Source organism: Mya arenaria, chromosome 16, assembly GCF_026914265.1.
Source record: "Mya arenaria isolate MELC-2E11 chromosome 16, ASM2691426v1".
Classification (NCBI taxonomy): domain Eukaryota; kingdom Metazoa; phylum Mollusca; class Bivalvia; order Myida; family Myidae; genus Mya; species Mya arenaria.
In genome coordinates, this window is record NC_069137.1 from 35,204,733 (window position 1) to 35,275,765 (window position 71,033).

Consider the following 71,033-nt stretch of genomic DNA (forward strand, 5'->3'; position numbering starts at 1 on the left):
ACACCGACTAGCCAATCACGCATAAGGAACGAATTCTACCTGGTAGACATACCCAGTTATCTTTTTAATGGAAAAATACGTAATAACTGCTAAACTTAAATAAATTGTAAACTGTGTGGTACTTCAGTTAGTAAGCTTCAATGCATTGTACACATTGTTTTATCAATTATATATCTGATCTAGACTGCCTTTTGTTTCATTTTAAATGGTGTAGTAAAAAAAGTTATCATGGCTTTGTTTTAAGTCTTCATTTTAAGCAAAATAGTGCCTTCCCACGTAGCATATATGACGTAATTTATCACGTGGTATACACACACTGAATATACAACCATGATATATACGTAAGGTGAAAGAAATCATCCTCGGCACCCCTATATAGGTTATGATACACTGTACGTACGTGGTGCCGAGGATTGTAAGAAATATGCGCCAACTGATTTATTACAAGTGAAGGAAGTAAAATGAATATATATCGAAGTTATTTTGGTAATTTTATTTAATTTAAATATGCGCCATATTTCCAGAAAACCTTTGTCTGGTTTGTCCATACAATAATATTATTATTAAATGGATATTATGACTACAATATTGTAAATGAAACTAAGGAAAATCGTCCGCTCACATCAGTACAGAATTTAGATAATTTACCCTACCATTCGTCAGTACTTGTGACGTCACACGCGAAAGTGCATATAAGCCGTTCCCGTACTGCGTCATACTAAACTGTGTCGATTTTTCAGCACGCCTCCGTGGCGTTATGTTGAAAGCATCTCAGGCGATCGTGATAGACGAAAATTTCGGGCCGAAAGCTAGAGAAGAAACACCTAGTATGCCTGCTTTAGAAGCAACCAATATGTAAGAAAAATAGTTGTTTATTTCGAAATGTTAAAACTATTTGCATTTTGTCATTCCCCACCCACTTTTTCATAGTGCCACGAAATAACTGATCCAAGTTTGTTTACGCTTTCTTTGTCAAGATATTTATATTTAAAAGTGTGAAGCAGACATTGGCATTATTTTGTAAGTCATGCCGTGAATAACTGCAGTTTGACGTTTTTGGGAAGCCCTATACCATCTTCTATTAACAGATTACTCCTAACTTCCTGGAGACTGGAAAGCTCTTAACCCATAAGCAGGGGCAGTTCTAGGGTTCGATGTTAGAGAGGGCGTAACTAAAGTTAAACTTGCTCCCCTCCCTCAGGAACAAACTATATTTGGTTTAAAGGGTTGGCAGGAGGGTTTGGCGTTCCTCCTCCATGACAACTTTTACAGTTTCTAGTGCATTTTGGGCGTATTTTATCACTTTTCTTCTACTACATTGAAATAATAAGTTAACTTGGATGATTTTAAGGGAGGGGGTAACATGTTACATTTGGCTGACTCTTATCGACTGATTGTAAACAAGCTTGGCGGACATTGTCTTTTACCACATGAAAATGCATTTGGCTGACTCTTATTGACTGATTGTAAACAAGCTTGGCGGACATTGTCTTTTACCACATGAAAATGCATTTGGCTGACTCTTATTGACTGATTGTAAACAAGCTTGGCGGACATTGTCTTTTACCACATGAAAATGCATTTGGCTGACTCTTATTGACTGATTGTAAACATGCTTGGCGGACATTGTCTTTTACCACATGAAAATGCATTTGGCTGACTCTTATTGACTGATTGTAAACAAGCTTGGCGGACATTGTCTTTTACCACATGAAAATGCATTTGGCTGACTCTTATTGACTGATTGTAAACAAGCTTGGCGGACATTGTCTTTTACCACATGAAAATGCATTTGGCTGACTCTTATTGACTGATTGTAAACAAGCTTGGCGGACATTGTCTTTTACCACATGAAAATGCATTTGGCTGACTCTTATTGACTGGTTGTAAATGAGCCTGAAAGCATTTCAAGTTCGTTTTCATCCAGACTCCTAAGCTCTTTGTGCACATGTATATTAAGAAAAACAGTGCACTAGTACGCACATTTTAAGAAATAAAGGTATAGTATGGGGCTTTGATGCATGTAGCAATAGAAATAACTGCATTGTATATAAAATGATTGGAAAAATAATATGGTAAAGCAAAGAAGCCTATCTTTTTCCAAAACAAATTGACATGTTTTAATGATGTTCAGAGTGCCACTGTTACATTTTGACCGAGTTAATTCGAGCCCTTGGGCCATGATTAAATACAGTCTCAAGTCTGAGTACAGTATCAAGTGGTGGAATTGCAAGTCTTCTCTTCATTTTAAATTTCCTTATTGATGATGAAATTTGCTGTATTTCATTGCTATCTGAAATTGAACAGTAATATGCATTTTATTTTTTTTAAAGGAATAGAATGAAGATGATTTTTGTTATTTGAAAAATGTTTTTTTTTAAAGTCTAGACCCGACTTGAGACTGTTTGTAAACATGACTCCTGGTAACATTGCAGGATTGGAACCTAACATTTCTAGTCAACACATTTCCTTATTTTCCAGAGGGTCTACAGAGCGCCACTGCATACGTCTGGGTGCCGTGCCTCTGCAGTGCTCCTGATGTGCCCCATGCCGCCAACGTGTCATTCGTGACAGGTCAGTATGGGTTTTTAGCTCGACTATTCGAAGAATAAGTGGGCTATACTACTCGCCCCAGCGTTGGCGTCAGCGTCCGGTTAAAGTTTTAGGGCAAGTTGGGATCTTCACTTATAAGTCCTATACCCTACATTCAATTGACTTATTACTTCAGGCAGTTGTTCAGGGCCATCACATGATGAGGTTAGATAACTCCATATTATTCTTTACACAGATTATCAGGGTTCCCCCTGGGTTCTAAAAAGTTGTCGCCACTTTTTCGCGGGGGGTTAAGGGGGCCGCGATAGGCCCCCTTACGGGTCCAGGGCAGCGCCCTTGTGGGGGCCAAGAGGGCGAAGCCACCTGAAGCTCATGGGGTTTAAGCATTTTAAGAGCCTTAAATTGCATTTAATTAGCACATTGTCGTGCAAATCATAACATTTTGTTGTACATGAAGCACAAGATATTAATAGCAAATTGTTATTCTGTTGACAAAATTCATTGTATATGGACTAGTATATTAATAAAAAAATATTGCAAAAAATGTGACATAAACATCAATATGTTGATTTCAGTCTAATGCCTGCATACAATAAAAGAATACATTTGTGAAATTATGAGATAAATTTAGAATAAATGGAAACTCAAAGAAATATACATTGTCAAACTAGGGCCATAACTTTCCTAATAGAAATTTGTCTACCTACTCTTTACTCCAGCCAACATATTAGAAGCCTTATCAAATGGGGTTTAATCCTATTTATTTGATTTCTGTTAATCTTTTTGACACTTTTTGAACTCTTAGAATGCTGCATTTATAGCAATTACAAATTGCGACAAAACCGAAAGCAAGTCTATTTTTAGCGCGTAAACGTCATTACGAAATTTGCATATCAAGTGACTTTCCGACAACATAAAATTCTACGATTTGCATATTTAAAACTAACACGATAATTACGCAACAACAAGGCTGTTGAGCTAAATATTAAAATTGTTTGCTAATAAGAGACATAACAGTTAAAGGATGTCATTGTTTATCCGTGAAAGCAATAAAATTCTGCAATAATTAGCGAGGTGTTGACTGGGCCGTGACTGCTTGCTTTAATTATCGGATTAATTTTTGTTGTCGCACCAACAGATGCGCTTGATTTATGACAGTGACAGAATCGATTATCATGCAGGCCGCATGGTCACCACTTACGTCATTTTAAGAAAATATTTTAGAAAAAAATCGTTGTCGCCATAAATTCGCCAAATTTGAAAAGTTGTCGCCACTTTTGCGATTTTGTCGCAAATGGCGACAATGGCGATCGCCAGCGGGAACCCTGATTATGGCCCCTGATTGACTATGGAACTTCGGTTAAAGTTTTAGGGCAAGTTGGAATATTTATTAATAACTTCTATATCCTTTGTTCAATTGACTTAATACTTCACACAGTTGTTCAAGACCATCACACAATGAGGTTACATAACTCCATATTATCCTAAATACAAGTTATGGCCCCTGATTCATCATTGACTTAGGTTTTAAAAAGTTTAAGGGCAGGCTGAAGTTTTAGGGCAAGTTGGAAATTTCACTTATAACTCAAATACCATTCATTCAATTGACTTAATACTTCACAGAGATGTTCAGAGCCATCACATAATGAGCAGGGATCGAATTTAACGGTCGCTTACTCGCAAAATGCGAGTAAGAATCGAAAAATGCGAGTAGAAAATCCTGGCACTCGAATATTTTTGCAACCGCAAATAAAATCGTCGAATTCGCTCAAACTCTACTTTGCCCATTACTACTGGCTAGATCCTCCATGCTTTGGTCAGTTGTGCAACATACATACCATCGAAAAATGTCAGTGTACATATATATTTTCAAGAGAAAAACATCTACTCTGAGTAGGATTCGAGCCTATGAACCCCTGCTTGCAAGTCTGGTCCTCTACCCAACTTGACTTACCAGGCACTTGGCTTTTCAAACGCATTGGAATGGCTAAAAATAATGACTGTTGCACTCCTCCCCACTTTACATTTTGAAAGTATAAACTTAGGTGGGGAGGAGTGTAGTCACTTACTACTAATGATTCAATGCTTTTGAGTAACCAGGAGCTTAGTTATCCCATTAAAAACAAAATGTAAAGGTTTATAGTTTATTCTTATCTCAGTGCACTTGATAAACAATGAACATAATGCTACAACAAAACCACTTGATTATTTGGAAACTTACATGAAGTAAAACAGCCTTTAAATAACTGCTAGTGGAACCGACCATTTTGCTAGTTGAAAAAAATGGCACTAGCAAAAACTTGCTAGTGGCAAAAAAAGTTAAATTCGATCCCTGATGAGGTTAGATAACTCCATATTATCTTTTATACAAATTATGGCCCCTGATTGACTATGGAACTTGGGTTAAAGTTTTAGGGCAGGTTGGGATATTGTTTAATAACTTCTATACCCTTCATTCAATTGACTTAATACTTCACACAATTGTTCAGGACCATCACCCAATGAGGTTACATAACTCCATATCCTTAATACAAGTTATGGCCCCTGATTGACTTAGGTTAAAGTTTTAGGCAAGTAAAAGTTAAGGGCAAGTTTAATAAAAAAAACTTCTATACCGTTCATTAAATGCACTTAATAAAATTCAAAATTATTTACGACCATCTTACAACAAGATACATTTATAACTCCGTTTCTGTTTTAAGCCAAAATACAAATTATGGCCCTTGATTTTTTTAATTGTTTATTTTAATTTCCTTTGAAAAGCATATTTGTATATTCCTAACCACGTTTTCATAATGGGAAATCAAGTCATTTGAATGACTTGCGTCATTGTTTGGGCGGCTTGTCGGAGGGTAGCATCAAAGTCACCTTATGTATCGAATAATTTTAGTTAGGTTTGACATAAAGAGACCAAACTTGGTAATATTACATCGTTATTGTATTCTAAGTCAAAGCGGCATTAAGTCCAGCGTGCTGTCTTACGACGGCTCTTGTTTGTTCACTCGTATCTACGGTAGGGCTGAATTAGGGCCCAATGGCATATCTTGGTCTCCATGTGGATGAAGAATGTAATGTATATAAAGACCAGTCATCCCCTTCAGGGTCAAGCATGCTTTTCTTTGAAGGGGTCTTTTGGGTCTTTGGCATGTTACACTGTATTGCCAATGGAATGTTATAGGTTCCTCCATTGATGTGGTATATATATTTATAAATATTTTTTTATTTTTTTTGGAAGTCTGGGTTTATGAAAAAATAGTCTGAAGTGCATAAAGTCACTTTTTTCACAATTCAAAGAGCTGACCTCATTAACTTAAAAGAATAGACGCTCGAGTGGTGGAAATTAGCACTCTGTGTCATATAGGCACTCAACATATGCACTTTTATGTACATGTAGCTGCAATTTCTTGATGCAGGAAGTAGTTGCAATTTCTTGATGCAGGAAGTAGTTGCAATTTCTTAATCAAGGAAGTAATGATTTGAATTTGAGCTTGTTGATTCAAAAGAATTTTTAATGAATCAGCTGGTCTATTTTCTTATTGAAAATTATTCAATGTATTGTGATAGTCTTGATGTCTAGCCAGCAGTATCGATGACAACTTAAACAACTAAAACTTAAACATGAAAACCTGTTTAATATCCATTGTACCTGGGCCTAATTACTCAAAACAGTTAAAACATAACAAGCTTAAGTCTCTTAATCAATTTAGACAAAACACATTCTTAATATTTATTTTACCAAATTTATTTAAATTATTGTTTATGATAATGATTAAAAATAGTTCTTTTAAAAGTCGAAACAAGAATACTACGCGTTAGACCGATACAAAAATAGTGAGCATAATCATGTCACAAGTAACAAAAGGTAATTAAAGTTTTGGCTTTTGAGATGAAACTTTGTATACACTCATGTTGTGACAGATGATGTGAACGCCTAAAAAATGTGAATATAAGTGACTTGATGTGAAATAGAATGACTCAGTGTGAATGTTAACTGTTCAATGTGAATGTAAACGACTCAGTGTGAATGTTAACAACTCAATGTGAATGACTCAATGTGAATGTAAATGACTCAATGTATATGTTAACAACTCAATGTGAATGTTAATGACTAAATGTGAATGTAAACAACTCAGTGTTAATGTTATCAACTCAATGTGAATGTAAATGACTCAATGTGAATGTAAATGACTCAATGTAAATGTTTATGACTAGATGTGAATGTGAATGACTTGATGTGAATGTTAACGACTCAATGTGAATGTAAACGACTCAATGTGAATGTACTGGACTCAATGTGAAGATCAATGACTCAATGTGAATGTTAACGACTCAATGTGAATGTACTGAACTCAATGTGAAGATCAATGACTCAATGTGAATGTTAACGACTCAATGTGAATGTACTGGACTCCATGTGAATGTATAGGACTCAATGTGAAGATCAATGACTCAATGTGAATGTAAACAACTCAATGGGAATGTTTAGGACCCAATGTGAATGTATAGGACTCAATGTGAATGTAAATGACTCAATGTGAATGTAAACAACTCAATGTGAATGTTAACGACTCAATGGGAATGTAAACCACTCAATGTGAATGTAATGGACTCAATGTGAAGATCAATGACTCAATGTGAAGATCAACGACTCAACGTGAATGTTAACGACTCAATGTGAATGTATAGGACTCAATGTGAAGATCAACGACTCAATGTGAATGTTAACGACTCAATGTGAATGTACTGGACTCAGTGTGAATGTATATAGGACTCAATGTGAAGATCAACGACTCAATGTAAATGTAAACGACTCAATGGTAATGTAATGGACCCAATGTGAATGTATAGGACTCAATGTGAATGTAAATGACTCAATGTGAATGTAAACAACTCAATGGGAATGTAAACAACTCAATGTGAATGTAATGGACTCAATGTGAAGATCAACGACTCAATGTGAAGATCAACGACTCAACGTGAATGTTAATGACTCAGTGTGAATGTATAGGACTCAATGTGAAGATCAACGACTCAATGTGAATGTAAACGACTCAATGGGAATGTTTAGGACCCAATGTGAATGTAAAGGCTTTAATTTGAATGTATTTAAGCTTTAATGGGGATATATGTTACTTGATGTGTATGTACATGTTTACAACTCTATGTGAATGTATGTGGCTTGATGTGAATGTAAACAATCTGACTGTATACCACTCAATGGGAATGACTGAATGTGAATGTATACAACTTGATGTGTATGTATACCACTCAATGTGGATGTATATGACTTCATATGAATGTTAAAGGCTCAATATGAACATATATGACTGGATGTGATTTTCAGGAGGCAGCGGTGTGGGGACTTCGAAAGAGCCCCCTGTCAATGTCAAGTTTACCAATGTCGATTTCTGCACTGCTAACCTGACATCTCTAACACAGGTAAATATTTTTCTTTTTAAATGAGAGAGCTTTCTCATGGCCTCTCAAAATGGCCACTTGTACTCTTTTTTTTCTCTAGGACACAGACTCTAAGAGTGTAGACCCTGACCCAATCAACTTAAAAACATGCAGTTTTCTGGATAGAGGCCCTAATTCCCAACTTGAGTCTTAACTGTTTTCAGGAGTGATAATGTTCAGGGGTAATCCTGAAATCAGGATGAGTTCTATCAATTTAAGACAGAAGGTCAACTGAAGTTTTAAGGTACCTTGAAATGCATATAAATGGCCTTGGAAACATTTTCAAGGAGAGTTTATTCCCGTTAAGACTGCTTGGGGTCTCCTACTTACACTAGATTTTTCAGGATTGGGATTTGTGTGATATTATCCTGGTCTTATATTTGAATCCCATAAAATTACCAGAGACCCCACTAAGTCAGCAATGAGGATCAAAGAACCCCAGCCTTGAATTCCTAAGAGTGATTCATATGACTGGCTTTCAGTGGAGCTTAAATAATTTAGTATATATAAATATTGTCCTTGTGAAGGTCAGAGATAATGCATATTTGTGGAGGACAACTCACCTCAACTTATCTTTTCTTGGTAAAGTCAATCAGTCACAACATGTAAGGATATTTCCTTCCCTTCGTTCCCAGAACACCTTGAATACTTAATAACAATTATTAACCTGCTTGTTTCCAGAGTGCCTCGAACCTGTGTTTTCTTATCCATGTTGCGGAGAACGTCGTCGTGAAGTGGGAGACGATCTTCGTGGACGGACGACTCTATGTCGAGATCCCTAACAGCATTCTGCCGGATGGATCCAAAGAGAGGTTGGTTTTGAGCTCAGTACAGATTTTGTGAGCAACCTGGCAGAGAACTTGGTTTTTTGTCTCTTTTTTTATGGTCTGAAGGACCGTCTGTCTCCATTGTTTCTGATTAATAACTGAAGATAGCTTCGGTTATGACCAGCAGATAAACCCTAATGATTTTGGGGTCAAAGTTGTGGTGACCTCGAGCTGAAAATCTGTCTCCAATCAATTAATGAAGAATGCTTAGACCCAGAGACTGGGTAGGAAGGTTGGTTAATGACAAGCAAATAAACGCTATTGATGGAAAGGTCAGTTGGACAAAAGTCCAGATTATGGTAATCTGAAGTTGAAAATTTGTTAATGATCATAAACTGCAAAAGGTAAGGGCCATGAGCCTTAAACTAGGTTGACAGGATGGTAATGACCAGCAGATGAACCATATTGATCATGAGTTATGGGACCTCGAGCTAAAAATCTGTTTACTAACAGTAACTTAAGAACGCTTGGGCAGAGTCCCTAAACTTAGCAGGTTTTTAATGACCAGCAGATGAATCATTTTGATTGTCAGGAAAGTTGGTTAAAGGTCAAGGTTAGGAAGACCTTTTGCTGGAAATCTGTTTCCTGTCAATTACTGATGAATGCTTAGGCCCAGAGATGAATTGACATCCACTTCATCTTGCAGTGACTTATCATTTCCGTGTAAAGTCTTTAACAAGTTTCAGATAAAATTTTCAAAACCCCATGGGAAAGTAGGGTATGTCACAAAAATATGTCTTAGTCTAAAGGCTATCTCATAATCTATCCGTACGGGTCCAAATACTTTTGGCTATCTGTCCAATGAGACCTTTTTCTAAAAAAAATGCAAATTTGTTTAGAACCCAACTCAAATTTTACCTGACTTATTGGTATGTCAAATGAGGCTCAAACACTGCCATTGATTTTAAGATTGTTTGTTTTTCCGCAGATGAAAATCTGTGTATTGTTATAGCCTTGGTGTTGCCAGCATACAAAAAAACACTTGGCACAATTATTGGTTTCTTAGACAAAACATTCATGTTTGGCAATGCCCATAGTCCTAGCTCAGTTACATTATTTGATGCTCTTGTTTTCATTTCTAGTACCTCAACAATTGTTTGAACCTACCAGGGTTAGGGATTCTATGATGTTTCTATTGATAGAATCGTCTAAATATAGCTGTTCTTATTTCTGTTTATCGCCTTGTTTCCCTGCTTTAGTACAGTGAAGAGGTCATTGAATCTGGGTTTCAAGAAACTCCCTTTTTCTGTTTATAGAACTGTCTAAATATAGCTCTTCTTGTTTCTATTTATAGCCTTGTTACTCTTCTGGAGTACGCTGAAGAGGTCCTAGACTGCAACCATGTGATTCTGGTTTTCAAGAAGAACCGGAATGACAGGGGTTAGTATTTTAATTGAAGATTTATGTTGAATTCATTCATTATGTGATATAACATACATTTTGTCAAGAATTATAGAGATTATTCAGCAAAGTTATACCATATTTTGGCTCCAATATTCTTTTGAATACAAAATAGGATAATCAGAATAATCAAATAATGAATAGTGGTGTTTAGATTTCATAGGTGATAATTTCAGTACAGTGTTGAAAATGTGTCTTTTAAAGATGTTTTTCATGATATTTTGACCATTTTATTCCCATAATCATTTCCACTTCCGCAAGAATCAATGAAGTTTTTCCATTTCAGCAAGTCTTATTCGGACCTTCATGTTTCTTGGGTTCCAAGTGGTCTGTCCGGGCAATCCTATAGTTCCCATGGTGGAGGATTTGATGTTTCTGGCGTACACCATCGAGCCAGATTCTGATGACGATGACTGATGTTCTTGTAACTTTACACCCCGTTTTGTATCATCTTTGAACGGGGTGTAATTATATTCAATTTTTGATGTGAAAATGTTACGATCATTACATTGAATTCTGACTAAAAGAAAACTTACTTATAAGTATAGATCATTAATAAAAAACTTTGTTTCTTAAATGGTTGTCCTCATATGATTTTTGGATTTAATTAAGTTTTAATGAGAATTAGAAGCCAGGGCTTGGATTACGACAAAGAAATGTTTCATGGACATGAAAACACATGTTTGTTGTATCTTTTTGTGTGTACTTTAATACCGAGTTGCTTCACTAAACGTTATATTTTGGGGAGATACGGAAAATTGAAATTTTACAAAGATCATAATAATAAACACTAACAGAAAGTTTAAATATATTTTGGGTAGGGAGGGTATATTCTGGGATTAAGAGATTCTTTGGTTCGGGTAGTTTTTTGAGGCTAAACTCAGTTTCGATGTCAGTGTGGTATATAATATAGTTTGCATTGGTAAATTTAACATATATGATAACTCTTGACAGACCCTTCACAATTGTATATATGACCAATCACAGTCAAGTAACGCATTAATTCAGGTTTGTACATGTCTCTGTTATAGTTGCACTAATAAAAATACCGAATTTATCGGTCGATTACACACTAGGACAAGTAAAACGCGGGGAACATTTTATTCCCTCAACATAAGGCCACTCTCATAACATTATGCAATAAGAATGATTGGTAAAATAATTTTTCACAATCTCTTTTAAAAAAGTCAAGTTTGCGTAATAATACTCATCTGTTAGTATAAAATTACTTTAAATTATTATGAAATATTGCGATCTCTTCAAATTAGGGGCCATTTTCATTTTTTAATATTAATTATTTTCCATATTGTATTTAATTGTATTTAATGCTGGTCATAATAAGAAAAATTTATGTGATAATGTGTATATTTGTGGACAATGTACCCAGATGATTTACTAACATCTTAACATGTCATGCTCACATGTAACTTGGAGACTTGTACAAAATTTGAGAACTGAATCTTGTAGACTGGTAAGACTTTTTTTAAATAATGAAAAAGATTCCATAAAATCCAATTTAAATAATATATCTTTGGACCGAAGTTGAACGTGAAATTTGAGATCTATTTAAAATTGATAAAGCTCTAATTCAGTTTGTATACATTTGAAAAACTGTAAGTGTACTTAAACCACCGTATCAAGGCTAACTTGAATGTCCCAGATTTACAAGATTTGATCATGTTGTTATCTAAAGTTTGTTGATCATAATGAGATAAGTGCTTCACATTACACAGTAAGAAGGTTAAAACATGTCTGATCAAGGTGTTTTAATCATTTTGTCTGCACATTTCAGAATAGATAATAACTTTAAATAAATTTACAAAAATCATTATTTACATCACCCGTTGAACTTCAAACCGGAATTTTGTGCCAAACAGCTCAAATGCACATATGTAATCTGCTCTTGAATTTTTTTCTTTTCTTAAATCATTACAACAATGCTTGTATCAATATGTGTCTTGAGAGATTTTTGTGCTTACTTTTGTAAATCAGTTCATTAATATGGATTATATCAAGCATATAAATTCACATATATATTGAAAATAAATTGTGAAGCACTTGTTACATATTAAATACTAGAATCAACATTCTTATAAACACAACCACTGTGATAAAAAACTTCAAAGAAAATAAGTTAAAAAATAGAAAAAAATAAAAAGTAAAAAAAAAAATTGTTTTTAAAGAAGGCATAGTATGTGTTTATTTTGTTTTTATTTGTTTTAACTTTCCTTCCCATCCTTTCCTTTATATTGTAGAAAAAATCACTTATGTCATGTTTTTTCTCATCAATAACCGTTTTAATACACTTCATGCGCATTGACATCTGCATATGTAAAATTAATAAACATTGCCTATCGTTTGTATAGCACTTAAATCTGTATAGCACTTTAATTCGTCTTTAAAAATGCTATTAAAATGTTCAGACTTATAATTAACTTGTAGGAAGGAAGCGCAATAGATTTTTAATGTATGGATGGAATAACAAAATTGGGCAATACTTACATTTGTTTCTTTATTTTGGTGAATAAAACTATGCCATATTCAGTGTTATTGTCATCCATACCAACTGTTGTTTTTGGAACAAAATCGTCGGAGGTATTTTTTATAGCCCTGCGTCGTGGTTGGCGTCGTTTTTTTCCAAAACCTTGAACTTTGACCACAACTCGGACATCTTTCAAGATACTGGCATGGAACTTGGTTCACATGTGTTTCATGGTCAAAAATCTGGCTTTAGTAGTTTTTAATGTTGCCTGCAACTCATTGCCTTCTTTTTAACTAATCATGTTTAAGAGTTTATTTAATTATAAATGTACTAAACATTACACTTTTGGTTTACTTAAAAAAAAAAACATATCCAAATATTCTGTGTACATATGAACTGTTGTGTGTGATTTTTCTTCTGTAAAATAAGAGTAATAACTATTTATTGCTGATTATGAAAATGACAATGGATTACCATATAATTTGGAAAACATGTCCTCATTGAGACCTTGATCCGGGCCCATACCTCAAAGGTCAAGGTCACACACGACATTGAAAGGTCAGAGTACACATGCTCGTGTCCGCGCTATAACTTACTTGTGCATTGATGGATAACCATATTACTTGGTACAAATGTCCTCATTGAGGCGATCTTCAGTGACCTGAGTCGGGTCAATACCTCAAAGGTCAAGGTCACACACGACATTGAAAGGCCAGAGTACACATGCTCGTGCTATAACTTAATGCATTAATGGATTAGCATAGAACTTTGTACACATGTTGTCATTTAGATACGATGTTCAGTGACCTTGACCCGGGTCCATACCTCAAAGATCAAGGTCAAACGAGACATTTAAAGGCCAGAGTACACATGCTCATGCTCGCGCTATAACTTACTTAATTTATTAATGGGTTAACATATAACTTTGTACAAATGATGTCCTTTTGGGACGATGTTCAGTGACCTTGAACCGGGTCCATACCTCAAAGATCAAGGTTACACGAGACATTTAAAGGCCAGTGTACACATGCACGTGTCCGCGCTATAACTTACTTGTGCATTGATTGATTACCTTAAAGCTTTGTACAAATGTTGTTCTCATTGAGACGATGTTCAGTGACCTTAACCTGGGTCCATACCTCAAAGGTCAAGGCCACACGTGACAATTAAAGGTCAGAGTACACATGCTCGTGTCCACGCTTAAACTTACTTATGCATTGATGGATTACCATATCACTTGGTACAAATGTTGTCTACATTGAGACGATGTGCAGTGACATTGACCCGGGTCCATATCTCAAAGTTCAAGGTCACACGATACATTTAAAGGTCAATAGTACACCTGCTCTTGTCCGGGCTATAACTTGATTATGCATTGATAGATTACCATATCACTTAGTACAAATGTTTTCTACATTGAGACGATGTGCAGTGACCTTGACCCGGGTCCATATCTCAAAGGTCAAGGTCACACGATACATTTAAACGTCAAGAGTACTCATAACTTAGTTATGCATTTATAGATTACCATATAACTTTGTACAAATGTTGTCCTCAATGAGACGATTTGCAGTGACCCGGGTTTTATACCTCAAAGGTCAAGGTCATATAAGACATTTAAAGATCAGAATACATAATAAACAAGTGTTTGTTAATTGAAAGTGTTAAACAAGTTGCACAAATTGAAACTATGCGCACTCTATAAACATTGGACACAAATGTGATAATATATTTATAGCATGTGTTTTCTCTTCAAAAGCATGTTATGACATCACCACAATATATATGTATCACTTTATCGAAAACACTTAGGCTTGCTATTTCATCAATTTTATAAATCAAAGACTCATTTTCCTCCTTATTGTTTAGCCAAAGTAGCATTGACATTGATCTTATCTACACTACACACGATCTGAATAACTTTAACAATGACCCTTTTATAATATGTTCATATATCCAAGGATATTTGGGTCATCGATCAAACAACTTGTATTTCCCATTTTCCGACTCTTGACCTGTTGTAATGTACAATATTAGTCAAATTCAACGTACTAGTCAAGCTCAGAGAAAAAATGATCTAAAAACAATGGCGGGGGATCTGGCTATATTTACCTTGCGCCAGTGTATTGTAGTGAGAGACGGGGTTCCTGTTCAACGTGCGCCAGTGTATTGTAGTAAGACACGGGGTCCTTATTCGACGTGCACCAGGGTATAGGGACACGGGACTGTTAAGTGTGCGCCATTCTAATACTTTAAAAGATGTCAACAAAACAGATTTATTGTACTCATTTTATTGAATATAATTATAAGATGTTATTGCAAATACATAAAAAGGGTTAGCAGAAGTATGGTAGTACACATGTTCACAATAACGTAAGGACATCGCTGTCCTTCCGGTTACCAGTAGGTTCGATGAAATATTGGCTAGTTAGGACACACCCGATTACAGATATCAGATTTGCAACATGCCGTATGGCATGGAGAGCCTGAAATATAACAGTGTGACGTCATCTTTAATGTGTATTATGTATACGTTTAAGGATTTACTGCAAAACTTATTGAAAAGCAATATGTATGGCAAGGCATGTTTGAATAAAACATAGTTTATAACGAAAAAAAGTGTTTTGATGATATGTAAACTTTGATAATATTAAGAGCGTTATAGTTGAACTGAGTGGGGGACTGGTAAACTGTGCGGTCTACGACTAGCCTGAAATAAACCATTTTGACACCCCGCTACTGGCCTGAAGTAAACCATTTTGACGCCAATTTCGAATCATGCCGCTACTGGCCTGAAGTAAACCGTTTTGACGCCAATTTCGAATCATGCCGCTACTGGCCTGGAGTAAACCGTTTTGACGCCACTGGCCTGGAGTAAACCGTGTTGACGCCAATTTCGAATCATGCCGCTACTGGCCTGAAGTAAACTGTTTTGACGCCAATTTCGAATCATGCCGCTACTGGCCTAGAGTAAACCGTTTTGACGCCACTGGCCTGGAGTAAACCGTTTTGACGCCAATTTCGAATCATGCCGCTACTGGCCTGAAGTTAACCGTTTTGACGCCAATTTCGAATCATGCCGCTACTGGCCTGAAGTAAACCGCTCTGACGCCAATTTCGAATCATGCCGCTACTGGCCTGAAGTAAACCGTTCTGACGCCAATTTAGAATCATGCCGCTACTGGCCTGAAGTAAACCGTTCTGACGCCAATTTCGAATCATGCCGCTACTGGCCTGAAGTAAACTGTTTTGACGCCAATTTCGAATCATGCCGCTACTGGCCTGAAGTAAACTGTTTTGACGCCAATTTCGAATCATGCCGCTACTGGCCTGAAGTAAACCGTTTTGACGCCAATTTCGAATCATGCCGCTACTGGCCTGAAGTAAACCGTTTTGACGCCAATTTCGAATCATGCCGCTACTGGCCTGAAGTAAACCGTTTTGACGCCAATTTCGAATCATGCCGCTACTGGCCTGAAGTAAACCGTTTTGACGCCAATTTCGAATCATGCCGCTACTGGCCTGAAATAAACCGTTTTGACGCCAATTTCGAATCATGCTGCTACTGGCCTGAAGTAAACCGTTTTGACGCCAATTTCGAATCATGCCACTTCTAGCCTGAAGTAAACCGTTTTGACACCAATTTCGAATTATGCCACTTCTAGCCTGAATTTAACCATTTTGACGCCGATTTTGATTTTTGCCTTGATTAGCCGGAAATAAGTCATTATGACGTCATTGACTTTGTTGTTGTGATATCATTTCTAAGAATGAATGAAATGTTGAGTGGATGAAATATATTATTGTTCCATTTTAACCTGTGTTATCAAATGAGGTGTAATTGTTTACATAGAGATCTATCATTATTAATACTGGTCGAGTATCTTAATCCGGCTACTTTATTGTCTTATGTTTTTGTTTATTTTCCCTTTTAATTTTATGAAATTCTTGCATGAACAAACCGTGTTGACGCCAATTTCGAATCATGCCGCTACTGGCCTGAAGTAAACTGTTTTGACGCCAATTTCGAATCATGCCGCTACTGGCCTAGAGTAAACCGTTTTGACGCCACTGGCCTGGAGTAAACCGTTTTGACGCCAATTTCGAATCATGCCGCTACTGGCCTGAAGTTAACCGTTTTGACGCCAATTTCGAATCATGCCGCTACTGGCCTGAAGTAAACCGCTCTTACGCCAATTTCGAATCATGCCGCTACTGGCCTGAAGTAAACCGTTCTGACGCCAATTTCGAATCATGCCGCTACTGGCCTGAAGTAAACCGTTCTGACGCCAATTTCGAATCATGCCGCTACTGGCCTGAAGTAAACTGTTTTGACGCCAATTTCGAATCATGCCGCTACTGGCCTGAAGTAAACTGTTTTGACGCCAATTTCGAATCATGCCGCTAATGGCCTGAAGTAAACCGTTTTGACGCCAATTTCGAATCATGCCGCTACTGGCCTGAAGTAAACCGTTTTGACGCCAATTTCGAATCATGCCGCTACTGGCCTGAAGTAAACCGTTTTGACGCCAATTTCGAATCATGCCGCTACTGGCCTGAAGTAAACCGTTTTGACGCCAATTTCGAATCATGCCGCTACTGGCCTGAAATAAACCGTTTTGACGCCAATTTCGAATCATGCCGCTACTGGCCTGAAGTAAACCGTTTTGACGCCAATTTCGAATCATGCCACTTCTAGCCTGAAGTAAACCGTTTTGACACCAATTTCGAATTATGCCACTTCTAGCCTGAATTTAACCATTTTGACGCCGATTTTGATTTTTGCCTTGATTAGCCGGAAATAAGTCATTATGACGTCATTGACTTTGTTGTTGTGATATCATTTCTAAGAATGAATGAAATGTTGAGTGGATGAAATATATTATTGTTCCATTTTAACCTGTGTTATCAAATGAGGTGTAATTGTTTACATAGAGATCTATCATTATTAATACTGGTCGAGTATCTTAATCCGGCTACTTTATTGTCTTATGTTTTTGTTTATTTTCCCTTTTAATTTTATGAAATTCTTGCATGAACAATCTTCCGAACCTCACTCATGTCTGTGTACCAAAAATGTAACTAAAAATTTAAGAATAAAATTATATGAACATAAAATTTAAATAAATGGCTCTTGTTTTTGAGCGCCTAAATATCATTTATGGACTCGGCGCCTTCTAGAAGATGGCCGGGATTTAGGTACCATTCGGTTTGCGGTCCCAACCAGTTCTATCTATTACCTTGTGTCGACACAATAACATCCCTCTTGCCCATTAAAGAAGGTGAGCTTCTGTGAAGTCCAGGACAATCCTGCAAAGAAATGATACAGTTTGTTCACGTGGTTTTTGACGTCATTTTCGCCGAGAAGCAAAACACTACTCGCTTTTCGGAAAAACACAAATGACGCCATAAACAACATTGTATGAACACTATGGAGTATGACACTGGTTTACATGTAAATTGCTCTGTTATAAATAAAAGCCGTCGATTTCAATTGAACCATGAAGAAATCTAACCATATTTTTATAGCATGATAATTCCTTTTTTTACATATAGGTGTCTGATTTTTTACCACAAAAAATCAGTGACGAAAGATGTCTGCAAATATCGGATTTCACTCAATTTACTTTACACTAGCAACAAAATTGCGAGTTGAAAGCAACGTTCATAAATCCTAGTACATATAGGTTTATCATTAACTGTTATGAAGTTAGCTGATAGTATTAAAAATTCAACAAATTACCTTACCTTTTCTGAGGTAAAGACAAGCACATATCGGTTACAGTTTGGAGCAACTCAAAATATATATTTTATTTGAATTGTATTGCCTGTGAACTTGATTAAAAATAGTAACATTACGGTTGTCGCGCCTAGAGCCTTTCAACGCTTTCAGCGCTTTTATTCTGATCCCTTGTTTTGTTTTGTATTATGCTTGATTACATTTTCGCCAGTATAATAGTGCTCATACGATCCATTAGTTATTTATAAGAAAAACTTGAAATATTGAAAATCTTTAAGCCACCATTTTTAAACCTTTGCTCAGAAGTCTCAGAAGTACACCACGATCATTACAATTTACAAACTCCACATAGTAGTTACTTCCCTTGTTTTTTTTCTCTGCTCTTCAAGGGAGATCACTGCGTACCAGGAGATTCAACAATTACACGCACCTGCTCATGTATACACGTTGTTTTCCACAGTTTTTGGTGATTGACTGGTGACAGGTATTGCATGATGGAGCATACCTGTAAGATACGACGGAAATATTTAAACACGAGAGGGTACACAACGATTCTTTTTTATTTGTACACACATGGGACACATGTTATGGCATTGTACTGTAAGATGTGCGAGATAACACTTATCACACCGGAACACAACACAACTAATAAGCACTACTTAAAAAGGAATATGCACATACGGAAGTGTCGACGGCTCATTTTCTTTGCACCACCGATAAGTAATTGAGCTGGCGTTTAGTGGTCGTGTAAATATATTGTTGGAAGAAACTTAAAAGGAATATCGGTGATACGAATGTTGGCCTGAATTCAGGTATTCGACCCACATAATTTGGCCTTAAGTAAGATGTTCGATCCACAGATTGTCCTCACTTAGTATGCTGGACCCACAGAAGTGGCTTGACTTAATATATTCGACCCACAACACTCAGAACTTGTCTGAATTAACATATTCGGCCCACGGAAGTGGCCTGACCTAATACATATTCGACCCACATAAGTGGCTTGACATAATATAGTCGACCCACATAGGAGAAGACCGCGGAGAAACGCTCAATGCTAGTATATCTTCTGTCCAACAAGAGCCATAACTGTACAAAACTTAAAGCCATACTTATGGACCTTGTTATACATGTGCGTATTGTCTCTTGAAACATGTGGCTCCTTTAAATAAGTTTTTTTATAATGACAATGGTTAGAGTTGTTTAGCTACTGTAACGTGCGAGCCTCACAAGGCCAACAGATCCCATCTTAGAAAAGCATGCTCGACCCTGAAGAGGTCGACTGGTCTTTATATAAGTAAATTCTCAATCCACACGGAGCCCGGGCTTTGCTAATTTGCATATTACCAAACAAATACATCAACGTACTTCCGTCTTTAACGGAATGTTATACTATGAAAGCATAATAATCCGCCTACAGCGGACCGTTACACTACGACACCATCGCCTACGACACCAAGACTACCAGAAACAATCCCGAATGTTTTTCGAACTAAAACGATATATTGACCTCATCCCGGCTGCATGTCCGGATTGTGTTACAGTCGTCCACTTGGGATTGTTGGTCGCAGGCAAAACACATTGGACCCCGAGAGCCGGTTGTGAGGTCAGGAAAACCTACAGGAAAGAAAATCGCTTCATCTTGTTCATTTATATTTATGTTGCCACGGCCATGTAACAATATTATGACAAGAAGCGTTGCGATAAGACTAGTAATTATTTATACTTTGACAGTTTTAATTCTGTTGATACGTGTTGAACCAAAGTATTTTGATAAAAAAAATTATTTCTGTATAAATGCGCAATACAAGTCGCCAGATCCCAATCTTAATCTTAAACCCAATCTCACTTACTTCACATACAAAACAATATCTTGATAAGTGGCAATTAAATATTTCTCTCAATACGGAATTTCCATTATAAAATTTTGCCTTCATTTTGAAAGGGAAAAATACCCAAATCCACATACATGTATCTTGAAGATGGACAATCATCCTGCTTTGAAACTCCCATTCCCCGTACAGCTAATTGAAACACTTAATTTGATACTTTTAGTATGGCTTAATGAAGAAGGTCATTCGGTGTTTTGCATTTTATTTTTATAGTTACAAAATGCTTACCAGTGAAGCCACATCCACCAGCATTACACAATTCACCGTCACAGCATTGCGAGCAGATCAGAGTTGACAAATCATCATCAGATGTGTTTAAGGGTTTTGAGACGGTCCCCTCCAGCGTGTTTCGTAAAGTATGTTGCGAGAAGACCTCATCGCGGACGACCCCTTGGAAACTACTTCTTTGGCCAATATGAACACTGCATTGCTAAGAAAACAGAAAAAAATAACACATTTTCAAATCAAGGACAGCTTACAAGACAACTACCATAATTATTACCCACGGTACATTTGAATTAGTTCATGTTCTAAAATCAAAGGCAATCAGTATACATGCATTATTTGATTAGCATCCGGTCATATCAGAACATATCAGAACAGCCCCTATGAGTGACTCGACACTAAGACCTCCCGCTCAGAAGGCTGAAGCCCTAACCACTAGGCTACGGCGGAAGTATTTGTAACTGTGAACCCCTAATATCTATGTATGCGGAAGCCCTAACAACTAGGCCACGTAGGCTGTATTTGTAACTGTGGAGCCTCTCATACCTGTTTGTCGCGGCATCCCATTTCGTATCTTGTGCTTCCAATCGTTGTTATGTAGGCATCAATGTAGCAGCTCTTGAAAGAAAAAGAAAGAACATTTTTATGATCACGATATGACATTTTTCGTTAACGGCACATACCTTCTGATGTTAGAAATAAAAGCACATTATATTGTTAATAATGTTAATATAACTATACAATATGTCATGTTTTCAAATAATTCATGCAGCAATATAAGCGCACATGCTTTTGTTTTGAAATCATTAAAGATATACAGAATCAGCTTAGTAATTCTATTTGTAACGTTATTATTCAAATCCACTTATTTCGTCATGTTAAATATGAAATTAATCAAAAGGAAAATATGCACAGGCGTTTTTTTCACATACGAACAGGTCTATCAATATTGTAACTTTCAAAGCTAAACAATGTAATGGCATGATGCTAATGTTATGTTATTTTATGTTATGTTTGTTATGTTAGAACAAATTCAGTTTCTCCATTTTTAATTTTTTATACAGTTATTATAATATCATTATGACATTTGATAGAGATTATCAAATATGAAAATGAAAAGGGAGAGAAAAATGTATCGTATTTCACAGTTGTTCTATCATAATATGATACATACTGTCACTGTGATATTTGTGAACCAGCAAGTTATGAAATATTATACGGTTTAAAGCTGCACTCTCACAGATATACTTTTCTTACAAATTTTTATTTTTTGTCTTGGAAAGAGCAATTTTTCCGTAAATATCTGCAAACCAATGATAAGATTGCTGACAAAAAATCAGATCGTAGAATATTATAGTTCCGTTCGAAAATTAATGTTTTATGGCTTAAACCGTTATTACCGGTTTAATGCAAATGCATAAAACGTCACTGTTTGAACTTAAATATAAAAATCTGCGATCTATCTTTTTGTCAGCAGTCTTATTTGACTAGTTTCCATGGATTTTTTGCAAAAATTGGATCGTCCCAAGACAAAAAATAAAAAAAGTTGTCAAAACGTTCAATCTGTGAAAGTGCAGCTTTAACATGAAGCTACCCATGCTTTCATTATGAGGTGCTCAATGCTGATAGTTTCAGTAAATTAATCAGTTGATAATTCAAAATATCAAGTAGTAAATGTATGCATATATGTACAGTCACGTTAGGAATGAATACAACTCGTATCAAAACCACAATGCTGTAAATATGCAATACTATATACAGTTGTGGACAAGTGAGCCATTGTATATGGTCTGATATTCACTACGTAGCAGGAAGTCACATTGACCAATGATAATATAAGGAAAACAACAACAACAACAACAACAATAATAATAATAATAATAATAATAATAATAATAATGATAATAATAATAATAATAATAATAAGAGGAAACAAACACCACGATCCACTCCGGAAAAAAACAACATTTTATCTTTTTATAGAATAACATGTTATACTAAGATCAGGATTATTAGAAAACCCCAGTGAATGATATTCAATTATTTTTTTTGTTTCGTCGATGGTTGCCTGGACCAAATAGAGGCAATCTTTTTATAGGTCACATAATATTATGTAGTTCTACTTTGTTCTACTTTGTACATGTGCATTGTTAATCTATAACATACCATGTGCAATATGTTGTGATATACTAGTATACGAATCCTACCTCGTGTGAACCACATATAGTAACCCTGGTACACGTGTGTGGCGAAACAGCGTCTGTGCATTCCAAGCATACATTTGCACCTACAAGTAGATGTGTAACAAGTAATAAACACCGTAATTTTGGTGCAGTAATATGGATATGTAAAACACACATGTGGCGCCTGCAGGTGACAATGCAACAATCATGTATAGTGTGTTGCATATATGAGTATATGTAACAGACACAGAGTTGTACCTGCATGCGGATATGTAACACATACAGTGTTGTAAATTCTGGTAAAGATTAGAGTGTCATGGCTCCATGTGGTTATGTAACACACACAGTTTTGTGCCAGCAGGTGAGGAAGTATCCCACACAGTGTGGTGCCTAGGTATGGATATTCAAAACACTCAATGTGACACCATCGTAGAGATGTAACGACCATGTGCAGTGTGATGCATACATGTAGAAACGTAAGAAACACTGCGATTTCCCCTCCATATTGATATGTAAAACACAAAGTGAATTAAAACTGGTGAAGATAAGGGTGTCGTTTTTATATGTGGATACGTTATGAACATCATGTTGTGCCACCAGTTGAAGATAATCAGAGAGTGTCGTGTTTACATGTTGATACCGGTAACTAAGAGTTGTGCAAACAGGTGAAGATGAATATTACACAGCGTGGCGCCTGCAGTTGAAGATGTATTCCATACAGTGTGGTGCCTACAGTTGAAGATGTATCCCACACAGTGTGTTGCGTGCAGTTGAAGATGTATCCCGCACTGTGTGGTGCGTGCAGTTGATGATGTATCCCACACTGTGTGGTACGTGCAGTTGAATATGTATCCCACACTGTGTGGTGCCTGCATTTGAAGATGTATCCCACACGGTGTGGTGCGTGTAGTTGAAAATGTATTCCACACAGTGTGGTGCCTGCATTTGAAGATGTATCCCAGACTGTGTGGTGCGTGCAGTTGAAGATGTATCCCACACAGTGTGGTGCCTGCAGTTGAAGATGTATCCCACACAGTGTGGTGCCTGCAGTTGAAGATGTATCCCACACTGTGTGCAGTTGAAGATGTATCCCACACAGTGTGGTGCCTGCAGTTGAAGATGTATCCCACACTGTGTGCAGTTGAAGATGTATCCCACACAGTGAGCTGCCAGCAGTTGAAGATGTATCCCGCACTTTGTGCAGTTGAAGATGTGTCCCACACTGTGTGCAGTTGAAGATGTATCCCGCACTTTGTGCAGTTGAAGATGTATCCCGCACTTTGTGCAGTTGAAGATGTATCACACACTGTGTGCAGTTGAAGATGTATCCCACTCAGTGAGCTGCCTGCAGTTGAAGATGTATCCCACACTGTGTGCAGTTGAAGATGTATCCCACACTGTGTGCAGTTGAAGATGTATCCCGCACTATGTGCAGTTGAAGATGTATCCCACTCAGTGAGCTGCCTGCAGTTGAAGATGTATCCCACACTGTGTGCAGTTGAAGATGTATCCCACACTGTGTGCAGTTGAAGATGTATCCCACACAGTGAGCTGCCAGCAGTTGAAGATGTATCCCGCACTTTGTGCAGTTGAAGATGTATCCGTGCAGTTGAAGATGAATCCCACACTGTGTGCAGTTGAAGATGTATCCCACACTGTGTGGTGCGTGCAGTTGATGATGTATCCCACACTGTGTGGTGCGTGCAGTTGAATATGTATCCCACACTGTGTGGTGCCTGTATTTGAAGATGTATCCCACACGGTGTGGTGCGTGTAGTTGAAAATGTATTCCACACAGTGCGGTGCCTGCATTTGAAGATGTATCCCAGACTGTGTGGTGCGTGCAGTTGAAGATGTATTCCACACAGTGTGGTGCCTGCAGTTGAAGATGTATCCCACACAGTGAGCTGCCAGCAGTTGAAGATGTATCCCACACTTTGTGCATTTGATGATGCATCCCACTCAGTGACCTGCCTGCAGTTGAAGATGTATCCCACACAGTGAGCTGCTAGCAGTTGAAGATGTATCCCGCACTTTGTGCATTTGACGATGCATCCCACACAGTGAGCTGCCAGCAGTTGAAGATGTATCCCACACTGTGTGCAGTTGAAGATGCATCCCACTCAGTGACCTGCCTGCAGTTGAAGATGTATCCCACACAGTGTGGTGCCTGCTGTTGAAGATGTATCCCACACTGTGTGCAGTTGAAGATGCATCCCACTCAGTGACCTGCCTGCAGTTGAAGATGTATCCCACACAGTGTGGTGCCTGCAGTTGAAGATGTATCCCACACTTTGTGCAGTTGAAGATGTATCCCACTTAGTGAGCTGCCTGCAGTTGAAGATGTATCCCACACTGTGTGGTGCCTGCATTTGAAGATGTATCCCACACAGTGTGGTGCCTGCAGTTGAAGATGTATCCCACACTGTGTGCAGTTGAAGATGTATCCCACACAATGTGGTGCCTGCAGTTGAAGATGTATCCCACTAAGTGAGCTGCCTGCAGTTGAAGATGTATCCCACACTGTGTGCAGTTGAAGATGTATCCCACACAGTGTGGTGCCTGCAGTTAAAGATGTATCCCACACAGTGTGGTGCCTGCAGTTGAAGATGTATCCCACTTAGTGAGCTGCCTGCAGTTGAAGATGTATCCCACTTAGTGAGCTGCCTGCAGTTGAAGATGTATCCCGCACTTTTTGCAGTTGAAGATGTATCCCACACAGTGTGGTGCCTGCAGTTAAAGATGTATCCCACACAGTGTGGTGCCTGCAGTTGAAGATGTATCCCACTTAGTGAGCTGCCTGCAGTTGAAGATGTATCCCACACAGTGTGGTGCCTGCAGTTGAAGATGTATCCCACACAGTGTGGTGCCTGCAGTTGATGATGTATCCCACACAGTGTGGTGCCTGCAGTTGAACATGTATCCCACACAGAGTGGTGCCTGCAGTTGAACATGTATTCCACACAGTGTGGTGCCTGCAGTTGAACATGTATCCCACACAGTGTGGTGGGTGCAGGTTAATAGGCTTCGTAAATAGTGAGTTGCTTGCAGATGAATATATTTCCCACGAAGTTTGGTGCCTGTGTATGAAGATGTGTCCCATACAGTGTGGTGCGTACATGTGAAGATGTATCAAACACACCGTGGTGCGTGCATTTGAAATTGATCCCAAATATTGTGGTGCGTGCATGTATATATGTATCCCACACAGTGTGTAGCCTGCAGTTGAATATGTATTCCACACATTGTGGTATGTGCAGGTGAATTTGTATCCAACACCGTTTAGTGCTTTCAGGTGAAGATATATCCCACACCGTGCGGTGCTTGCCGGTGAAGATGTATCCCACACATTGATGTTCATGCAGGTGGAGTTGTATCCATCACATTTAAGTGCCTGCATGTGGAGATGTATACCGCGCAGTGTGGTGCATGCACGTGATGATGCATCCCACACATTGTGGTGCGTGTAGGTTTAAATGTATCCCATACAGTTGTGCGGCTGCATGCTGTATTGGTACAAAGAAAGTGTAGTGCCTACGTGGTTCCGGTGAATATATAACAAGGCGTCACAGATGAAGATGTAATTAAGACATTCATACTCGTGGATATGTTTCAAACATAGTGTGGCGCTTGAAGTAAAAATGGAACAAACTCTGTTGGGAGCATGCAGATGGAGATGTAACAACAGTGTGGTGCTTATATGTGGATATTTATCACACATAGTCAGGTGCATGCAGGTGGATCTTCAAAATCTGACCCTGATCACTGATATACAAATTCATTGGTTGAAAACATTGGTTGTAATCTAAAGAAGTAAAGAATACCTGTCTGTGATGAATGTAGTTGATATGTTCCATTACTTTGCGCAATTGTGGCTGTGGTTGTCGATGGTGGCACGTTACTTTGCGCAATGGGGGCTGTGGTTGTCGATGGTGGCACGTTACTTTGCGCAGTGGATGTTGTGGTTGTCGATGGTTGTTGAGTTACATGCGATATTTGGTGATGATTTAAACCTTAAAATAAAAAGGGGTTATGTGAAGTTTTGTGGAATTTGTTATGTCTCCATGGTCCATCCAAGTCATTTTAGCAGCGAAATCATTTAAAGCAAAATCAAGTATGCGAAACAGTGGCTCCAGCTCTTTTAGGATTTGTACAAGAAAAGGAGTCAAAGACATTTCCGAACTAGAAACAAAGTGCGGGTATAATGATAAAAAGTAAGTATGACTCATTATTTTACCTAATATTACTATTATGAGGGCTTTTACACGGTCTACGGTTATTTTATAAAAATCTTGTTTATGGAGTAGTATGATCGATTCTCCCTTTAAACACATGAATGTTTACGAACGGAACTAGAAAAAAATCTAAATTTTAAGCTGAATTTCAATAATGAAGCATACAATAAAGATACAGTATTAAGATACCAGTATTATCGAGTAGCTTTCTTTTGTCATGAATAAACAAGACCGCCTGTTCACCGGAACAAGCATGTTTATACTTCTTTACTTGGTTGAGCTTGGGCCGAAAGCAAGGGAGCTTGACACACCGGGGGAAGACACTATATAATAAAGCACTTAACTCGGCATATTTAGAATTCTTAAATTTCTGTATTTATAAAATAATTAAGATATTGTTGTATTCTTAACAATATCCATTTATGTGTGCTTATTTAATTGCAATTCGGCTGACAATGGGCACAGCAATGTCAGTGAGGCTAAATAATATCTTCAAAACATCTATAAAGTTATATGGATACTGTTTCTTTATCAGATTTTAACTCCAATCAGAGTCCAAAATAAATTTAATGTGGGTCAAAGAAGAATGATGAAAGAGTCGAATAACTGGTTAACTATGTGCTTAATTCCACTAACTTTGAAATAAACCTTTTCCTGTGTACAGGCCCCACTGATAAAACAAATGTTCAAAAATGAGATGTAATACAGCTATACTGGTTCTGAACAATGTAAAGTAACTTTTAAATAAGTAAATCATTTTTACAAAATTACTACGTTCGGCTTCAAATATAATGTTGACCCGTTATTTAGAAATATTAAGGATGGAAGGGAGTTAGTGAGTGAGTTGGAGAGGGAAGGACTGCCATGGTCCTGTATCTGCCAGTGACATCTGCGAGTATGACATTGAGAATAATAAGTGTAAGCCTGTTTTGTTTTTTTAATAGATAAGGTTTGTTATTTTTATCTTTTATGTAATGATTTATTTAAGAAAATAAAGTATGTGACATAAATATATTTCTATTGTCAGTGATATTCTTTCTTTTTGTACTTGCCAACCAGGACTTTTCCTTCTGGCTCAACGGACATTTAGTTTTATCAATCAAAATAAAACCAGGGTAACTAATTCAAGATAATTTATTCTTGTTCAAAACGAAAAGCAACTTTTGTTCACAATTAATATTATTGCACATTGTTGATTAGTATTGGTCCTTGCATTGTCCCCACCCTTTAAAAATAGGAACTACATTTTAACCGAATTTGTTGAATTTACAGTGTACTGTAATACCTTAGAATGAGGAATCAGGAGTTCAATTGATTTCATTTTTTAAATTCCCTCAACCTTTGGATGAAGATGCTATCGTCAAGCTTTATCATTGTATCATAATATAACAACACGATCTAGCAGTATGCTTTATTATAACGGAAACAAATACATAAAGACCTTATAAATATCCATGCCGACATGAATATAGAAATTAATGAATAAACGTGTATATATAACAGAACAAAACATATTTATATTGAGGACTAATACAGTTATTTAACTTGTTTTATAAGGTTATCTTTATCAATGAAGAATTAAGCAGTTGAAATGTGCCGATATTTCTTATCAAAAAGTGCATTATTAGTGTATTGTCCAAGCATTTACCCTTTGGCTCAAACTCACTGGCTTTTGGATCCAGCTCTACCCAGAAAAAGGAGTATAAACTTGCTTATTTTAATTGACAGACGGTCTTATTCATTTTTCAACAAATTGAAGATACTCAATACTACTGGTCATATTTTAAATGTAAGCTCAATTAGAGTAGTTCCGCTGGAAAATTATCAACTTTATCTACTTTCGTTTGAAGACATGCATGTCGTTCGTACTTTTCCATAAACAGTATTGTCTTAAAATAATCGTGTGAAGATAAAACATATTTATACGGCACTGCATCGAATAAGCCCCATAATCTTGATATTAGGTAAAATAACGTTTCATACTTACTTTTTATCATAACCTCCGCTCATTGTCTCTAGTTCGGAAATGATTTTTTCTATACAGCTCCAAAAAGAGCAGGAGCCCGCGTTTCGCATACGTTAATTGCGGACGACGAAAAAAAAACTTCTGAAAGCCAACGATCATGCAGGAAGCTTTCCTCCAGAGTTCCGTGTATAACACAACAAAACTACTTTAGAGAAAATCTTTAAACACGTTATTAATACGAAACAAATGTGGAGACTCTAGATACTAAATTTGACGTTAGTTTCACAGATGTAATATTTTGCTGTAGACTTGGGCAGGTGTCCAGTTCAAATAAAATTGATGTCACCATTACTTGTTTTGTTCTAAGGAACATACTTCATATCATTGTATACATGTATTAACATTTGAGCTGAAATAAATAAGGAAATAAAAAAGTATTTTACGATGGCAGTCGTGTCCATGGTACCCCGCCGCACACGTGCAATTGTAATATGGAGCGTGGTCGACCGGAACACACGTGCCTCCATTATTACATGGCAACTCATCACACTTGAATTCTAAACAAGAAATATATAGGTTATTTATGATAAAGGAAATGGACACATGTCTAATTTTATAAACGTTTTCTTTCTAAAACTGTTTGCCTTATCGTTTTATGTCATCTAACAGTAATGTTTCCTTGTAATAAAATGTCTTTCATTTACAAATTTTTCTTCATTTTGGCAATATATTCGAAGAGTGCATGTATTATTTTTTCGGCCACAAGTTCGCTTTACTCTCTCATCAGGTGTGTGATGTATGAATCATATGCATGTTACTGGTTGTAACAGGTATTAGTTTATAATATACATTATTTATTCATAGCGACATAGTGTGTCTTTTATATAATTACTGCCAAACATGTGGACTTGAAGTTAACCCTGATAAAAGTAAAGTCAATGTGTTTAGAAAAAAAAGGAAATGTTACTGAGAAACGGCTATATGAAGATAAACCTTTAGAAGTTGTAAATGATTTTAATTACTTAAGTACTGTATTCCATTACATTGGAAGTTTCGTTCTAAATCAAAGCACTTTAGCCGGTAAAGGACTAAAGGCATCAAATGCTTTATTAGTGAATGTCAAACCTTTTATACTTAAGCCAACTACTATTTGTCAATTATTCGATTCTTTTGTTGTTTCAATATTAAATTATGGATGTGAGATATGGGCTTTTAGTAAAAATTAAGGAAATAGAACATATATAATTGGAATTCTGTAAAACAATTTAACGTGGTGAAACCTTCACTTGTGCAGCAGCTGTGTATGGCGAGCTAGGTACCCCTTGTATATTAATAGATATGTTAGAATTATCAAGTTTTGGTGTAAAATATTATAAAGTAATAATATGATTGTGCAGCGTTTATATGAAAGTATGCTGGTTGATATTGCAAGAGGTAAAAGTAATTGGGCATCAAATGTAAATACTATATTAGATAATGCAGGTTTTACGGATATTTGGTATAACCCAAATGGCATGAATGTCAAATATTTCCATGTATTATATAAACACAGATTGATAGACCAGTTCAAACAAACATGGTTTAACTCTGTATATATTAGCCCTGTTTTATATATGTAAAGATAGTTAAAACATATATTTAAATGTTCAGTATATTTGGTCAATGTACCGAAAACATACCGCATTGCTTTTGCAATAAATAAGGTTATCTTCACAGCCTTTACGTATTGAAACTGGCCGATATGGCAATGATAAAATAAATCATGAGCAACGATATTGTTTAATATGTGGTGCTGGTGATTTGGAAGATGAGTATTATTTTGTCTGTATTTGTAAAATATATATATATGAAAATATTCGGAAAAATATAAGTGTTGTCAAATTCATTGAACTTTTACAAACAGTTAATACTAATGTTCTCCTACGGTTGTGTAAATTTATTCATTAAACATTTGTTATACGTTCTAATATTGTTAACATTGTAGTGCAATAATATACATAGATTTAAATTATTTTTGTTGGATGAATAACGTAGCAGTCCAACCTCTTTTGATATTGTTATTTATGCATGCATATGTTTATTAATTTTCTCTTTTATTTATATACGTAATATGCAATTAATTGATCAAAAATTTCCCGTTATATATAATGTAAATTAAACTTATCATGTTTATCATTTAACAAGAAACAATATGTTTACGTTACTAAATAAATATGTTTTGAATCTTGAATTGTTCAATTATTGACAGGAAAGGCGTATTTTCAGTTTACGATCAACACGAACTGACTTTTGACCCACTGACCTCAAATGCAAAGGGGTTCATTTGCTGGCCATGACCAACATGTGTACAAAGTTTGTGGTCCTAGGGTCATAGCGCTCTTCAGATATTGATTGGAAACAAATTTTCAGCTTAAAGACACAACCAACTTGAACCTTGTTCCACTGACCTCAAAATTAACATGGTTCAATGGTTCATCTGCTGGTCATGACCAATCTTACTACAAAGTTTGAGGTCCCTGAGCCTAAGCGTCCTAAGGAATTGAATTTAAAAAGATTTTTAACTGAAGGTCAACACGACCTTGACCTTTGACCCACTGACCTCAAAATCAATAGAGTTCATATCATAATTATGACCTACCTACCTAGTATGCTTATGATATATGGGCCTAAATGTAAGTGTTCTTCATATCTTGATCGGAAACCGAATTTTAGCTGAAGGTAATCTTAAGGTCACTACGACATTGACCTTTGAGCAATTGACCCTCAAAATCAAAATGTTTTACTGCTTGTCATGACCAACATGCCTACACAATATAAGAATCCAGGGCCTAAGCGTTCTTCAGATATTGTTGCTTGTTTAGCAAAACAAAAATACCATAATCATGATCTTGAAACACGCTTAAACTATGATACAAATACGGAGATAAGTTGCTAAACATACTTCTTATCAGTTTATAGATGTATACATGTGAGCAGAAATAAATAAGTAACTACTAAAAAAGCTTATTACTATCGCAGGCGTGTCGATAGTACCCCGCCGCACACGTGCAATTGTAATGTGGAGATTGGTCGACCGGAACACACGTGCCTCCATTATTACATGGCAACTCATCACACTTGTATTCTAAACAAGAACATATATAGGTTATTTATGTAAGACAACATTTTCAAAATGATAAACGTTTTCTTTTTAAAATTGTCTGTCTTAGCTTTTTAATTCATGCAACAGCTTTGATTCTTTGAAATAAAACGACTTCATTTACAAATTTATCGTCAATATGGCAGCTTAATTGAAGAGTCAATGCATTTTTTTTTCAAATTTACCTTTACCTATTTAATCCTAAATTTTGTTGAACATGGGAAAAGCAAAACAAATAACTCAAAATAATATTTCATTTCGAACACTGTACGGATTGAAAGCGTAAACACTTCTAAAAATCGTATGAATTCTACACGGCCTATAATTGATATGGCTTTCTCGGTCCAATGCTATGGAGCGTGATGGGTATGGAGCTTCGCGCAATTCCGAGAAACGACCAGACTAAGCCTTACGCACACAGAAACCCTTAAAATGCAATGTATGGTAACATATACTACTGTCGAGAAAATGCATATGTATGGATGACTTATTACTGCCCTAAAATAACCTAATAACGTTCGCGAGTTGGTTTGTGTAACCACTTATTTTTCGCATTTATTATCTAGCTATCTTATAACCTGTGGGAATGTAGGAAAGTCTAAGTTGTCAACATGTTAACTGATTGTGTGTGTTTTCAAAGTGTAGGTGTTACAAATAAATACAAATTTAACAAAAACAGGGCACTAAGATACTTTCACGTTAAGACCCCAGACTCGCGATTTCTATCCGGGAACTTCTACGTCTAGGCTCATGTAAGTTTCCATGGTGGTCACCAAACCGGACGAGTCGGTTTCTTATGTGTACTCTGGTTTCTCCTTCTGCTTAATATTGTACTCTTACCAGATTAATATCATCAGTTGATAAATTGTGATATATTCATTGTAAATAAATAACATTGAAATCAACTTACGGTGACAGTTATGACCTAGATAACCCGCATTGCAATTACACCTGTAAAAAGGGTCTTTAATCGACACGTGACAAACTCCATGAGCACCGCACGGGTTACTTGCGCAAGGCGAGACTGAAATGAGGTAGATACGAAACAATCAAGTACTGTTAAGAAATTCCTCTGAAGCGTTTACAAAGAAAGGGAGCCTGTTATATATAACTTTTACAGCAAGAATTTGTGCAGTGCCTAATTTGTATCAGGTGGTTCTTACTTTGTAATGTTTGTATATGAAACTAATTTGGTGGTTAGAGCTCCGTCAAGCCTTTTCCTTTTTGAATAAAAACACAGCGCATATAACTTAAGTTTAGCATATTGGAGAGTATTTTCTTTGTGTTCGTTATGCATTATTCTCAAATTAGAATACGGAAAACGAAGCTTACTCTGGCATTGAGGTCCCGTAAATCCCGATGTGCAATTACAACTGTAAAATGGGAACGTTTGGGAAGGTTTACAGCTCCCACCATGGTGACACGGGTCACTCGAGCAGTTACTGCCTAGAGTGAATTATCGTGGATTTTTACATAATGATACTCTTAAAGATTATTTCAATTCACCTTTAGCAATGAATACTTTCAAAGGACAATATATTAAATTCGCAGTTGATTTTCAGAACGATAAAATTCGCTTTCATTTTGCATGAACCCGTTGACCTTTTGTGACCTCTGTAGGCAGAGTTTCGCAAGAAAGACCTGGGTCATGCATATGTAAAACACGATTTTAAATTCTGAATATATTTTTTTTGATAAATGCAAAAAGGAATAAAACCATAATCATTATTAAAGCAACAAAAAATAAAGTTTTGAAGAGTGAAAATGCTATTATGATGGTTGAGTATTTTTTTCGTGCGTTAAAGCAGTGTAAACGCTTATCCTCGATTTTGCCAATTTTTAAAGAAGCGCTAGCGGTCTTAATGGATTTGAACAAATCGCCGCCCCGCCGAGCGTTTGAAATGCAAGAACGCACGAACGATAGGAAAAGAGACATTTGGACTTATCCGTCATTCATTTTCAGTCATTAAATAAACTGCACGTCAACTTCATCAATTTCGAGATTTTTTACGCTTTAAATTTTGCCAAAATGGAGTGGTATCAAAACGAAGCTTACTCTGGCATTGAGGTCCCGAATACCCCGATGTGCAATTACAACTGTAAAATGGGCTCGTTTGGGTCGGTTGACAGTTCCCACCATGGTGACACGGGTCACTAGAGCAGTGCGTGCCTATAGTGAATTATCGTGGGTTTCACATTATTAAACTGTAGAAGATTTATTAAATTTTATGCAATGAATACTCTCAAAGGACATTATTAAATTCGCACTTGATTTTCTGTAAGATAAATTTTGCGTTCATTTTGCATGAACCGGTCCGACCTATCGTGACCTCTGTAAACATAGTTTCGCCAGAAAGGCCTTAGTCATGCATATTTAAAACATTATTTGAAATAATTCTGAATAATTTTCTTGATAAATGCAAAAAACGAATAGAACCATAATCATTATTACAGCCACAAAAAGTTATGAAGAAGGAAAAATGTAACTATAATGAATGAGTCTTTTTTTCGTGCGTTAATGCAGTATGAATGCGCAACTGCGATTTTGCAAATAATAATAATAAATCCTTAAGTGTACAAGACTTTAGTACAAAAATCAATGTTAATTTTACCAATCTGGAGTGGTTTCTTTCGGTATGCATTATTGCCAAAATGGAGCGGTATAAAAATGAAGCTTACTCTGGCATTGAGGTCCCGTATATCCCGATGTGCAATTACAACTGTAAAATGGGCTCGTTTGTGAAGGTTGACAGCTCCCACCATGCATGCATGGCTGACTCGAACAATGCCCTGGAGTGAATTATCGTGTGTTTCACGTATATTGTAGAAGAATCAAGACTTTTTATTTTCTTTAATTTTCAGCATTGAATACGCTCAAAAGATATTCTATTAAATTTATGTTGGAAAGTTTCAAAGTTACCAGGTTATCCAATTTTAAGAAATTTGCATTTATGTAATTACGTAGTCAAAAGAGCTTTATTTATAATGGAAATCTCTCATTTAAATATGTTTTTGAGTATTTATCTTAACCACTGAGCTTAAACCAAAGTAATGACATATCAGTCGGAATAGGCGAGATAATTTGCCGATAGTTCAGATCTTTGTTTAATTTTGTTTACTACATCGTAGTTTACTTTTTAACATGAACTTTGGATTTTATGCTCACATATTAAAATATAAACAAATACAGCTAATAATTCTGTCTTAAATCTTGTTAGAAATACAGCAGATCTCAAATGTATCGATAAAACCTCCAGCAAAGTAGCGATTTGAAAGTCAACAATGATGACTTTCACAATGTTGTAAACTTTCACAGTTCCCAGTTCTGAACAATCGGCCCTGTGTAATAAAAAAGTTCTGAACAATCGGCCCCGTGTAATAAAAAGTTCTGAACAATCGGCCCTGTGTAATAAAAAGTTCTGAACAATCGGCCCTGTGTAATAAAATATTTCAAGCCGCTTTGATTTCATTATAAAGCAAAGTTTAAAGATGCACTCTTACTCACCAAAAAAAGGTATCACACTTCATAAAATGTTTTAAAAAACCCGAAAAGGATGTAAACTATCGATAACACTGATTAGATTTGTTTTATTTGAAAGACTTGTGCAGAAAGCAAGCACGGTGTTTCTAGCTTTTTAATTGTTGATCACTGTAAATATTTCAGGACCCAACAGGCATTTAATATTAGTGCGTTTTCAGCTATTAACGGTTACACAATATTGTCATCAGAACTTAATACTTTCCATAAATAAATTATTTAGTAAGTAGTTAAAGGTTTATCACTAAAAGTGTATGTTTGTCATTCATGTGTATGTATTGATTTTAAAGACGAGTGTCACTCTACTATTAACACAAAGCCTTGAAACTTCACTTATCGTACACTGATCAAAAGCGTGCACACGCCGATAAACAACAATACCAATACATACAATCCTTAAATGATCCATAAAACGAGTGTACATATCATCGGTCATTAGATTATGACCTACATTTGCAGCCAGTGAAATCATCGTTCAGCCCCAAGTAAGAGGCACGCATACTTGTGAAGAATTGAATTTTTGAAACTAAACTTAATTGACGTCATAACTTTATTTCCCGGCCTGCTGAAATCCCGTTAAAATCGAAGTTAAACATTACATATTACGTTTTCACTAATACATAACCGTGTAATAACTTTTTGATTCGTACAATTTGTAATAAAGTTTCTTTTATATTGAACGGTTTTGTTGATTGCAAGTCAAATGGTTACTGCATCATTCTGTTTTACCTTAGATACTAATATCGCTCATCAAACTCCACGTTAATTACGCGTTAGTGGACAAACTTACACTAAACACTGTTTACATACAATGAAAAGTCGACGTCTTTCGCAAATATAACTTTCTGTTTTCCGTTTGAGTGTAAAGTGAATCTCGGAATTATAATAAAAACGAAAGCCGGAGTAAGTATCTTACTTTTCCCACCCCCGTCTGCCCTTTTCATAAAATCCATATCAGTATTAGGCCAAAATGTTCAGAAACCACACTTAAAATACCAAAAAAAACAACAAAACAAACGACCGAGCCCCTACTTATTGTTTCAAAAAGCTTGAATAACATAATAGTTAAGTCTTACCTTGACATTGTATTCCTGTGTGTCCCGTCGGACAATTACATCCGTAGAAGGGGTCGTGGGGTGCCGGGTGACAGTGTAGTCCAAGCGGACAAGGATTACTGTTGCAATGCGTATCTGGTGAGAAGTACAATATATCCATATTATACTGGTGTGCGACAGCGGCTAAGCATGATGCAGCTTTAAACGACAGAACGACATCCAGTCTCGACGAAAAATGAAAACGATTCTTTCCTCCAGTTTGATATTGTGGAAGGCCTCAATTATCGATATTTTTTTTTAACTTGAGTATGATTATTCCTTAAGGGAATCGATAAATTAGAAAATAACACTATATATATTATGAATACCGGGCCAGGTCTGAAGTAATGTTTTTATGACTATGATCTTGTTTTGTTTTTTTGGTATATGTGTGAACAAAATAATATATAAACCACATCAAGCTGCATGGTATTGACCATTGACCATTGACCGGGAGTGTGGTCTTGTGTTGTGGGGGACACAGGAGTGTCCGGACAAAACACATTCGTCGGGCTTGGTTACTGACCACCAAACAAACTTACACACACCCAGGCCAGAACACGAACCCGTCACGCCTTGACAACCTTTTTTGGGGTTCCTATATATATTTTTAATAATATCAACCAGAAAGGGTCAAGTAAAATATGTTGTCAGTAAAAAAATATGCAACTTCTTATATATATTTGGATGGTTGCATAATCTTAAGTTAATTTATTGAGCAGAAATAGACCCGGACATTAATAATCGGGCTCTGTTTAAAAACAAGTCCATTCTAGTATTAAAGGACCTCGCTCATGTTTTGGGATCAACACTTATTTTTCCAAGTAATGCATCGGAATATACATATATTATAATTATCTGTACTTTTTGAAGAAAACAAATACAATTAAAGAATACCAAAAAAAAAAAATGTTGTAGTTTGGAGCGAAACAACGCCAGTACCGTCAAGCAAAATTAAAAGAAAAATCTGACGCCTTTGCCACTCGGCCACGATGACTTATACAAAAGCGTATGTATATTTAAATCTTTATCGAATGAATTGGAATCATGATAATATACATTGATCAGTCGCGCTACAATAATTTACTGAATTGCGTTAATAACGGTTTTCAAAATTGTGGTCTTCAAAGATAATATTTGAGCACATATCATCATCTGTTGAAGGGTTCCATATGGTAGCATATTTCTGCCGTAAGATATACCTGATAGCGTGCGAGGTTGTTTCGTGCTAACCACTTACTTATCTAGCTACATGTATCTAGTTAATATTTGTGTTACCTATTTGGTAAGATAAATATCATAAGACTAAAACAGGTTTGAATGTGCCCATAACTGCCAACTAATACCTTTTTTTAGTTGTATAACACTAACAGGTAAACTAGTTATGATTTGCGAATTCCACGTAATAAGAAACACACTAACAGGTTAACGTAATCAGATTCGTGTTACCACTAGGCTATAAATGCATTCCAGATTCAGACGCTAACAGGTTAACTAGTTATTGTTTGCGAATTCCACTTAATGAGTAACATACTAACTGGTTAACGCAATAAGATTCGTGTTACCACTTAGTTATAAATGCATTCCAGATTCAGACGCTAACAGGTTAACTAGTTATTGTTTGCGAATTCCACTTAATGAGTAACATACTAACTGGTTAACGCAATAAGATTCGTGTTACCACTTAGTTATAAATGCATTCCAGATTCAGGCGCTAACAGGTTAACTAGTTATGGTTTGCGAATTCCACTTAATGAGTAACATACTATCTGGTTAACGCAATACGATTCGTGAACTCGCTGAACAAAATTGTGTATTGTATCACGACTCGTGACAGATCATCACTCTCAATCTTTAAAGGCGCACAGTATAGATTGTTGAAATGCATGTTCATATGACTTTAATGATCAAACCAAACAAAACCATATGATATGTACACAGATATTTTTTATATATTTTCTCTGTTCACTAAGCCCCCTATCCTAAACAATACTGATGCTCTTGTCTGGGCCGAAAAGATGGATAGGTCAGTGACGCCTTAAAATAAACGTACCTCCCCATTCAGATTAGCTAACAGAAGTTAAATTCGGATTAAAATCCAAAATGTTCTTTACGGGCAAGCATGTTACATGTTTGGTTTGTCCAAACGAAACAGCGACCTAAACATTCCTTGCTTAAACCATATTGAGACTATCTTGAGACGTTCCCTACATGTGCATTTTCAAGTCTTATAAGCATTCATGCAACGACGGGGGGGGGGGGGGGGGAACAACTGCAACTTACACAAAAATCAATTGCAACAGACATGATTGAGAAAGATGTATCTAAATAACTTAAATTTTAGAAAAAGTTATGAGTAAAATTTTTAGCTATTAACATGCTACACAATTTTTTGAACAAATATATTTTTGTGTATTTTCGAAAAATGCCGTAGTTTTTCTAAACTTATTTGAAGACGTTATTTTAGGGCAAATAAGTGTCTAAATTTACATTTTACTGACCGTTGCAAGGCGGTACGTACCAATCCTTGATTATCACCACCTATTGTTATATATATTATTATATATGTACTGTGTTGTTTGCGTAGTTTTGTACTGTTGTTCCATGTTTCTGGTTGGTGATTGTTTTTTTTGTGTTCTATGTCCTTGGCGTTGACCCTGTGCCATAAAACGGGGTTTATGTCTAAACTTTCGACTACTGAGCTTGTTTCTGTAGTTTCTTTCATATTAATATTGTATATAAGAAACACAAGTTCTTGATAAAAAGGCATAATAATATACTTAGTTTGAAAGTGGAATATATGGACAGTTTTACAAAGCACTCTGCATCTTATCTAATTTTGTTTTATTTTGAAAAAGTTACCATCGATACGGTTCTCCTGATGAAGTGTTCAGAAAACTTATGGCATTTTTCTTAAATCTACAGAAGCAAATGTGTACTAAAAATAGTGCAGCAAGTTATACTACAGTACATTATGGTTCAACAGTATGTCATTCGGAACACTTCGACCATTATCTGTCGAAAACAAATTCGCAATGTGGACGGTTTACATTGTCAGACATCTTAACATTTAATAATGCTGCAAGTAGATCCCGTAAAAAATTCAATCTAGCAGTTTAATTTATTACTTTACACTTGGGATTTTTAATTATTCATGCAATAATACACTTTATTGGAAATCAATTTAAACTTAGTTATACACAATACAAGTTTAAACACTATAATAAATTACTTTACTTTTATTGTTTTACTAACAATTGTATCAAATGTACCGGCATTTATGCGATGATGTTTTCGATCGAAAATGGCCGAGGTGTTCCTAATGTTTAACCAACGCGGCTAGCGGATTTAGGTGGTGGATGAGGAAAGCATGCGCCGACAGCTTGCACATGGAATACCGGCCTTAGAATTTTATTGGAACAACCCCATGTAGGGAAATAAAACATGCACATTTACTATAAAGAGATAATACCTGCACAGAAACGCAGGTTACATACCTCTTAAAATACTGTATTTGACCTAAAAAACGTACCTTCACATAGATTGCCTATGTTCCATTGTTTGCATTCGCACGTGAAATATGGCGCAGTTGCCGTCACGTGACACGTTGCTCCGTTCTGGCATGGATCACTTAAGCACGCATTACGATCTACAAAACAAAAGGCAAGTATTGTTAAGAAAATGAGCATATCACTATACTATATAACCACACAATGAAAATGTTTAAATAATACTATTAACTATAACTTCCATATTACCATAACTATTGCCACTGCTCCTTTCTTTGTTCCATTTCTACAACGAATGCTTAACGTAGCGATACATCGTCATTACTGTATTACATTGTGATATTTACATTCGTACTTGATTTTCTAAACTTGTGTTCATTTTGCATTAACCAGTCGAGCTTTCGTGACCTTTGTAGGCGGATTTTTGCAAGAAAGCAATGTTCTGATTTGGCGCTGGTGAACCACCGTGCGTAGAGATCTTACAACCGTCTACTTTTCGCTAAATATAGCTCGGCTTATGTACACAAACAACTGATAAAATGACACTGTAAATGTGTCAAGTTTTAAAAAAATTGACACGTATAATGTCGAAATGCATTTTGTCATCATAAGAATGATATAATGGTATCCTTCATATTAAAGAAGAATATTTTACAATATCATAACTTATTATAAAACAACAATTCGGGAAGATTTGCACATCATTAAACTACAATTTGATGGAAAACATTAAACGACAACAAAAGAATAGTATTATGACGCTATTTTTACCTGTTAAACTGAACGTAATCCATCAAATCATCGTGACGACATTTATTATGCCCACTCACATTGGTCATGCATATATGTAAAATAGGGCTTAAAATAAATCGATATTTTTCGTAATAAAAACAAGAATATTACAAAGGAAATCATTATTACCACCATATGTATTACAGTAACAACTAGCGCGGTTCATGGATATGCACAATCGCGGCCGAGCGAGAATGAACGGACGAAAAATAAGAATCAATTCTTAATTACACGCATTGAAATTCGATCATACAATGCTATGTTTTAATCAACTTGCAGTATAATTATTATTATTATTATTATTATTATTATTATTATTATTATTATTATATAAACATTTGGTCAGTGCATAAAATAAAAAAATAAACCACTAAGCTCCTGTCTCCTTATTTTGAAAGTCAGACTCAATTTCTAATTTAGTCTTACCTTGACAATGTTCTCCTGTGTACCCCTCCGGGCAAACACATTTGTAGAAGGGATGGTGTGCTGACGCGTGACAGTGTTTTCCATGAGGACAGGGACTACTGTTGCAATGCGTAACTGGTCAGAAGTAAAATATATTCATATTCGCAATATAATACACTGAGTTCTTCAGTACGCTGCAAGGCAATCACACCTAGAGAAGGCATCCTTGACTGACACGTGGCATTGTTCGATACTAAGACAGGGATAACATTTGCAATGCGTAACTGGTGAGAAAACAAATACATTCATATGAGTAATATTACACACCGAGTTTCTCTGTACTCTGGTTATTTCCAGGTTACCAGTTTTGTATGGTATATATGTTTGTAATTCATGTCAGAAAATAGCTCGTTCAGCTATTATCTCTTGTTAGCATACACCCAACTTTAAATAAAGATATTTGTATCTTGTACGCAGTCGGGCAATTGACGGACACTCTCGCTGGAGTCTACGCCCATGCATAGGTCCGTGACGTCATAGAAAGTACCTTAAAATTGAGAGATCAGCTAAGATCCAAAAGTCGAAATAAAATCCGAAATGTCATTTTTCATTCCTTAAGTTCCACGTTTAGTTAGTTCCAACGAGCCAACGACCCAAAAACGCGTTTTTTTTTCGCGCAAAAAATCCACTCTTTTTACTATATTTTGACGATACCTACATGTTAAGCAACATACAATTACAAGTATTCTGCAACAACGCTGCCAATTTTTGAACCATTGATTGTTTCCATTTATGGCCAACATTTTTACGCACCAGACATTGTAAATTTCTTTCGAGGCATTCAGAAAAGTATACATGCGCCAGGTCACATGCAAAGCCATGTGACGATATATTGTTTATTGATTATCACTGTGATGATTACAATAACCAGCATTTGGCTAAATATTCATCTGATTTTTTTTATCTAGTTTCGGTCATTTCCTCATATGTTAATGTCTAGTTTTAAAAAGCCGTAGGTCGGTATGTCATGTACACGCTGTCAGCTTCCGCCTTTTAAAATAGAAACCACGTGCCAACTATCCGTTGAAAAGAACATTATTTTTTTCCATAATCGCTTTGTCTTCTTTAACACTAACTGATGTAAATGGTTATTATGCAATTTTAAATAGTTTTAATTGTGGAAAAATGTTTCAAATTGATCAAAAATAGACTTACTGAAAACCTCTGTATGTATATTTTGCTTTAAAGGGACACCAGATGTTTCAAAAACCGGCATGTACAGTATGTCCTCAAAACAAGCCTATAAATGTAAACGCGAGCAGGCCGGAAGCCGATGATACGTCACTTTACATTGTTGAAATAAGCGATGTCGTATGCGATGAGATTTATCAGTAAGTAATATTCAAAGCGTTGTACACAACGAAGTCAATTTTATGTAAGTTTATATAAGTTTTTGACAATTTCATTTTTTTTCCTTTCGCAATTGTATTATTTGTTGTCTAGCCCCTTTAAGAAATTCTATTATTTGTTGATAAAATATAAATGCTGCCACTATATCTATACATGTTTCAAGCTAGACACTGTCCGCTAATGTGTCCGTGCTCGCTAAAATCGGTCACTGCGCAGACACATAGATTGAAACCAACAGCATGAAACTGGTTTAACGAACGCGGAAGGCAGATGCGGGTAGCGGATGCGGATGACGTGCGCGGACAACTTGCACAGGGAATACTGGCCTTAGAATTATATTTGATCAAACTGAGTTATGTAAATCAAACATGTTTCCTTTACATTATGCAGGGAATACCTGTACACACACAATGGGGGGCTACATACTACTGTTGATAGTGTCGTCTGACCTATAATACGTACTTTCACAAAAACTGCCTCTAAATGCTGGCCTACATACGCAAGTGAAGTAAGGAGCAGCTGCCTTCACGTGACACGTTGCCCCGTGCTGGCATGGGCTACTCGAGCACGCATCATGATCTATATAACAGAACGGCAAGTAGTGTTTAATAAGAGCATGATCATATCACTACATATGCAAAAAAATGTTACTACTACTTATATATTACCGTAACTATTGCTAATGTAAGTTTCTTGCAACCACTACAACAAATACTCAACTGGTTTTCTGGGGTATCAGACAAACTGAATAAAAATACTGACCTTTACACTCCAGTCCGGAAGATCCGCTTGGGCATGCGCAGTGATAGAAAGGTGATTGGTCAATGGGTGTACAGGTCCCGTTATTTGAACATCTGTTGTCGTAAGAGCACCAATGATTTTCTAAAATTATAAAATTAGTAGCAGTTGATACGGAATGTATACCTCTGCGAAATATCTGATATACTTATACAGCCAGCTTGTCAACTAATTGAGCAATTGGCGATAATGTAAAAAATCCATGTCTTGTGCATTAAACTGGTATTGTTTGAAAGGGAATTGCTTACTTATAACTAATACGTGAAATAAGTTATGTCAGCGTTATACACAGGCTAGGGAATGGACGGCGGTACCCATCACTCCCATACTACAGTCGCGCCTCAATGGACCAAAATACTTCAAAGCCGGGTTACGCTATGTCTACATATTTCAGCCGCGTATTTTCTCCTCCATCATGGAGAACCTCGGCCATTTTCCTTCGCGACTATCTCGGGTAAAGTGGACAAGGTCAGAATTATTTTCATTTAACTACGCTGCAAGTAGATCTCCCAGTAATTTCTATTTAGCAGGTAAGCCTAAGGACTTTACTCGTAGGAATCTTACTGATTTAAGCAGTAATACACTTCACTGGGAATTGTTTTGAACTAACTGAAATCAAAACGCTAAAATGCTTCAATTATTAATTATTATTAATATTTTTGATTTTACAAACTTCTTTGCGTTTGCATCGGCATACATCCGCGGCTCGTCGTATAGGGGAGATGGCCGAGGTGTTCCGATTGCCATTTCACCTTATCGTAACTTTGCATCAAACCCGTAATGATATTGAAATTGAACACAAAAGTAATACCCAGGTTTTGGGTTTATAAGTATGTATCATGCGTTTCCGTCCCGGATAGAGAAACTAACCCGAGGGCACGCGCGTAAGCCGCTAACGAGGCTTGCCGAGTTACCGGCCATTCAGCGTGCTCGAGAGTTAGGTTCTTCAATCCAGATCGGGAAAAAACATGATTGATATTTTTTCTTGCATACTTAAAATATAAATTTGTGTAAAAATTGACGTAAAACGCGCATTTTTGTACATTTCACCAAGGAGCGCGTGCGACGTTGTTTACTGATGTCATAAAGCGTCATTGTTGACGTCAAATAGCTCATATAAAGTCGCGTTTATGATGATTATTTAATTTCGGGTGACTCGAAGATTATTCAAAATTAGCCCAGCGAGATCCCATCGAAGTAAAACGTAACAACTCGGCAATCACCGGTAAGCTCTGTTGATTATTCGAAAATAGCCGAGCGCGATCCCAGTGACGTAATTCGTAACATCTCGGTGATCTCAGATAAGCTTTGAAAAGTATACGAAAACAGCTGAGCGTGATCCATTTGTATCTCACCGTCACAGTCGGACCCTTTGAAGTGGTCCATGCACTTGCAAGTGTAGTACGGATGACCTGCAGTCACATGGCAAAACGAGTGAACGTTATGTCTGCATGGTAAATCGTCACACGCGGAACCTTTAACAGAGAGATTGGACCTGATGGCTCAACTAAATGCCGAAATAATAAGGACTTCAACATGTCGAAAATGCACAGAATAACAAGTAAAGAAGCAGATGCATTAAAACAATCATTCAACATCTCGGGTTATTTTATGTTAAAAAGAAAATGCGTACGTACTTTCACAGTGTCTGCCCGAGTACGCATGTCTGCAGTGACATGTGTAGCTGTCTTGGTGTCGATTGCATGTACCGTGGTTTTGACACGGATTAGGTTCACATGGTGTTACTATAAATAAATGTTACTGGTTACTTTACTTACCCAAGGCTACGGTGCTCAATAAATGGCTCTTTTCAAAAACATCGGTAACCATATATGGACATTTGACAAAACTATGGTTACAATATACAATATACATTATTAAACAAAACAAAGGGAACTATCTGCTAAACATAGGCATTGGTTGAACAGGATATAACTGTACTTAGGCATTGCCATAACTGTGTATAACTATAAATATACATTGACCCAATCGTTATGTTATATAAATGTGATTTGACAAGGCCTTAGAGTAACTATAAATAAGCACTGCCTAGACCACGTGTTACTTTGAATATGTAGCGACGAAGTGCGCTTAAGCTATTAAAGGCAGTGCCTAGACCACTTGGTGCTCTGCATAGCGTTAGAGGGAGCGTGGTTAAACTATGAAAGACACTGCATATACCACTTGGTGCTCTGCATAGCGTTAGAGGGAGCGTGGTTAAGCTATAAAAGACACTGCATATACCACTTGGTACTCTGTATAGCGTTAGAGGGAGCGTGGTTAAGCTATAAAAGACACTGCATATACCACTTGGTACTCTGTATAGCGTTAGAGGGAGCGTGGTTAAGCTATAAAAGACACTGCATATACCACTTGGTGCTCTGCAAAGCGTTAGAGGGAGCGTGGTTAAACTATAAAAGACACTGCATATTCCACTTGGTGCTCTGCATAGGGTTAGAGGGAGCGTGGTTAAGCTATAAAAGGCAGTGCATATACCACTTGGTACTCTGTATAGCGTTAGAGGGAGCGTGGTTAAGCTATAAAAGACACTGCATATACCACTTGGTACTCTGTATAGCGTTAGAGGGAGCGTGGTTAAGCTATAAAAGACACTGCATATTCCACTTGGTACTCTGTATAGCGTTAGAGGGAGCGTGGTTAAGCTATAAAAGACACTGCATATACCACTTGGTGCTCTGCATAGCGTTAGAGGGAGCGTGGTTAAGCTATGAAAGACACTGCATATACCACTTGGTGCTCTGCATAGCGTTAGAGGGAGCGTGGTTAAGCTATAAAAGACACTGCATATACCACTTGGTGCTCTGCATAGCGTTAGAGGGAGCGTGGTTAAGCTATAAAAGACACTGCATATTCCACTTGGTGCTCTGCATAGGGTTAGAGGGAGCGTGGTTAAACTATAAAAGACACTGCATATTCCACTTGGTGCTCTGCATAGGGTTAGAGGGAGCGTGGTTAAGCTATAAAAGGCAGTGCATATACCACTTGGTGCTCTGCATAGCGTTAGAGGGTGCGTAGTTAAACTATGAAAGACACTGCATATACCACTTGGTGCTCTGCATAGCGTTAGAGGGAGCGTGGTTAAGCTATAAAAGACACTGCATATACCACTTGGTGCTCTGCATAGGGTTAGAGGGAGCGTGGTTAAACTATGAAAGACACTGCATATTCCACTTGGTGCTCTGCATAGCGTTAGAGGGAGCGTGGTTAAACTATGAAAGACACTGCATATACCACTTGGTGCTCTGCAAAGCGTTAGAGGGAGCGTGGTTAAGCTATAAAAGACACTGCATATTCCACTTGGTGCTCTGCAAAGCGTTAGAGGGAGCGTGGTTAAGCTATAAAAGACACTGCATATTCCACTTGGTACTCTGTATAGCGTTAGAGGGAGCGTGGTTAAGCTATAAAAGACACTGCATATTCCATTTGGTACTCTGTATAGCGTTAGAGGGAGCGTGGTTAAGCTATAAAAGACACTGCATATCCCACTTGGTGCTCTGCAAAGCGTTAGAGGGAGCGTGGTTAAACTATAAAAGACACTGCATATTCCACTTGGTGCTCTGCATAGCGTTAGAGGGAGCGTGGTTAAGCTATAAAAGACACTGCATATTCCACTTGGTGCTCTGCAAAGCGTTAGAGGGAGCGTGGTTAAACTATGAAAGACACTGCATATACCACTTGGTGCTCTGCATAGCGTTAGAGGGAGCGTGGTTAAGCTATAAAAGACACTGCATATACCACTTGGTACTCTGCATAGCGTTAGAGGGAGCGTGGTTAAGCTATAAAAGACACTGCATATTCCACTTGGTACTCTGTATAGCGTTAGAGGGAGCGTGGTTAAACTATAAAAGACACTGCATATTCCACTTGGTACTCTGCATAGCGTTAGAGGGAGCGTGGTTAAACTATAAAAGACACTGCATATTCCACTTGGTACTCTGCATAGCGTTAGAGGGAGCGTGGTTAAGCTATTAAAGACACTGCATATTCCACTTGGTGCTCTGCATAGGGTTAGAGGGAGCGTGGTTAAGCTATAAAAGACACTGCATATACCACTTGGTACTCTGTATAGCGTTAGAGGGAGCGTGGTTAAGCTATAAAAGACACTGCATATTCCACTTGGTACTCTGTATAGCGTTAGAGGGAGCGTGGTTAAGCTATAAAAGACACTGCATATTCCACTTGGTACTCTGTATAGCGTTAGAGGGAGTGTGGTTAAGCTATAAAAGACACTGCATATTCCACTTGGTACTCTGTATAGCGTTAGAGGGAGCGTGGTTAAACTATAAAAGACACTGCATATACCACTTGGTGCTCTGCATAGCGTTAGAGGGAGCGTGGTTAAGCTATTAAAGACACTGCATATACCACTTGGTGCTCTGCAAAGCGTTAGAGGGAGCGTGGTTAAACTATGAAAGACACTGCATATACCACTTGGTGCTCTGCAAAGCGTTAGAGGGAGCGTGGTTAAACTATGAAAGACACTGCATATACCACTTGGTACTCTGCAAAGCGTTAGAGGGAGCGTGGTTAAGCTATAAAAGACACTGCATATTCCACTTGGTGCTCTGCAAAGCGTTAGAGGGAGCGTGGTTAAGCTATAAAAGACACTGCATATTCCACTTGGTACTCTGTATAGGGTTAGAGGAAGCATGGTTAAACTATGAAAGTCACTGCATATACCACGGGCTGCTATAAAAAGAAATCGATGGAGTAAAGTTTTGCTTTTAATAAGCATATAATTAACCACGAGTTACTATCAACAGGTAACGACGGAGCAAGAATTTGCTAACAGATACTGTCTAGACCATGGTTGTGCAATGCATACGATTAACACAACATGTGACTAGAACATATGACGTTAATATAAAAACGCAGTCTTGAACAATAAACATTTTCAGGTCACATTCATGTACATAACGTTTTGGATTTATCTTATTTCATATTTCCACAAGTGCACTCCCTCCTCATACATATCACGTGACCATTCACATGACGTTATAGATTATCTTATAGTATCTTACCACAAGTACATTCCCTCCTCTCGCAGCTCACATAACCTATCACTTGATTATGTAGATGAGCACACGTGGTGCTTTGGCAGTCAGAAGCATCATTACACGGTTCAGCAGTCACGTGAGCTGTAAGGTAAGTTTAAACAAAAGATGTAAGGTCAGACAATTGGTGAATTATGATACCACAATTGGAGCATGCTTTTCTCTGACGGGATCAGCTGGCCATGTTTGACGCCGCACGTTACAATTGCACAACTGTATAAGGCAACATTTCACAATTGGTGGAGGTTAGTTTAAACAATAGGGGACAGTTACACAAATTGGGTGGTAAGATAACACGAATATCTGAAGGTAAGCCAACATATATATAGATGAGGTCAGTTAACACAGTTGAGAAGATTACACAAACGGGGTAGGTCTGATTACACAATAAGGAAAGGTAAGTATACACAATTGGGGGAGGTATGTTTAAACAGTTGGGGTGGAAGGATTACTCGAACGGGGCGGTAGGATAACCCAATATGGCATGATAAGACAATTTGGGGAGATAAGATAACACTATTGTGGAGGTAAGCTTAAAAAATGGGACATGTAAGATTGCAGTATTTGGGGAGGTATATTTACACAATTAAGGGGGACATGTTATACAATCTGGGTTGGTGAGAATACACAATATGGGAAGGTAACATTGCACAATTTTGGGAGGTAAATTTCATAACTGTAAGATTAGTTTACACAATACGACTGATAAGATTACACAGACTAGGGAGATGGCTGGACAAGGTTAGTGTAACTAATAAAGGGAATACAGATTAAGGAATACACAATATGGGAAGGTAAAATTGCACAATTTGTGTGGGGAGGGTCTAAATTTACTCAAGTGGGTGAGGAAACATTCCATAATCTTGAAGGCAAGTTTACGCATTTGGGGATTTACGTTTTCCATTAAGTAAGATTAAAGCTAACATGAATTCAGGAGGAGGGGAGGGGGTAAGCTAACACAGTTGAGATAGTTACAACATAACGTAAGCTAAAACAATTATAGGAAGTACGTTTTCTCAATTAGGGGTGGTTATTTTTCACAATTTGGGGAAGTTCGTTTACACAATTGCGGTTGGTGAACTTGTCACACAACGGTGTTGGTACGAACACACTTAGGGGCGGTAAGTTCACACGATAAAGAAAGGTATGTCTACTTAACCTACGGTAGTTCGTATTCAAGACTGGGGAGGTAAGCTTTCACAATTGCGGAGGTATGTTTATACAATTTTGTGGGGTTAGATAACACAGTTAAGGGGAGGTAAGATTTATTAATTGAATAAGGAAATTCTCACAAATAAGGAATTTGAGTTTATACCAATGCTGATGGTTAGTTTTCACAATCAGAATGGTTACTATGAGTAAATAAGAAAGATAAGTTCATTTTAGTAAAGAAGATTAAGAAAACTCTAAGTACATCACTCTAGGAAGTCAATTGATGAAATAAATATTCCCTTGTTTTCCCGATTTTTGTCATCCTTTCAACAACAAAATACATGAATCTGCCAATCTTACAGCGTTCAACTAACATTGATAAAAGCAAAATCATATCTTCAATCGTTTATTTGGGGTCAGAGCATTTAATTTGTAGTTGTTGTTATTCAGTTTTGAATAATTTGCTCGCTTCGCTCCATTTTGTTTTGCGAGATGTGATGTAACTATTAGTTCGTCCCCAGGCGATTTTGCGCCTGAGTTGTTTCGCTTAGGTCAGTACATGTTTTAGGCTCTGCCCACGGATTAATACGACTATTAAGCACGAATCCTGATTCCACAATTTATCCAAAAAGAATCGCAGAAAACAATATGATTTAGAAATAATTTATAATACAATATCTACGTCACAACAACGAGCAATCGGAACACATCGGCATTTTTTCAATCGAAATCAAGATCGGATGTATGCCGTAGAATGAGTAGAAGTACTTTATAAAGTGAATAATATATTGATATTAACCTGTACTGCAATGTTTAACATGTATTTTGTATTACTAATTTCAAGTTTATTCCCAGTTAAGTGTATTACTGCATAGATAATTAATTTTCTTGTATTAAAATCATAATGTTTAACTGCTAAATTGAAATTACTACGCGGTCTACTTTCAGATTAGTTAAATGTAAAGATATCTGACAATGTAAGCTTTCCTTATACATGATGGAAAATGGCAGAGCTGCTCCGATTGCAACAAAATGGTCATCTTATTTTTTATTAATATTTCACCGGCTTGTATAACTCCCACACTCTCTGACCTTATTTAAATATTCTTCTTAGAGTTCAGTTGCCAACAATACATAAGAGAGTAGTAAGATGCATCGCTATTGAAACTAACAATTATCTGTACGGTATCTCACCAGAATATGTTTAAGACATGTAAATGTGAAACATACAACTACGTGTGTTTTTTGTCAACATGTTTATAAAGTATTACTATTTTTCATATTCAGTTCAAATTCTTACACACAGTGAGGATATGTAGGGACTGACCCAATCATAGAACAACCATGTTTTTGTACTCTACTGTTTCTTATAAGGTCAGCAAATTCTAGTAGACAGAATGATGCTTATAACTTTGCTGTTTAAATGTTTATTATTATTATCTTTAATTTATACTTTTGAAATAACTAACTATTTTAAAGTGGTATGTCAACTAGAGGAACCGTGCGCGTGTGGATTTGCCGTACAGCATGGACAACTAGTTGATTATATACATCGAATATAAATTGTGTTAGTCTGACATTAGAGGTGTACATATTTAATTTAATAATATTATTATTTTTCTATATGAATCGCGATATAATTGATGAACTACGAAAACATAAAACCACCAATTTTGAACTACCTTGTATTAAGAATAGTCCGTATATTACACACAAGATAGCGTTAGACATCTGCATCGTGCAAATGTTCTTACGTTCTGTCTGAAATAGAGTACAACAGAACCAGACTAAGGTTGAGAAAGATAAAACGAAATAGGTCGATGCTGTACTGTCGCTTTTATCTTTAACTAAGACAATACGACACTTGTTGTTATAAATCCCCTCCGACGACAAACTGTTATGAATTTAACAAATTTTGAGGAAATTTAATATTGTTAAGAGTGGGAACTCTTTCTCATTGCCGAAGGTTCAATTTTCCACCCTTCTTTATTTTGGCACCTTTCTCACTTGTTCTTTAGTTTTAATCCGGATCGGACGTGTGTTTTTGTTGATATACTGGGGCCATATGTGAGTTGGGAATACAGAGTTCTGACTGTCGCGTCTCAGCTTTATTTCAGTTGTACATGTTAACATTATTATATTACGTAATAATTTCACTTCGATACCATCTTGTTTACCGATGCTTTATTGAACTTTATAGTCTGTTGTAACAAATGTTACCATGGCAAATAAAGGTAATTGTTGTTGTTGTTGCTGTTGTTGTTGTTGTTGTTGATGTTTATTGTGTTACTTTTTCACACCTGGGTTGCTTCTGAATGTCTGATGCACTGTCTTTTATGGGACTGTACACCAGATTGGCACCAAAAAGGTTTTTCTGTAACGAATCTTAGGACAATTTTCTAATAGAATGTGTTACGCTTTGATATCATAATTGTAAAAAATGTACCAAAATGTAAAAAAAATGTGTCAGAGACCGGGTTCGAACCCGTGTCGCAAAAATTGCTGTCGAGCGTCGTATCCACAAAGCTATGCAGGCTTACTTTAATTGGGTGACATAATTAAGCTATACACCTTCCTCGGTAATATCACGTGATAACACCGACTAGCCAATCACGCATAAGGAATGAATTCTACCTGGTAGACAAACCCAGTAATGATTTTAATGAAGAGATACGAAATAACTGCTAAACTTAAACAAATTGTAAACTGTGTGGTACTTCAGTTAGCAAGTTTTAATGCATTGTACACATCGATGCCAAGTTTATGTCATATGTCAGTTTTCGACAATTTTCTTTTTCTTCGGTATTTTATCATACGGAGTACAGCCCCTTTGATTGATGACAAGGGTTACATGGCATGTGACAGTACGCATTCTCTACAAGTACATGTAAAAGAAAATCCACATCTTATTTACTATTACTACAGGGAATACTGACATACATAGTGATATACCGGATAATAATAAGAACTAATGGAGCAGACGGTGCTAATACTACTACTGATCTACTAATAATAACACTTAAACTATGAGTTCAAGAATAACCGCGGAAGACAAATAAAACCAGAGGCATCACTAAAATGTAAATGAGCATATTATACATACTTACCAAATAATGAAACATTTTTGACAACAAAATTAAGGCAGTTAGCGATGAATATTGTGAATGGTTATGCTCTAAGAAGAAGCAACTTTATGCATCGCATTTATGCTTGTATTATTATGCCTTGAGTCATTTTATTGTGTATTTAACATTTATAAGTTTATAATATTGTATAAACGACCTTGTACCCTCATTTTTAACTGAAGGAAGAAACGAAAACACGTTACGCATGTCACTACCATTAAGAAATTTTCACAAAATATTGAGAGAAGGATTGTTGGGGAATATAAGTATCTATCATGTGTTTCCTGTACGGATAGAAAAATCCGACCCGAGGGCACGTTCATAAGCCGGTAACGAGGCTTGCCGAGTTACCGGCCACGCAGCGTGCCCTCGGGTCGGATTTTTCTATCCGTCGGATATTTTTTCTTGCATATCTTAATTTATCAATTTGTGGAAAAAATGACGTAAAACAAACTTTTATCACATGCTTACCCTTGTTTTCCGTGTAATATACCCATTACGAATATTTTTATCTTACACATGTGTAAGATAACATATCAGACATTTCTATTGGCTAGACTAATCACACGCGACCTAGATATCCCTCCGCATTGTTTGTAAACAAAATGGTTTAAACGCCAACAAATACTAACCTCAATAATGAAGCGGAAGGACTTCCGGGAGACAAATGGCTTACGAATCATAGTGACAGAAAGCATCTTGTTCGAAAACTTTCTGATAACAATGTTCCGCCAACCAGATAATGCAGATTACTAGTCACAGAAATATCCAGTCAGTCAACAAATACAGCCACATTAGTGACAAACAACACGATAATATTTCAAACATCTCCATCTTAACAGGCAATATGCGACCAATGCCATAAAATTTGCTTGCCAGTTTAATCAGCTGTCGGTTACCAAAACACAAATACGAATTCCGCAGCACAGGTTTCTCATCACACGTACGTCCCAAGACGGTAAGAACAGCTTGTTCTCTGGAAACATTCTTGATGGAACTTTTTCAACATCAACATCCATGCAGTGCAGAGTAAGGCTTCGTCGTAATCATCTGCATGTTGTGAAAATCCATGTCCACTAAGAAAACGCTTTAAAGTCATCGTAGAAAGCGACAGCGAATAACTTTTAAATCCGTGCACACAGTAAACCTTGACAGACGATGTAGGTCACATAAACCGCGTAAAAGCATGTACTCTCAGTGTGACGTCATCAAGTTGTGTACTTATTGTGTTTTAATGGTTAAAATTGTTCGTTATTCATGTTGTTCGATATTTTACTACACATGTTTATACTTGTGACTTGTTCAGCGCTTTATCAGAATAAAAACTTGATAACTGCTAGCTGTTTTTTTCATTTTCATTTGGAACTATTTATATGGCGCATCGTTGACATTCCACTTAGTGTACTTTGGCTGTCAAACAATGGGTTTAGAAAGTGGAACGTGGAACTAAATTGGTAATAAAAACACCGTTTTAAGCATGTGATAAAAAAGATCTGACACTCGTTGTCATTTTATACAAGATTTTTATTAAACTCGTCCATGAAAGTTGTTAGTAAGCTCGCCAGAGGCTCGCTTACTAACAAATTTCCTGAACTCGTTTAATAAAATCTTGTATTAAATGACAACTCGTGTCACATCCTATATGTGTACAATTACACACCAAAAAGTGCCAGCGACGTTGTTTATTGACGTCATAGAGCGCAGTAATTTTAAATAACTAAAATAGCGTTTTTTACGATTATTTAGTTTTAATTTTAATTAAAAGTCTTGCAAACATTTATATTTGATTGCGCTTTATTGAAATGGCATAATATATTTTTCATAAGCCATACAGTAAAAGAAATAAGAAATGGCGCGTTGTTGCACGTGACTCATCTTACATGGGGTATGTAAGATGGGGTTTTCCAGCACTTGTCACATGACCGGAAACACACGTCCGATATGCAAGAAAAATGAAAAACTTGCATTATAACATGAAATAAAATCAAACAGGCATATTGTGCTTCAGTTTAGTAATCTACTTTCATAGCAAAATGTTTTGGTTATCAACAGTATTGCTAGATTCATTTCCAATGCTATGAAGTTTTGAGAGGACAAATTAATATATTGAATGATTCATAATTTTACTTGATTAAAATAAACAGTAACGATAATCTCATTGTCTCACTAATAAATATAGATAAAATACATAATGTATTTATGAATTAAACCGAATTAAAACTTTAGCGAATAATGATAATAGATTATTACAACCTTTAATATTTTAGAATATCTTTTTGTAATATAATATCAAATCGAAAGAATTACCGAATATTCGAATTTAAATAGCGATTGTGTCCTTGAATGGAGTTATACTGAATGTATTATGTACTGCAATAGTCTAGTGTTGTATACCACTATGGCAATTCCATAAGAACTTATGTCAGACGCCATACTGTAAACATATATGTGCAGATCAGTCACCAGGAGCAAAGAGAAAGATAATAATAATCGAAGAAAGATAGAAGATTGAAAAAAAACAACATACAAGTAAAACCATCAAGTAAAAGTGAACTGAGATGCCCGCTAGTATTTACTTGAATTCTGGAAATCGAATACTTATCGATCGGTTAGTAACATATTATGTATCTGAGTGGAGAAGAATAACAGTACGTTCTAGCAGAAAAATGCTTGCATATCTTAAGAAAGAAACTGTTGTAGAATTAATAAATATACATCTAATTGAAATATTAACATAGCAGACTATTGTCTAAGGGGAGCAACTAGTAGGTTAGACCTAAACTAATTTTAAGCATGGTCTCCCATTGCCATCTTATAATCAGATCGAACAGAACGATGTAAAATAAACGTCAAAGTGGTGTAAAAGATACACTGGGTTATGACAAAAATACCAATAATTGACAAAAACATTAAGCACAAGACATTAACCGTTATAAGTTACACTACACTGGTTAGTAACTTACTAACCAGTGTAGTGTAACTTATAACGGTTAATGTCTTGTGCTTAATGATTTTGTCAATTACTACGTTTTCTGTCTGCCAGTCCCTTACCGCTTGTCTCCATGACTTCTTAAGTTAGCTGAAGAGCCTTAAATCAAGAGGCTGGATACGCATGTTCAAAAAGACAGTACAACTCAATTCCACCCTGCAGACAAATATATGACGCCTTCATTGTACTAAGTTAGTAAGTATGATCATTTCACTTTACAAGGTAATCACTAATCAAGCCATCTCTATTAGAAACTGCTTCTCAACCAGTATATAAATATTGGACAGTTCAGCTGCGTTTCTTCTTGGCTAAAAATGAGAATTTCAGAAAGTAAATCATTCTCTGTTGTATTTAGTAAAGACTACAGGGCACAATAAATGCTACCCTAAGATAATTAGGGAAATTAATGGTGTTTCATAACCTCGTATTACCTCACTTAAAAGAAACTAAACAATTGCTCTTAGAAGAAAATATTTAAAGAAATACTATTTTGTAAAGCCGACAGTATTTAAATATATCCAGTTAATAAATTCAACTAAAGAACGGAACTTATAAAACTTTGTATCTTTGTTAAAGAATCTCTTAAAATAAGATCAAACTTACTAAATGTCAATACTTAATTTCATTTATAAACCATGTTCACCTTCTCATTTATTATTTATTGTCTTTTTTCTTTTTTCTTTTTTTCTACATATTTGTTTGTTATAATGTGTATTTATTATTGTTTATTATCATTGCCCATACACGTTGACAAATTGTATTATAATATGTATGTGTTGTGACGATGTACTATGTGCAAGTCAATAAACTGTCTGTCTGTCTGTCTGTTATACTTTTTTGTATAAAATATTGAATATTTTTATTATTCAGATTTTCATTTAATTGTATATAGTTTTTTATTGTTTTATTTGTATGATATACTTTTGTGATATTCTAAAAGTTGATTCTCGTTTAACTGTAGACAGATTTAGGAGGAAGAACATATATTAATATATCCCCCAGATTGTTTTCGGAGTTCTATTAAGAGAACATAATTCAAATTCGTATCAAAAGCAATATTTAAATCTTCAACTGACATCATTTAAGCCTTAAAAGATTGAAACAGGACAATTTTAAGTCGACTTTGTCACGTTCATACCTACGTTTTCTGACTGCCAGTCCCTTACTGCTTGTCTCCATGACTTCTTAAGTGAGCTGAAGAGCCTTAAGTCAAGGGGCTGGAGGACATGGGACGCGTGTTCAAAAAGACAGTACAACTCAATTCCACCCTGCAGACAAATATCTGACGCTTTCATTGTAATATGATTAACATGACCGTCAATTAACAGTAACAACGGTTTCTTGACGTGTCGCTGTTCAATTGCTGGAATAAAGACATTCTCGAGCCAATTGCAAAAGACTGCCGATTCTATCCAACCTGACTCTGATCGACCCAAAGCCGCTTCTTCGAAGCCTTCAAGAGGATTGTAGGAAAATCGTTATCCTGGAAAAATGATCATTGGTGGTACATAATGCCCTGTTGCACTACATGCAGCCATTACTGTTAGCTGAGTCTTATCGGAGTTCCCATAATGGTATACTACCGGTGCCCCTTTGAATCCAATAACCTGGCTTCCTTTCATACAAAGACTTACACCAATTTCATCTGCATTGTATATTCGTGATGGATCAGACAAAAGCTCCGTATCAACTAGCTCTTAAAGAAGCCTGATACCCACTCCTTACCGGGCTTGTTACCATAGAAGTGACTTGCAAAACCTTCTTTCTGAAAATCTGAAGAAAGAACTCGAAAAAGCAATAGTGTCGGAAACTGCTTCTTAACCAGTATAGACATTGCCTTATTGGACAGTTCAGTTACGTTTCTCCTTGGATAAAAATGAGAATTTCTGAAAATAAATCTTTCTCTGTTGAATTATGTAAGGACTACAGGACACAATGAATGCTTCTCTGTGATAATCCGGAAAATTATCGTTTTTTTTTTATAATCTCGTATTACTTCCCTTTATAAAACTCAAATAATTTTTTTACTATTTTTATAAGATATCGAATATTTTTCTTATATAGATTACCATTCAATTGTAGATATATTTTATTGTAAATTTTACTGAAATATTTTTGTTATATTTATATAAAGTTATTTCCTTTCACACTAGACTGATTGACGAACAGGGCATATAATTATGTCTCCCCGATTGTATCGGATTGAATTTTGTAGTTCTCTAGTTAGAACATAATCTCAAACTGATAACATTTATGCCTTAAAAGAATAAACCATCACAGATTTTACGCACCAAAGGTATGCGTGTGTAACATAATTCCAGAAGAGACGTCTTTGGAATTGTGTCCAAGATCTAACATTTAATATGGACCAAAACCGGCAGTTGAGTCGACATGACCCACCCAGACCACACACCCTCCAAAAAAAGTAAAAAAAACAACAACCCACAACATTATTTGGAATATGATCAACTATCACAAAACCCTAACTATCGACCAAAAATTCCAAAGAAAAAACAAACAAACCCAAACTCTAATATTCCCATAGACGCTGAATGTTACATGAAATCCTCGTACTGACGATCGTGTTTTTGTAAAGCTTGTAACTTAATTAACAAATTGTCTCCAAACAATAGCATTCCTCTCAGAACATATTAAGGTTTCAGAAATTGTTCAATAATAATAATAATAATAATAATACTAATAATAATAATAATAATAATAATTATTATTATTATTATAATTATAATAATAATGGTAATAATGATAGAAATATTAATAAAAACCCTGACTACTACTACAATAATAATAATAATAATAATAATAATAATAATAATAATAATAATAATAAAAATAATAATAAAAATAATAATAATTATAATTATAATGATAATAAGAACAATGATAATACTAAATAATAATAATAATAATAATAATAATAATAATAATAATAATAATTATAATAATAAATGATAATTGACACCAGTTGGTACAGTTTGCCAAAATAATTGTGGGTTGACGGATTTTTTTACGATTTTTGATATGGCAAATCCGTTACGTACAAATTGTTTGATACGAAACGTGGGTAGTTATTCCGATCGGGATTCCGGGTTAAAGCATATTGTGTCTATAAAATATCATAAAAACAAGACATATTACCAGATAATGTTATTTTATATACTGTATGTTCCGTTCACAAAAAACAAAAACAAATACCAAACGAAAAAAATATGAGTTTAACGGGTTTGGCTTCATTTCATTCTGTCAAAATATATCGATATATACATGAACGGCAACTGCAAGGGTTAGTTCGCAATTAAACAACAATCGGAACATTTCGCCCATGGCCGAGTTGTTACGATAGTATTTACGAAGTATATCTCGAAGCTTGTCGGAGGTGACCAAGTTATTACAATTGGGTCGAGTTTTTCCCGCTTGGCATAATTGTTGTCTGTGTCAACTAACTTTCGTTTTATTGGAAAGGTAAATAATGTTTATCTTACACATGTGTAAGATAACATATCAGACATTTCTATTGGCTAGACTAATCACACGCGACCTAGATATCCCTCCGCATTGTTTGTAAACAAAATGGTTTAAACGCCAACAAATACTAACCTCAATAATGAAGCGGAAGGACTTCCGGGAGACAAATGGCTTACGAATCATAGTGCCAGAAAGCATCTTGTTCGAAAACTTTCTGATAACAATGTTCCGCCAACCAGATAATGCAGATTACTAGTCACAGAAATATCCAGTCAGTCAACAAATACAGCCACATTAGTGACAAACAACACGATAATATTTCAAACATCTCCATCTTAACAGGCAATATGCGACCAATGCCATAAAATTTGCTTGCCAGTTTAATCAGCTGTCGGTTACCAAAACACAAATACGAATTCCGCAGCACAGGTTTCTCATCACACGTACGTCCCAAGACGGTAAGAACAGCTTGTTCTCTGGAAACATTCTTGATGGAACTTTTTCAACATCAACATCCATGCAGTGCAGAGTAAGGCTTCGTCGTAATCATCTGCATGTTGTGAAAATCCATGTCCACTAAGAAAACGCTTTAAAGTCATCGTAGAAAGCGACAGCGAATAACTTTTAAATCCGTGCACACAGTAAACCTTGACAGACGATGTAGGTCACATAAACCGCGTAAAAGCATGTACTCTCAGTGTGACGTCATCAAGTTGTGTACTTATTGTGTTTTAATGGTTAAAATTGTTCGTTATTCATGTTGTTCGATAGTTTACTACACATGTTTATACTTGTGACTTGTTCAGCGCTTTATCAGAATAAAAACTTGATAACTGCTAGCTGTTTTTTTCATTTTCATTTGGAACTATTTATATGGCGCATCGTTGACATTCCACTTAGTGTACTTTGGCTGTCAAACAATGGGTTTAGAAAGTGGAACGTGGAACTAAATTGGTAATAAAAACACCGTTTTAAGCATGTGATAAAAAAGATCTGACACTCGTTGTCATTTTATACAAGATTTTTATTAAACTCGTCCATGAAAGTTGTTAGTAAGCTCGCCAGAGGCTCGCTTACTAACAAATTTCCTGAACTCGTTTAATAAAATCTTGTATTAAATGACAACTCGTGTCACATCCTATATGTGTACAATTACACACCAAAAAGTGCCAGCGACGTTGTTTACTGACGTCATAGAGCGCAGTAATTTTAAATAACTAAAATAGCGTTTTTTACGATTATTTAGTTTTAATTTTAATTAAAAGTCTTGCAAACATTTATATTTGATTGCGCTTTATTGAAATGGCATAATATATTTTTCATAAGCCATACAATTAAAGAAATAAGAAATGGCGCGTTGTTGCACGTGACTCATCTTACATGGGGTATGTAAGATGGGGTTTTCCAGCACTTGTCACATGACCGGAAACACACGTCCGATATGCAAGAAAAATGAAAAACTTGCATTATAACATGAAATAAAATCAAACAGGCATATTGTGCTTCAGTTTAGTAATCTACTTTCATAGCAAAATGTTTTGGTTATCAACAGTATTGCTAGATTCATTTCCAATGCTATGAAGTTTTGAGAGGACAAATTAATATATTGAATGATTCATAATTTTACTTGATTAAAATAAACAGTAACGATAATCTCATTGTCTCACTAATAAATATAGATAAAATACATAATGTATTTATGAATTAAACCGAATTAAAACTTTAGCGAATAATGATAATAGATTATTACAACCTTTAATATTTTAGAATATCTTTTTGTAATATAATATCAAATCGAAAGAATTACCGAATATTCGAATTTAAATAGCGATTGTGTCCTTGAATGGAGTTATACTGAATGTATTATGTACTGCAATAGTCTAGTGTTGTATACCACTATGGCAATTCCATAAGAACTTATGTCAGACGCCATACTGTAAACATATATGTGCAGATCAGTCACCAGGAGCAAAGAGAAAGATAATAATAATCGAAGAAAGATAGAAGATTGAAAAAACAACAACATACAAGTAAAACCATCAAGTAAAAGTGAACTGAGATGCCCGCTAGTATTTACTTGAATTCTGGAAATCGAATACTTATCGATCGGTTAGTAACATATTATGTATCTGAGTGGAGAAGAATAACAGTACGTTCTAGCAGAAAAATGCTTGCATATCTTAAGAAAGAAACTGTTGTAGAATTAATAAATATACATCTAATTGAAATATTAACATAGCAGACTATTGTCTAAGGGAAGCAACTAGTAGGTTAGACCTAAACTAATTTTAAGCATGGTCTCCCATTGCCATCTTATAATCAGATCGAACAGAACGATGTAAAATAAACGTCAAAGTGGTGTAAAAGATACACTGGGTTATGACAAAAATACCAATAATTGACAAAAACATTAAACACAAGACATTAACCGTTATAAGTTACACTACACTGGTTAGTAACTTACTAACCAGTGTAGTGTAACTTATAACGGTTAATGTCTTGTGCTTAATGATTTTGTCAATTACTACGTTTTCTGTCTGCCAGTCCCTTACCGCTTGTCTCCATGACTTCTTAAGTTAGCTGAAGAGCCTTAAATCAAGAGGCTGGATACGCATGTTCAAAAAGACAGTACAACTCAATTCCACCCTGCAGACAAATATATGACGCCTTCATTGTACTAAGTTAGTAAGTATGATCATTTCACTTTACAAGGTAATCACTAATCAAGCCATCTCTATTAGAAACTGCTTCTCAACCAGTATATAAATATTGGACAGTTCAGCTGCGTTTCTTCTTGGCTAAAAATGAGAATTTCAGAAAGTAAATCATTCTCTGTTGTATTTAGTAAAGACTACAGGGCACAATAAATGCTACCCTAAGATAATTAGGGAAATTAATGGTGTTTCATAACCTCGTATTACCTCCCTTAAAAGAAACTAAAACAATTGCTCTTAGAAGAAAATATTTAAAGAAATACTATTTTGTAAAGCCGACAGTATTTAAATATATCCAGTTAATAAATTCAACTAAAGAACGGAACTTATAAAACTTTGTATCTTTGTTAAAGAATCTCTTAAAATAAGATCAAACTTACTAAATGTCAATACTTAATTTCATTTATAAACCATGTTCACCTTCTCATTTATTATTTATTGTCTTTTTTCTTTTTTCTTATTTTCTACATATTTGTTTGTTATAATGTGTATTTATTATTGTTTATTATCATTGCCCATACACGTTGACAAATTGTATTATAATATGTATGTGTTGTGACGATGTACTATGTGCAAGTCAATAAACTGTCTGTCTGTCTGTCTGTTATACTTTTTTGTATAAAATATTGAATATTTTTATTATTCAGATTTTCATTTAATTGTAGATAGTTTTTTATTGTTTTATTTGTATGATATACTTTTGTGATATTCTAAAAGTTGATTCTCGTTTAACTGTAGACAGATTTAGGAGGAAGAACATATATTAATATATCCCCCAGATTGTTTTCGGATTGAATTTTGTAGTTCTATTAAGAGAACATAATTCAAATTCGTATCAAAAGCAATATTTAAATCTTCAACTGACATCATTTAAGCCTTAAAAGATTGAAACAGGACAATTTTAAGTCGACTTTGTCACGTTCATACCTACGTTTTCTGACTGCCAGTCCCTTACTGCTTGTCTCCATGACTTCTTAAGTGAGCTGAAGAGCCTTAAGTCAAGGGGCTGGAGGACATGGGACGCGTGTTCAAAAAGACAGTACAACTCAATTCCACCCTGCAGACAAATATCTGACGCTTTCATTGTAATATGATTAACATGACCGTCAATTAACAGTAACAACGGTTTCTTGACGTGTCGCTGCTCAATTGCTGGAATAAAGACATTCTCGAGCCAATTGCAAAAGACTGCCGATTCTATCCAACCTGACTCTGATCGACCCAAAGCCGCTTCTTCGAAGCCTTCAAGAGGATTGTAGGAAAATCGTTATCCTGGAAAAATGATCATTGGTGGTACATAATGCCCTGTTGCACTACATGCAGCCATTACTGTTAGCTGAGTCTTATCCGAGTTCCCATAATGGTTTACTACCGGTGCCCCTTTGAATCCAATAACCTGGCTTCCTTTCATACAAAGACTTACACCAATTTCATCTGCATTGTATATTCGTGATGGATCAGACAAAAGCTCCGTATCAACTAGCTCTTAAAGAAGCCTGATACCCACTCCTTACCGGGCTTGTTACCATAGAAGTGACTTGCAAAACCTTCTTTCTGAAAATCTGAAGAAAGAACTCGAAAAAGCAATAGTGTCGGAAACTGCTTCTTAACCAGTATAGACATTGCCTTATTGGACAGTTCAGTTACGTTTCTCCTTGGATAAAAATGAGAATTTCTGAAAATAAATCTTTCTCTGTTGAATTATGTAAGGACTACAGGACACAATGAATGCTTCTCTGTGATAATCCGGAAAATTATCGTTTTTTTTTTATAATCTCGTATTACTTCCCTTTATAAAACTCAAATAAATGTTTTACTATTTTTATAAGATATCGAATATTTTTCTTATATAGATTACCATTCAATTGTAGATATATTTTATTGTAAATTTTACTGAAATATTTTTGTTATATTTATATAAAGTTATTTCCTTTCACACTGGACTGATTGACGAACAGGGCATATAATTATGTCTCCCCGATTGTATCGGATTGAATTTTGTAGTTCTCTAGTTAGAACATAATCTCAAACTGATAACATTTATGCCTTAAAAGAATAAACCATCACAGATTTTACGCACCAAAGGTATGCGTGTGTAACATAATTCCAGAAGAGACGTCTTTGGAATTGTGTCCAAGATCTAACATTTAATATGGACCAAAACCGGCAGTTGAGTCGACATGACCCACCCAGACCACACACCCTCCAAAAAAAGTAAAAAAAACAACAACCCACAACATTATTTGGAATATGATCAACTATCACAAAACCCTAAATATCGACCAAAAATTCCAAAGAAAAAACAAACAAACCCAAACTCTAATATTCCCATAGACGCTGAATGTTACATGAAATCCTCGTACTGACGATCGTGTTTTTGTAAAGCTTGTAACTTAATTAACAAATTGTCTCCAAACAATAGCATTCCTCTCAGAACATATTAAGGTTTCAGAAATTGTTCAATAATAATAATAATAATAATAATAATAATAATAATAATAATTATTATTATTATTATAATTATAATAATAATGGTAATAATGATAGAAATATTAATAAAAACCCTGACTACTACTACAATAATAATAATAATAATAATAATAATAATAATAATAATAATAATAAAAATAATAATAAAAATAATAATAATTATAATTATAATGATAATAAGAACAATGATAATACTAAATAATAATAATAATAATAATAATAATAATAATAATAATAATAATAATAATAATAATAATAATAATTATAATAATAAATGATAATTGACACCAGTTGGTACAGTTTGCCAAAATAATTGTGGGTTGACGGATTTTTTTACGATTTTTGATATGGCAAATCCGTTACGTACAAATTGTTTGATACGAAACGTGGGTAGTTATTCCGATCGGGATTCCGGGTTAAAGCATATTGTGTCTATAAAATATCATAAAAACAAGACATATTACCAGATAATGTTATTTTATATACTGTATGTTCCGTTCACAAAAAACAAAAACAAATACCAAACGAAAAAAATATGAGTTTAACGGGTTTGGCTTCATTTCATTCTTTCAAAATATATCGATATATACATGAACGGCAACTGCAAGGGTTAGTTCGCAATTAAACAACAATCGGAACATTTCGCCCATGGCCGAGTTGTTACGATAGTATTTACGAAGTATATCTCAAAGCTTGTCGGAGGTGACCAAGTTATTACAATTGGATCGAGTTTTTCCCGCTTGGCATAATTGTTGTCTGTGTCAGCTAACTTTCGTTTTATTGGAAAGGTAAATAATGTGTTTTAAAGCATTAAATGCTTGATTTGTGCAAAATAGCTTTTCACTTCCATGGTAAAATATGAATATAAACCTGCATTATCCATTTCAATTGTAAAATACTTCACTTAATACAATTTCAATATTTTTAAAACACCCCCGTTTTTTCCATATCCGTTTAGACGTTAGGGACTGGAAGAATTTCTTATAACACGTCTTTTATTTTAGACTTCTGTATACTGTATACGAACTTGTTTCAATCTTATCAAATTAAACTGCCGAAATTGAAAATTCTGACAAAAGGTCTTTCTGTATCAGGTATACTGTACTGCAGAAGATGTTAGACGAATACGTTTATTCTAGATTTAAAAAAATGCGGTATTTTTTAGTACAGACTAAAAAACATACTGTACTAAACACGTTACAACAATAATCCAGAAAATGTATACAAATTACGATGAATTATAGGCAATCTATTACTTCCCTTTATAAAAAATTAAACAAGATATATACTAATTTAATAAGATATTGATATTTTTGATAATACATATTTAATTTATTTATATTTTAAACATATCACTTGAAGTTTAAAAATATATTTTTTTAATATATAAACACTGAACTTCAAAAACTGTTTAACGACGTACACTGCGCCATTTATATTAGGCTCTATTGGCGATTATTAAATTATCCCAAAGTATTTTGCAGTTCTCCTATAGAGCAATACTTCTTAAAGAAAACAAATATAGTGCAATAACTTCATAAAATTCAAAATTGAAAAGTTGAAAACGTTTTTAAAATTTCATTTATGTTATCCTAAACAGTTCCATTTATACAGTAACTAAATAATTCTTAGCTTCAGCGTTAAGTTCGCAGAATATTCGACGACAAAGTACTTGAAGTCATAAAATTTTATGTCAAGAATGGCGTACTGTAGCCAGTTCACGGACGATTTTTTTTAACGTGTGATGTTACGAGATGAAAGTAAATAACTCTGAATGGCAAACATTTACTTTTTATTGTATGCCTTAAAGGGTTATAACAGGACATGTTTGTGGCGCATCTAATTGCCGGTACGCAAGCGTATCGGAAATGTATTCGTTTCATTTTTGTCCCAGGAGAGTAAACTTGTTTCAATCTTATCAAATAAAACTGCTGATATTGAACATTCTGTCAAATGAAACATGCGCGCAGGTAGTCTTAAGACCGCAAAATCTAAAGAACTACTTCTTTTCATGTCGTTTTAACCCATTTTTTTGTCTCAATGTGCTCTATGTTTAGCAGAATGACGACGAAATCATAAAAATGAATTAGTTGTATTGCGGTCAGAGTATTAGTTCTTGCTTGTTCGGCTATTTCCGCGCTGTATTTCTATATCCCGGCGTTTTATTTTTAGCAGAATATAACTATTTTTAGATCTTTTTATTTATCAGATTAATGTTGGTCAAAATAATGGAGGCTCTTGTGGGAAGGTAACATACTGATATTCACTCAAGATGTTCTAGAAATTATCACCGACCGCAAGTGTCCCATCGCCTGCAGGGTTTGTAATTATAACCTGGTGTGACCCAGAAGAACGCTTATTTGTAATGGTGTATTTTTGACATCACTTTTATGAGATAAGAACAAAAATATGATTGTCTGAAAGTCAAAATAGTTGTATCTCAGATTTCACGTTGCTAATGCTTCAAATACTATGACTTACCTGCTATACAATAACAAAATAATATTCTTTCTATGATTTTTAGGCGTACTGTATACTTTTCTAATAGGATGTTTTCATTTTTTTGCGTAATAGCTTCGTTCCGGTGTATTCTTGGCATAGTTTTGGATATAAGCTAGGCTTCCAATTTATTCTAACACATATGCATTCATAACAGCACTAGTATTATTTTTACACAGATACTAACATAACACATAATTAATAAATAACATTTTTTCATCAATAAAAGTTCTAAAAGCATAATCATGTTCCTATTCTTAGAACAGACAAGGTCCGATAATCTAAAAATAGTTTCGACTACATTAACTGACCACATGTTTGTCCTCACCGCGGGAAAACGACCATCTGATAAGCTCTGCATTTTGAAAGGAATTACTTCAAAGGTTGCTCGTAAAAATAAAATCATTTTCCTTAAACAATTAAAATTTGTATGTTTATAAAACTTCCTTTAAGTATGATATCTAATCAAAGCACCGAAAAACCTTGAGAAGCGATTAAAAGGCATGCATTGTAACTTTAAATAAAGAAAATGATTTTCCTTAAACAAAACGTGTATGTTCATATAAGGAAATGATATATATGATGTAATGTATTTTTCTATCGTATGAAAACTAATCAAAGCAACGAAAAATCTTTTGACACGACCGAAAGGGGCATGCATTGTAACATTAAAGACGTCACATGTATTACGTCCCTTTATTAAATTTTAAACAAATTTTACACTAAATAGAATAAATATTGATTTTTGTTATCACACATAATTCATTTAATTATATTATCAACATATCATTTGAAGTTTAATGATATAATTTATATATTTATAAAAATTTAACTCTGGTGTCTCATTAACTACGTACACATTACCATGTATTAATGACTCTACTGGCGATAATTATATTATCCCATTGAATTTTGCAGTTCTCCTAGCGAGAGCAACACAAAATTAGCTAAAGCGAAAATTCGAACACATACAGAAGTTACATTTCTATTATCCTAAACAGTTCCAATTATAACTGAGTAATTGTTAATTTTGAGCGTTAAGTTCCCAGTATATTCGACGACACACCACCAAAAGTCATAATAATGTTACGAATGGCGTAGCCAGTTCACATGTTTTCGTGTGATGTTACGAGTTGAAATTTATTTCGAGATATTCCTTAATAACAAGCATTTCCTTATTTATCTTATGCCTTAATAGGTTTAACAGGGCTTGTATAAAGCGCATCTAATTGTATACAAGCGTATCGCAAATGTCTTCGTTTCATGTTTGTCCATGCCCTACGCTTTTATAAACAAACCACAACAACAGGTACACATTAAAACAAAACAAAAATATTTAAAAAAAAAATGATTTTAAATAATGTTACAAACACTTACGATATTTTATGTATCATTTTTAATACCTGTTGACTGTTCTACTAGTACACTTCTGTGCGCATGTAATGGTTTCAACTTTAAGTAGAATTGCAGTGTCATGCATACTGGAGATACCGCATTTACTACAAGCTATGTCGATTTACTCAAGATTCCGCGCCTTAAAGATAATTATTGGTTGTAAAGCGTGTGTAAATAGCAAAGTAAACACATTATCTTGAGGTAGCTGTGTCTGAGTAAATCGGAATAGCAAAACAAACACAGTGCGGTATGTTACATTTCGAATTAGAAAACACTTTATCCTGAGGTTGCGATGTCATACCATATTTTCTTAGAAAAGTAATCATATTATCTTGAGGATGTGGCGACCCAGCAAATCGACTTAAACATATCATATTAAGGGTGCGGTGTCTTTGGAAATCGACTTGGCAAATTCTCATTATCTTGTTTTTTCTTCATTTAAATAGCCTGTTATTATTTTATGTTATTGTAAATCCGTATAGACAGACAGACAGACAGACAGAAAATTTATTCAAGTCTCACTTTTATACATTCATGGGATAAATACAGATAAAACATGCAATAATAATGTATAAAACCACTCCTCATGGAGTTATGAGAGACTATTTGCTCAATAAAAAACAATAAAATATATCAACTTTAAAACATACAATATAACTTAAAATATTCAGTAATAAAAATAAGGTGAGAATAATCATTATTGTACAAAACATGCAATAAAACATACAAACACTAAATTACTTGTTATACAGATACTGACGTCGGAGTTTCAGGATATCATGACAGGTTTTGGCACTGTGTTTAACGATAGTTTCATTTGAAAGAAGGAATGAAAGTTTTTCGTTATCCGATAATGAATTGAAATTATCATTAATATCAATAACTTTTAACAACAGTAAATGTCGTAGATTATTATATAAAGTTATTCAGTCGATTACTGTCCATATTAGCTAATCGGACCCAATGGGAAATGACAACTTTCCATTGTTTAACAAGAGGTGGGGTCCATCCAATGTCACCATTCACAGCGGCGTTTGGTGTATATTTTCCTAATCCAAGGAAAAAGCGACTGGCTCTATGCTGGACGGCATTAATGCAGGCGTACTCCCGTGTTCCCCATATCGCAGCACCGTAGCTGATGGTTGGCCAGACTACTGTGTCGTAAAGTTTCGTAAAAACGTTAAATGGCATGCCTCCCATGGCTTTAAATTTTGATATAATAAGTCCAAGGGCTCGTGTAGCTGACTGGGCAACGTATTTTGCAGTGATGTTATAATCGAGACTGTCGTTTAGTAGTAGTCCTAGGTAACGATATTTTTCTACGCATTCCAATTCATTATTACTACATTTGAACTTAAACTGTGTTTTCTGTCTAGACGGATTTCTAAAGTGCATACCTTGGTCTTCTCAATATTAACGGTCATGTCGTTTGTGCAACACCATCGCGATAGTATGTCTAGCAAATATTGAAGATCGTTTTCATTTTCGGCAATTAACACTAAATCATCCGCATAAAATAGGTGACTTATTATCTTGCCGTTAAATAAAACACCTTTATTTGAATGCTCAAATAGTTCGCTGCAGTCATTTAAAAAAAGTTGAACATTGTCGTGGAAACCAGACAGCCCTGTTTCAGGCCAGTGGATACGTCAAACCAATCGGTTGTACAGTTGTTCACGCGCACGGCACATTTGACCGATTTGTAAAGCGACTTCAGAGCAGTCAACATTTTGCCGTGTATTCCGAAGTTCCCTTCCAATTTAGCCCATAGCTTACTTCTATTAATCCGGTCATAGGCTTTGGAAAAGTCAACGTATGCACCAAAGGTATCCTTCTTTGTCTTTTTTCTAGCGTCGATTATACTAGTTAAAGTTGATAACTGGTCGATCGTACTTCTGTTTTTCCGAAAACCATTTTGAGTGTCAGATACTGCATTGTTTAGTTCGCTCCATTTAGTAAGTCTATCATTTAATACAGAGCAATATACTTTGTAAATTGCCGGTGTCACTGTAATTCCACGGTAGTTAACTGGGTCACGTTTATCTGAGTCTTTCTTTTTCAAGATTGGGGTAATAAGTCCGTATGTCCATACCGTCGTGCCCGGGGGCTTTATTCTTGTTTAACGAATTCACAGCTTTGTCAATCTCCAAAATATGAATTCCATCGTTCAGTGAGTGAGTGTTCAAAGTGTTTTCATGTAAGTTATTTTGTATAACTACAGGTTCGTTATTAATATTTGGTACATTGTATAGCTTTTCAAAAGAGTTCTTCCATTTGTTTAAGACGTCTTGAGGTAATGTTGATACCGAACCGTCCGCTAGCAAGACTTCAATCGGAATAGATTTATTTCGCTCGGACCCGATCCCAATCTTCCCTATGTCTTTCCAAAAATCGCTCTTATTTGTGTTTTCACAAGCTTTTAATAATTTACTTTGTTCATCATGCCAGTGTGCCCTTTTTCTCCG

General features: G+C 35.7%; 2 protein-coding genes and 1 long non-coding RNA gene across 3 annotated transcripts; 1 reads left to right on the plus strand and 2 right to left on the minus strand.

Moving 5' to 3' along the window:
• The first annotated feature begins 757 nt into the window (after positions 1–757).
• LOC128221588 (ornithine decarboxylase antizyme 1-like) lies at positions 758–12,782 on the plus strand. Its single transcript, XM_052930194.1, has 6 exons — positions 758–827; positions 2,482–2,574; positions 7,898–7,992; positions 8,692–8,822; positions 10,132–10,217; positions 10,525–12,782. Exons 1-6 carry the CDS (start codon positions 758–760, stop codon positions 10,653–10,655), a joined length of 606 nt encoding a protein of 201 aa, XP_052786154.1. The 3' UTR covers positions 10,656–12,782.
• Positions 12,783–14,995: 2,213 nt separating this feature from the next.
• On the minus strand, positions 14,996–43,339 carry LOC128222108 (neurogenic locus notch homolog protein 1-like). Its single transcript, XM_052930957.1, has 18 exons — positions 43,311–43,339; positions 41,460–41,573; positions 40,265–40,381; positions 36,715–36,828; positions 34,780–34,890; positions 34,157–34,270; positions 33,433–33,546; positions 33,011–33,124; positions 31,972–32,085; positions 29,405–29,518; positions 26,585–26,773; positions 22,785–22,864; positions 21,124–21,195; positions 20,581–20,782; positions 19,971–20,077; positions 18,891–18,965; positions 17,961–18,030; positions 14,996–15,206 (listed from the first exon to the last, which is right to left on the minus strand). Exons 5-18 carry the CDS (start codon positions 34,865–34,867, stop codon positions 15,145–15,147), a joined length of 1,515 nt encoding a protein of 504 aa, XP_052786917.1. The 5' UTR covers positions 34,868–34,890; positions 36,715–36,828; positions 40,265–40,381; positions 41,460–41,573; positions 43,311–43,339; the 3' UTR covers positions 14,996–15,144.
• Positions 43,340–43,351: 12 nt separating this feature from the next.
• LOC128222111 (uncharacterized) lies at positions 43,352–45,106 on the minus strand. The gene is made up of 3 exons (XR_008259073.1): positions 45,002–45,106; positions 43,611–43,730; positions 43,352–43,427 (listed from the first exon to the last, which is right to left on the minus strand). It is a non-coding gene; the product is annotated as an uncharacterized LOC128222111 (long non-coding RNA).
• Between the last annotated feature and the right edge of the window lie 25,927 nt (positions 45,107–71,033).

Excerpts from the sequence above, each read along its gene's own strand:
- LOC128221588 (XM_052930194.1), top strand. The coding sequence starts at position 758 with ATGTTGAAAGCATCTCAGGCGATCGTGATAGACGAAAATTTCGGGCCG. Across the intron at positions 828-2,481 it reads AGCTAGAGAAGAAACACCTA|AGGGTCTACAGAGCGCCACT; the intron begins GTATGCCTGCTT and ends CTTATTTTCCAG. Across the intron at positions 10,218-10,524 it reads GAAGAACCGGAATGACAGGG|CAAGTCTTATTCGGACCTTC; the intron begins GTTAGTATTTTA and ends TTTCCATTTCAG.
- LOC128222108 (XM_052930957.1), bottom strand. The coding sequence starts at position 34,867 with ATGCATGGTGGGAGCTGTCAACCTTCACAAACGAGCCCATTTTACAGT. Across the intron at positions 20,078-20,580 it reads TGGTGGATGTGGCTTCACTG|GTTTTCCTGACCTCACAACC; the intron begins GTAAGCATTTTG and ends TCTTTCCTGTAG. Across the intron at positions 18,031-18,890 it reads CAACGTGTATACATGAGCAG|GATTGTCCTGGACTTCACAG; the intron begins GTGCGTGTAATT and ends ATTTCTTTGCAG.